The sequence below is a fragment of the Vicia villosa genome, linkage group LG4 (genome assembly GCF_029867415.1).
Source record: "Vicia villosa cultivar HV-30 ecotype Madison, WI linkage group LG4, Vvil1.0, whole genome shotgun sequence".
NCBI lineage: Eukaryota > Viridiplantae > Streptophyta > Magnoliopsida > Fabales > Fabaceae > Vicia > Vicia villosa.
Genome location: NC_081183.1, coordinates 171,102,237 through 171,174,325, shown reverse-complemented (window position 1 = coordinate 171,174,325; position 72,089 = coordinate 171,102,237). Strand labels below are relative to the sequence as shown.

Below are 72,089 nucleotides of genomic sequence, written 5' to 3'. Positions count from 1 at the left end.
TTTCCTTGCTTCTATATTACTCTAAAACGCTTTACACATATTTTCCTTCATCATTTATACCCATCTCTCCCTTAAATAGCACATGTTGAAAGATACATATTCTTTGTTCATAATTTCAGCTTAAAACGGGGACCCCAAATCACCCAAATGGCTTTGCACTGAACATCGAAATGTGTTGGGGGAACAAAATTCTTTTACTTCACTGGTGAAAGACAGGCTTCTTCACTTAAGCAACCTAAAGTCAAAATTACTCCCACCTCCTTTGCGATCAACATTTGCAAGATATAACTTTCACGAGGCTTAAAGTAACATTATCTGTAAGTTTGCTTCCTTTGTTGCTTTGTGTTGAATGTTCATGTTTATTCTTTGTAGTCCGACAAAGCCAAATCCAGGAGGTGGCGGAGAAACATGTGCACAAATTGGTATCGGTGTCTTTTTCAGCAAGGTAAGAATTGAACCTTGATAGTACTATTATACCAATCTGATTTATGTGTTTATTTAAGATTTAATTTTGTGTTTGATGCCCATTTTCGTAGATTTTCAAGTTAGGAGAAGTCGGAATAAGCGGAATGGTTGAAAGGCTACAATTATCTCACTAGATAAGGGAGAATGTATATTGTTTTTTCCAGCGAATCCTAAACCAATGGACATCTCTCTTCTTTAGCCGCCATATTGACCGAATCAATGCGTGTTGCTTCTATGGAGTTGCGAAGGTTTGTCTTTAATTTTCTAAACTTGAGAGTGTAATATGATTTTAGTACTTTTTTCCTCATTCTATTCTATTGTGTTTCACAGATATCACAATTGAACTTAACTTTTAGGGAGATTACATACAACTACAGAGAGCAACCCCAATGCAAACTACAATTTTTTCGCAACATATTCGTTTATTGGTCATCCACACGCCACAATGGATCATCCAAACAGAGAACAGGGCACGAACACATCGATATCATTTCATTTTGCATCGAAGTTTTCATCCCCTCCGTAAAGCCACTGCTGGTTGAAATTGGCCCTGGCAACCTGAAGCTAACAACAAAAACAACTGTATTTGCTTATTCACTTAGTTACTTTCAACCATTGCTACGCAGTTTTTGAATTGCGTTATGTTAACGATAATATCATCTCCTTAACTAATATGTTTTTTTAAGCAACAAGAAAGTAAGAGGGTCCCTCAATTTCAATTACGTCAATGTTGGCTCAGTTAGCTACTCTATGGTAGCAAATAACCTTTATCTGCAAAACAGAAGTTCCGCATCAACTTCAGGTGCACCATTGAAGACTGAGCAACCTCACTCTTAAACTCAATTATGTTTACATTCTAACCGTGTCTCTTTTCTCATGCTTTCTGAGTTCATACTAGATGTTAATGGATTTTGAGATGAGGGGATATGTATAGCGACATGGTTGTAGAAAGCCGCCTCTACCCCTTTGTACTTTTGGTATATTGTTAGGCATTTTAGTGCAAATTGTAGGTCTTGCTTTCAATTAGCTAAGCAATAAAATGTTTGCCTTTTCTAGCTTAAAACACAAATTTGATCATTTTTTAAAATGTTTATAACTCAAACTGGGTTTTGTTGATAATAATACATGTGATGTTAGTAAGTTGTGAACACTCTTTATCTATTTATTTCTTGATAAATATATTCAAATAAATGAGGATCTTGGTAAACGAGGTCTAAGCTATTTAGTCTCATTTTCGAAATTATCCAAACGTGTTTCAAATGTTAACTTTATTTCATGTTTTGTTGGAATATATAGCATTTTTATTTCCAACAAATAGAGCTCTTTATTGGTTCTAATTTTCATTTGAATATTAAATAATTAGTTAAGTGTATCTAATTTGCATTTGAAGTCGTTGTGTCATTTGTGTGTGCTTTCTGTGTAAGTTTGGTGCGCTGTGCGAAGCAAGCTATGATGTATTGTGTTCATCACGTGTGTAGCATATATGGTTACTATATTAGAGGATATTTTCCAATTCAATTTTCCCTATGTCGTGTTAAGGCTACTGATTCAAAATTATAAAAAACAAATGCAGTACGTTCTTTTCCTACATATCATGCTATATCATATAACGCTTATATAAAATGTGTCTATATAATTCAATTTATTAAAATAGATCACAGAATATACCAACTCTTTCCATTATATCTGATTATGGAATTTAATATAAACTACAATTGTGTTTGAATTCATTAAAGAAACACAAGAAGTTATTTACTACAATTGCGTTCGGAGTTTTTCTTGGTTGATCGCGGGTATTGATAGTAGGTTGGAAGGAGGAAGTATGTTGTCAGGTTCTGATATAATTCTTCAACATCTCACAGTATGGTTTAGTGCCAGTCCAGATGGTGCGCTTCGGAATATTTTTTTTTATTAATTATACATTCAATTATTATTTTTTCACGGTACCAGACATTTTTATATTAAAAAATATACATCTGAAACAAATGCGCGTCCCGTACCAGGACCCGTGCATAAAAATATCTAAATATACTTTAATTAGTACGATAAAGAGAAACGTAAGTAATAGATATTAGATTAGATTAACAATAAAAAAAATATAATAGTTAGGAATTAACACATTCAAAAATCAAATAAAAATTAAAGATTATTAATTATAATAATATTATTATTAATAGTAGTTTTTAAAACAATACTTTTGTTTTATGGTATTTAATGATTATTATATTTTAAAAAATGAATTATAAAATACTTTTTTAACATAAGAATTTTTATCCCGTGCCTCGCACGGGTAGATAGACTAGTATTTTTTAATTTGAAATGTAAAATAGGGGTGTTTTCTCCTTTTTTATTTTGACAAGAATCTTTAGTTTATTATATTTATAATGTTAAAACTATAAAACTTAATAACACTAATAAAACTATAAATTATTTTTACAACTTTTTCATTGATTTCTCCCTTAAATGGTCTTTGAATTTGTTTATTAAATTACAATTTTTTAAAATTTAATTCGTAATAATGGTTATTGAATTGATTGTTTATGAAACTACTCATTTAAAATTCAATTTGGTCTAAATAATAAATACAAATCAAAAATATAAAAAGATTAATAAAATTAATATAATTATATAATATCCAAATATTAATGAAATAAATGTAATATACCAAATAAATATTGGAGTTACATCTTTTTATGTTCTGTAACTCCTGTTATTTAATTATGGTAATTCATTCACTTATCATATTAATATAAATTTTAATTGATAATTTAATTGGTTATTATTTTCGTTATTTATTATTGTTCTATTCATATTCACATGTATGTGTGTGTGTGTATATATATATATATATATATATATATATATATATATATATATATATATATATATATATATATATATATATTATATTGAGTTATTATTGTATTTTGCAGACAAATCATTGGTAGTGCTCTTCCTATTTTGTAAAATTATTTTTATTTCAATTTACATATGCGTCTTGCTATTTGTTTTGTGGCATAATAGAAACTCGAGTTATTTTATTTCAAATATTTAAAATTTCGTTTATATTGATATAACTTTTGTTAGTCTCATATGCTAACTATTTTTATTATATTTTATTAGTCGAGGTCAATATGACTTTTATCCATGTAAATCAGAAGAACATGATAATAAAATTGTATTACATTATCGTTATATGGGAAATCTAATATTCATTCAAGTTAGTACATGTCTATAGCCATATATTTGAATAATTGAAAACTCTTCTTTTTAATGATTATTTTTATTAGTTTGTTATTCTACTTTTCTTTCACATTTTTGTATTGAATAACATAAATATAACTATTTTTTCACCTAAATCAGGAGTACATGATATCATGGCTGCTCTGGAAGTCTATGACATTTTTTTTTACATAAATACATATATTTTTAATCCTAATATATTCTTATTTTTAAGATATTATTATTGTTATTATTACATTCATTTGTACGAAATTTATTTTTAAAAAAATAATTTCATTACAAATATGATACTCAATATAATATTCACTTAATAATAATAATATTAATATTAAATTTTATATATATATATATATATATATATATATATATAATTTAATAAATTAAAACTATATTAATAATTATTAGAAATATATGAAAAATATATAACATTCATCTAACAAGATAATAAAATATATATATTTAAGAATTGAAGTAGCAAAAATATTATAAAAATAATAATTTTAAAATAGACCTATAGATTAACTGATATGACATTTTATTTTAATATTTTAATAATATAAAATAAAAACATTTTTTAATTTTTATATAATATTTTTTAATTTTTTAATTCATATATAATCCACGAACCTTATTAATCATACAAAACTCATATTATTAGGTCTATTTAACAATAATATTATAGCAATAACTATCATATTACTATGTCTTTCATATTGTAGTTATTTTTGGAAAAGTTATATCTCATGACAAGTTATACCAAGCCATCAATATTTTATTTAAAGGAGTATTATCATTTTTTAGTAACGGTGAAGTGGTCACTGCTCCATAAATGGTCTTTTTTAGTGCCTAAATAATTGGCATTCAATGCATTCATTATAATAATAAATAAATAATTAGAGTAATATTTTCATCTCCCCTAACTCATGATAAACTCCTTCATTTTTTTAAAAGTTATCACTATTCTTCAGATAACCTCATTCTTTTATTTCATTCTAACCACACATCAATGTTAAATTTTTTGAGAAAATTTAATCATCTACTACAATATCGGATTAAAGGATTAGTCCCTGAAGTTAACTAATGTTTTTTTCTATTATTATTTTTCAATAATTCATTTTACCATTTAGTTTTCTTTTTCAGTGATTACATTATTATTAAAAAATGTAATTATTTATCACAGACTAATATGTACTATATATAATTAATCAATAATCATGTAATTATTTTTTTTAACATTCCACCGTTATCTCACCTCTGCTATATATTTCTTCATGCTGGCATAAGAAATAAACTTTTGAATATTAGGTTGAGACTATTTTAAGGTCATATCTTCATCTTCATTTTTTCTTATATTTTGATTTCATTTCATTAAAAAAATTATATTATATCATAATAAGACTTCGGTAATATTCTTTTCATCTTACTCTCACGCTTTTCCCTTTTCAATCTATGTTTTACTTATTTTGTTACAATTAATATTTTTTATATTAAAAATCTGTTTAACAAATTATTAAAAGCAAATTATACAAACTTACCCGTGCATCGCACGAGCAAACTACTAGTATATATAAATGGAAGGTTGTCATGATGGCAACCCTAGCCACGCGTTATCATGATAACCATTCTTAACAAAAATCCTAATTTGTTATTTACTAAATTGACCCTATATTAAAATTAAAAAATAATAATAAATATATAATAATAATAATATATTTTAACATTACTATTAATAATAATATAATATATATATATATATATATATATATATATATATATATATAATATTCAAATTTATCAAATTGTCACTTTATTAATTATAAATAATAAATAATAACAACAACAATAATAATAAATAACTAGACGTTTGCCCGTGCGATGCACGGAATAGTAATATATAATTTCATGTTATGAAATAGTTGTACATAATTACATATATGAATTCGCTAAAGTTATTTTTAATATAATAAAATATTTTCTAAAATTGATATTTAATTTTATACAAACAGAAAGTAATACGATTAAAAAAAAGTATAATTTTATGTATTTTATGCATTATATTCAATCATTAGAAATTAAAATACATCTTTAAAATACCAAAGAAAAATTATATACTCTTATTAATAAAAAAGTTGTCTAAAATTAATATTTAATTTAATACTAAGAAACAAAACCAAGAAAATATGCATGCATTAGAAGTTAGAAAATCAAAAGTGAAATATTAATTGGGTGCTATAGTGGATATGCAAACAATATGTTAATTAATAAAAATAGTAAAGACTATAATGGCATTAGTGGGTTTTAATATTTTTTTAGACTACAATTTATTAAAAATGAAAAAAAATTATAACATTGGACATAGATTAATAATACTATAATTATATTTAAAATCTAAAATTTTAAATAATTAACTACTAAAATTTTCTAAATAACTAAAAATAAATAATTTTGGTTAGTAATAAAAATTAGTTTTAGAAATAACAAATAAAGTAAAATTAAAATGAATATAAAACTACTAAAATAATAAATAAATAATATAAATTTAGTGGGAGAAATTTAAAAGTTAGTTGAAGAAAATTTATTTTTAATAAATAAGTAATAAAATAAAATCAAATAAAAATATACAATTACTAAAACAACCTTAATTTTGACTAATAAAATAAAAATGCAATAATATTAATAGTTAATATATTTTGAAAAATAAATTAAAAATATGTGTTAAATAAAATTTAGTTATGTATTTAATTTAAAATAAAAGTTAAAATGAATATAATTAATAAATAAGAAAAATTAACTATCTATATGTAATACATGGGGCCTTCTCAATTGAATAATAAAAGAAGTAAAAAATATATAGAATTTTGAAATTATAATTGAAAAAAATACAAAAATAATTTAAAAATAAAAGATAAATAATAAATTTTTAGAGGCCAAAAAATAAATTACAGTGAAATAAGTTGCAAGCTAATAGTAAATTTAAAGGTATACTGTGTGCTGTTTGCTATAGCAAATTTTTGGTTCCAATGTATACCTTTACCTAAAAAAGTCATTCATCAAGTTGAGGCTATCTGCAGGTCTTTTATATGGTCTGGTAGTGATAAGATTACTAGGAAAGCACCTGTTTCCTGGAAGCATACATGTCAGCCAAGAAACAAGGGTGGTCTAAATGTTGTCAACTTATATGCATGGAGGAAAGTGAACCTGCTGAAAATGTTATGGAATATTTGTACCAAAGCTGATAATCTTTGGATAAAGTGGATTCATTGCTACTATATGAAAAATGGGAATCCTATGACTGTTCCAATAAAGACAACATGCTCCTGGATCTTGAGAACTATTCTAAATGAAAGAGAGAGTGTGAACAATGTCCCATTTTGGGACAGGCTGTGTCAACAAGGAAAATTCAAGACCAAAGAGGTATACAAAGAGGTCCAAACCCAGGTAGAAGATGTGCTGTGGAAAAGGTTATATTTCAAAAATATGGCTAGGCCCAAAGCAAAATTCATTATGTGGGTGGCATGTCATAATCGGTTAGCTACCAAAGAGAGATTACACAGATTTGGCTTAGTAAATTCGAGCTGTTGCCACTTTTGCAATTCTGTGGAAAGTATGAATCACCTTATGTTTGATTGTGGTGAAACTCGCTTAATCTGGCAGTATGTCCTGGACTGGTTACAAATAACCCATTCTCCGAGGGGCTGGGATGAGGAGCTGAATTGGTTGCTGCACAAGAGCAGAGGAAAAGGAGCTAGTCTTGCTCTCTTGAAGTGTGCATTCACAGAGACTATCTATGAAACTTGGATATATAGGAACAAACATGTGTTTGGTACTCCTGTTGAAGTCAGTAGTGTAGGACCAAAGATAGTTGACTTGATTGTGTATAGATGCTGGGTGAACATAAAGCTTAGACGACATATTGCTAAGCTAATGTTGCCTTAGGTTGCCCGTTGTTTTCTTGTTGGCTGGATCCTTGGATCGCCTTGCTTTGTTCTGTTTTTGGTTTTGAAATAAAGTATTAATCATTTCCAAAAAAAAAATTTAAAGGTATAGAATAAGTTGCAACATATAGATATAAAATTAATTTGGGTAACTTTTAATTTACTCGACATCTAGATATGAGTTAAATTTCATGAGCCTAACTCAAGGTCATGCAAAAATTTATTAAGACATCAATTTCTTTATTAGAAATATTGTGTAAGGATTTATCAAATTTTATTTAGATTTAAAATCATAAAATTAATATCTATTAAGAATAAAATATGAATAATAAAAGCTAAACACAACCATTTTAAAACGTGTAATTTGTTTCAATACCACATTTCAACAATTTTTTAAAAACTAAATTTTGTGATTTTTTAAGGTATTTACAATTTTTTAAAAAATTAATAAAAATAAATAGAATTGAAAAAGAAGTAAAACGCTATAAAGTTAAATGATAAAAAGAAAATAAGAATGATAAAAATTAAACAAAATTTTAAATCTTGTACATACCTTTTGCGCTAAATTTAATAAGTGGTTGAGTGGATTTTTTAAATCAATTTATTGTTTATTTATTATTTACGTTTTTAAAATAAAACTAAAGAGGAGAGAGAAATTGGAGAAAAAAGTTAATAAGTGGGTGAGTGGTTTTTTTTTAATTAATTTATTATTTATTTATTTTATTAATTTATTATTTATTATAAAATTTGGCGGGAAGTTTTGGTGGGAAGAACTTTTAGGATTATAATTTAGTATGATAATAACAACAATAATAATGATAATAATAATAACAACAACAAAAATAATAATAATAATAATAATAATAATAATAATAATAATAATAATAATAATAATAATAATAATAATAATAATATTAAACTAAAAATAATATAATTTTATATCTACATTTTATATAATATAAAATTTTATACAATTCAATATGTACATAAAAAATTCCTAAAAAAAATGCCAAAGAATTTTTTTATTAATTTTTAATTTGTATCTCAAGTAATATTTTACTACCATTATAACTCCTATTATCATTGAATGTTACTATTTTTTATTTTAAAAATTAGTAATAATAGTAATAATAGTAATAATATAATATTTAGATATCACTATTAAAAATAAAATAAATATAAATAATAAATAATAATAATAAATATATAATAATAATAATAATAATAATATATTTTGACAATACTATTAATAATAATAATATAAATATTATTTATATAGATAATAATAATAATTATTAACAAATTGGCACTATATTAATAATAATAACAACAACAACAACAATAATAATAATAATAATAATAATATACTTTTATATTTACATTTTATATAATATAATATTTAATACAATTCAATATGTAAATAAAAAATTCCTAATAAAAAATGTCAAATAAATATTTTATATAATAATTTATTAGGAATATAAAACAATTTATATTAAAATCTTATTTCATGAAGAAACAATTCAATACAACAACATATCTTCTTTGAAATCAATTTAAATAATCTATCTATAATAAAATCAAGAATCAAGAGAGACTCCAAAAACAAATTAATATCATGTCATAAATAGTTTTTAACATGATTTTGCCATTAATTTTGCCATTTTAACTAAACCTTTTCTACATAGTAAATATTCATTAATTGAATATTAATTTTTTTTTTACATGTTTCCAATTTCACTGTTTTTTTATATAAAGCATTCCATTCATTTGTAATAAAAAAAAAGCATTCCATTCCCTTCCCATTTATTATTATATATGAAATATGAAATGTCACTATCAGTGGGGTATAAGGTGAATCCCAATATTCATAGTAAATTCAATCAAGAAACAAGACATAAATTGGTTTATTTATACAACTTTTACAATGGCTAGATCGAAGGCTAAGGTTGATTTGTTCATGCGATTTTTACAATAATTTTTATTTTAATGGATGAGACATCAAGACTCACTAGGATCATGTGATATAAGGTAAATCTATTTACTTTTTTATTCAACCACTACACATATTTTTCTGTTCTATAATATGCTCTTAAAAATTACAAATATTATTGTTCCAACTTATTTTCTGTATTGTTTTTTTTTACATTCTAGGTCAAGTTTGTTATTCTTTTCTTTTTATAATTTGTATGTGAATGAAGATCACGTTGAAACCACGATGCAATGTTGTTGCGGAAGTTGTTATAAATATGCCGGACCATCAATGAAGTTGTGATTCTATAGTGTTATGACATATTTTAAAGTATAAATGAGTTAAATTACTTTGTAAGTCATTTTTTATATGTTGTATGATTATTTCTTTTATTTTACTATTTTTAATGATTATTTTATTTATTTTATCACGTATAATGTAATCTTTTTTCTTTTCATATTCTTGAGCCAAAACAAATAAAGGTAGAACAATTATTAGATTTTAAATATTAATTAATTTCATTAAGTATTAATTTAATGATTTTGTTATTCTTTTCTTTTTATAATTTGTACGTGGGTGAAGATCACGTTGAAACCACGATGCAATGTTGTTGCGGAAGTTATTATAAATACGTTGGACCATCTATGAAATTGTGATCCTATAGTGTTATGCCATATTTTAAAGTATAAATGAGTTAAATTACTTTGTAAGTCATTTTTTATATGTTGTATGATTAGTTTTTTTATTTTTCTATTTTATAATGATTATTTTATTAATTTTATCACGATAGTGTAACTCTTTTTCTTTCCATATTCTTGAGCCAAAACAAATAAAGGTAGAATAATTATTAGATTTTAAATATTAATTAATTCCATTAAGTATTAATTTAATGAGTAACGTATTTCTTATATACAAAAATTTCACTCCCTTGATAACCTGTCAACAAATTTATACACATGTCTTAAATAAAACTTATAACACTATTTTACGTTGGACAATTCATTAAGTTTTTAAATATGCATTCAAACCAACTTCTTTATTGCTGATTCATTTACTTAGTAATTAAACCTATTATTAATTGTAGTATGATATTAAAATTTGTACGAAGCGTGAATTTAATTATATTCTAATTCATCATTATTTTGTTTCACATTCTTCTTCTATGTCTAGAATTCCAATCCATTGTTAATTCTATTTACATGTATGGTAAACTCTTACCTACACTCAAAATTATTTAATTCCATTGTTAACTCAAATTTTAATGTATTTTTTAATTTTTAATTTTACATATTATTTTCATTACTCTGAAGATTAAAATAACTCCAAATTTTTTAGAGATGTCATCTTATATTTTATGTGTCGAAATCATAATTGAATTTCTGCCAAATCATAAAAATATCTAAGAATTTGACAATATACATTAAAAAAAGAATAATAAATATTTAAGATAAATTGAAAATAATATGAAATAATAGTGTTCAAGCATATTTCTAAATTTAATAATCTTATTATGCACATAAAAACTGAATGCATATAATATTTTACAAAATATAATGTCACATTGTTTTATATCAACATATTCCAAATAAAATTATATAATTATCATAATTATTTTAATTATTTTATTTACCCAAAAAAGTTGGAAAAAAATCCCACGCATCGCGCGGGCCAAAATCTAGTAATTGTAATTGCAATGAACAGCATCATGTCCAGTCTTAGAATAAATTTGAAACTGAAATCGTTTTGAATTGGATCTTCCCTTTCCTCTACCACGGTTGTTCCCTCTTCCATGATCATAAATAGAATTTTAATGTTTCATTCCAAATTCTTTATTCTCAAAATTGAAAGCATTGGCTCCTATAAAAAAATGAAAGCTTTAGAAGATAATTCTGAATCTTCCTAATTCACAAAGACGCTAGGGTTTGATAGTTTTTGATGATATCTCTAAAATTACGTGTCTTGTATCAAGAAAATAGACTCAACATCTTCAATTAAAAAAGAGTGGATAGGAATATAGATTATGATCGCAAAGTAATTAAATTATTTTGGAAATTCATCTACAATAACATTCATATGTTCTTGATCTAAAACAACCTCACAAATCAGAATTAATGAATTGACAATAGTTTTGATACGAAGAAAATATCCATTCACTGAGCAACCTAATTTCTTTGTGCTGTTGAGTTCAAAACGTAAGTGATGAATCTTAGCTTCGAGTAAAGAATTGAAGACTTTATGCAAGATATTCATGTTCTCATTTCTTTCATTGAATATCATTACAATAAAGCTTGTCTTATGTAACAAAGCTTCAAAGAGATGAGAATCTTTTACATATCCGATGTTATATACCTTAACAATGTTAATTTGGGTCTCTTCAGTAATCTCCACACGCCACATAATTTTTTTAGTGATTTTACTCCCATGCTTGGTTGTTTTCCAAGAGTCTCTTAAGTGGTCTCATATGTCATATTACTTTAATATTGATCAATTATGAATTATTTTCTTTAAATATTCCACTATTCTTTTTATGAGTTTTGAAGAGCAATCAATTGTTTTTTAATGATAAGCAATGTATCTCATGCATTGTTTCAAGAAGTAACTAACAAAAATATGAAAACAAAGATAACTCCACCTAGATTTATTCCAATACTTAAAATGTTAAGTTATAGAATCAAACCTTTCACATAGACACAAAGCAACATGTACTAGTGATGTTCTAAGTATGATGCCACTTGTCTTAACTAATTATATCATGTGAAGTTACCTAATCACAAGAGTGATGCCATATCAAGTAGACAAAAATTTCTATTAAAAAACAAAGAATTAAAGAACTTTTATTAAGGTCAAATGATCAATTGCATGAATTAAAGAAACATACATGACATATCAATATACTAAAGAGACCTTTTAAGAACAATTATTATTTTAGAAAGATTCTAGCAAATCCATAGAGCATGTCTTTTATTTTCATTATAAAGTGATCAAATTAGTTTCATTATACAAAGAATGAAAAATATGTGTGAAATGTTTAAATTTGCTAATGTTATGTGTCATACCCCAAAATTTGCCCTATATTTTTTAAACATCCAATTATTCTAGTTATAATTATTTTATTTTCGCATTGGGTTTATTTCTAAAAAATAGGGTGTCTAATAAGCTAGTTGACTTAACTTTTAAATTTGTTAAGCTCATCCTTAAATAATTTAAGAATGGGGTGCTTTTTCTTTTAGAAGGTCATATGAGTTCAATTGAACCTAGGCCCAATAGAAATAGTCAAGTTTTATGTATGTAATTAAATCCGTGTTTAAATACTTATTCAATATATATATATATATATATATATATATATATATATATATATAAGTATGGACTGCATTTTATCATGACATCATACATATATTTTGTATCTTTTTTCGAAAAGTTATTTTCGCAACATACCATCACTCTTCTTTTATTGTTCTTTAAAAATTATCAATATTAGTTTTATAATATTAACCATCATCTTTTTTTATTTTTATCTTTATTTAACTATTTCAATAATCTTTTTCTATACTATATTTATCTTATTATTAACTGTTTATATTATTATTAGTTACTACGTTACAATTAAGTGGTAAGTGATAATGAATGTACCAATTAACATATTTGGTATCAACATTAATATTACATATATTTATTAAATGATGTTAATTGTTTTTTTAGAAACATTTGACCAAATCAACTATTACCATTTTGCTGATTACGTATATTGCTAGTTGTTATTACCATTAATTAATTAACCATCACTATTATTTGATTTCAATACAAGTATGCCAACTTCTTTTATATATAACATACTAATTTGTCGTTATTTCATTTTTAATACTATTAATAATCATTTAGAATATTATTATTATTAATCCAAAAAAAGAGAGACTTTATATTAGGTTGACCGAAGCCAATATGCTACAAATAATATATAAATTTATTTATTATTATATATATTTATTATTATCTTTAAAAAATTTGACTAAGTCAAATTAGGGTTTAGAAACCCTTTCTTCTTCAACCTCAACTCAGCAGCGGCCGCTACCCTTCATCCCTAACCTCAAACCCTAAAACAGAACTCAGGCCCATAACACAATTAAATCGGATCAAATTCATGAAAAAGGAAAGATTTTATGAACAAACTTTATTACAAAATTGAATCGGAGGGAAATATTTTACAATCAATCCGAAAAAAAAAACAAATCTTCAAATACAGAAACAATTTGAAACCAAAATAAAATCGGATCATCACAGTAATTACTAAATCGAATCTCTAATCAATTTCTGAATTAAAGCTCTTAAAGGACTTCTTAATTCACCAATCCTAAAACTCTATAAATTAAAACCTAAAATCTACAGAAAAGGGGGGAGAATTGGAGAGAAGGAGACGGATAAGAAGCTCGTCGTGCTGCCGATTGGAGACCTAAAACGAAGAAGAAGCGAAATCAAATCAGAGACGGAAAGGAAAGCTATACGAAAAGAATTTCTGGATTGAGGTAAACTCAAACGAAACTTAGCTTTAAGATGAAATTGATTACTTGATTGTTATAGAACTTGAATTTGATTGGATTTTTCTTGAAATATTTGGGTAGTAATTTGGGAATGAATTGTTAGATCTATGGTTATATTAATTTTTTTTCCTGAGCTTGAAAGAGATAAGAACGAGAGAGATAGATAATATGATGAGAGAAAGAAATGAGAGGATTAGAAAGAGAGAGGAAAAACGTAAAAATGAAATGGAAGTTAGAGAGAATGGGAGATAGTGCTCTCCCTAACCGTTGGATTCACGCCATGTAGCCTTCTGATGGCCACATGGTTTGCATATGGACGTCGATCTAGTGTATATCCCTTACAGTATTCCTTAGTTGACTCCAGATCATGGCCTTTCGTTCACTATACCTTAGATCCACGCTCCAGATCTCTATTCTGAGAGCCATCGGATCTGAGGAGAACGCGTCAGAATCGTTTCCTCACTACAACACCCTGCACATGCCCACACAACGTCCAATGGACTTCAAGTCTATTGGGCTCAGCCCAATCACTAATAACACCTCCCATAATTACTTGTAAACATAAAACACACCTTCCGTTTTTTTTAATTAATAAATTTCTAATCTTATCCTTTTTAATAAACAATTAAAATACTTTTATAATAATTATTTTTGTATTTCCCTAATATATTATTTTATTAATTAAATATATGAATGATATTAATAATTTTTTTTTTATATACATAATTTCTTATATACCGCAACAATTATTTTCCTAATCTATATCTTGTTTTATTTATATAATCTAGATAGTTAATAACTAAATTATATCTAGTTTAGAAAAGTAATTTAACGACTAATTTAATTAATTCTTTTGGTTTAGAGTATTTTCTAACCATGTTAAAAGGGACTTATGTAATGGTTAATTAATTAGATTTTTTTTCATTTATAGTTAAGTTTAGATGGAGTACTATTAATCTTTAGATCACATTTCGTTTTATATTATATACCTGCAACTATAAAAAACATTCGAATCATACTAATTTATTTTTATATATATAAATATACAAATGTATAAAAAAGGGACACTTAGAATTATATTTTTTTCCTACAATAATAATTTGCATTTTTTATATATACTAGAAATACTTAAATTATCTAATGACAATTCAATACATTTAACGTATACAATACAATTATTCTATTACAATTAAATTTTTAACATAATTATTTTAAATACAAAAAATATTTAAAAAAATAAGGATTGTACACAAGAATCTTTTTTTTAACTACGAACTACGGTAACTGCGAACTACGTGAACTCACTAAAACACATTTCAACATACAAAAATAATGGTGTACAATCCCATAAAAAACACAAACAAACTCTACGAACTACGTTGACTCTGATCCTCCATTAAGGAGGTACGTAGGCATTCGGACAACCGAAACGAGTCCCCTTTCCCTAAAATTAAGTAGGTTTGGTATTTTATCATCTACCCTACTTTGCACCTTTAACCATAACTTTTTATAAAACTTACCATAAAATTCTTATCATAAACCTTACTATAGAGACACTGTAAACCTTAAGGAAGGGTTAAGGGTGCCTAACACCTTCCTTTGACCCTAATTTCCCAACTTACCCAAATTCTCTAACATTAGGTGTTTCTCCCATGTTTACCCTTATCTTAGGATAAAATAAAAACATAGGTGGCAACTCTGTTATTTAGGTTTAAAAGCTTAAAATAAAAAGCCCTGTTATTTAGGTTTAAAAGCTTAAAATAAAAAGCCGGTCGTAACATTATGATCATCTTGTTTTTCCTATTTCTAGTTGTGTCAAATGGTTATATACTCTTTCGTTTTTTTTTTAGCTTATAATCATATTTCATCCCCATTTTATAACATTTTTTATTCTTGTTTTACATAGCAGCGAAGATGTGTCTATTTACCCTAAATTGTGATGAAGATATCTGCGACCATCTTGAATTTGCAAAGTGCCAGTGGTTTCGTTGTACATGCATACATTATAAATTAGTTAAGTTTAAAAGTTCTTCTTTTTAAGCATAATTTTATGTGCATTAAATAACAATATATATATATATATATATATATATATATATATATATATATATATATATATATATATATATATATATATATATATATTTTCTTTACCCACCTCCCTATGGGGGTCACCCCCAGCGAAAACCCCATTTTACCCCGCTTCGGAAATGCATTTCCGAAATATTTTTTTTTCTAAATTTTTCCAGACTTAGGAAGTGCATTTCCGAAAAAATCCCAAAAATTGAGATTTTGACTAATTCGGAGATACATCTCCGAAACAACAAAAAAAAATCTAAAAAAATCCCAAAAATTAATTTTAGGATATTAATTAATTCAATTATCATAAATTTGATATAATCTATGATTAATGAATAATAATAATTATATATTTTGATATAATTTATGAGTTATGAATAATAATTATTATATATTTCTATTTTGATTCATATTTTAAAATTTAAAATAATTTTAATTAAAATAATTAAAATAATTTCACTTACAAAATGAGTTTTAATTTTTTATTTATATATTTATAATAATTATTACATATTTATATATTTATAAAAATAATTAAAAAAAATGACTGTTTTAATTTATATATTTATATAATAATTATAATAATTATTATATATTTATAAAAATTATTATATATATATATAATAATTATTATATATTAATTATAAATATATTTATACATTTATATAATAATTATAAAAATTAAAACAATGAGTGTTTTAATTTATAATATATATTATATTTATATTTATATATTATATTTAATTTTAAATAATTCAAAATTTACTTATGAAATTAAATGTTTTTGATTTATATAAATTAGTAAAATAATTTTTAACTTTAAAATTGTTTAGGAAATTTTATACCTATTAGTTGTATTGATTCACCTTGATTTTATACCTATTAATGGTATTGATTCACCTTGATTTTAATTTTTTAATAATTATTGAATTCTTTCGGAAGTGTATATCCGAAACATTCCAAGACCAATTTGGTCTTGGAATATTTCGGAAGTGTATATCCGAAACACCCCCTCCCAAAAAAAAATCGGAAGTGTATATCCGAAGACACCCCCCTCCCAAAAAAAAGGTGTTTTCGGAAATGCATTTCCGAAAACCCAAAAAAGGGGGTGTTTTCGGAAGTGTACTTCCGAAATCACCCTTTTTTTCAGGAAAATAGTGATTTCGAAAATGCATTTCCGAAATATGGGGGCATTCTGGGAATTTCGTAAGGGGTGGCCAAGAAGGTTAGGAGGTCTATTAAGAAATTTTTGTTATGAATATTTATGTTAGTGGATGTCCATCCATCTCCTAGTTCTTTATCTTCCTATTCCATACTTAATATGTGAGATTTTCTATCTCCCTTGAGTCCTATAAATAGAGACCCATATTACAATGTAAAGCACACTTGAAATAAGATAAGATAATATTGCTCTCTTTCTTCTCTACCTCTCTTTGATCTCTCTATTGTTTTGGTTAATTTCATAACACGTTATCAGCACGATACTCTACAACGCGAGTGATGATATAGCCAGGTTCTACGTTATTTTTCTAATCTTAATATATTTGAACCAATATAATACAATTCATGTTTTTGTTACTATTTTTTCCTTCAAATAAATATGTTTATTTTTATATATTTTATAGAGAAATTGATTTACCTTGTACAATAATATTATATTTCTTTGATCATTCTTGTTAAATTCCGGAAGAATTTAACATTAAAGCATTTCTATATGTTTGTCCGAAATTGAATTTTTAACACATAAAAGTGTTAATTTACTATTCAAGCATCCCTGAAGGATTGCACAAAGAATAATTTTTCTTGACGGTTGTTTAAGGAAATAGTTTGTGATGTGATATTTGTAGAACTAAAGATTATTATTATTAAACTATCTCCAAATTATTACAGTATTCAAAGATTCAGTTTAATCGAATATTGTGTTTATAAACAATTGATGAATTCCAGAAGAATTCAACGTTCAATCACCTTTAAAAGGTCGCATCTATAATATTATTGAATCCCAGAAGGATTTCATAATTTTTTTTTGTATCGATCTAAAAATTCATAATTTGTAATATGCTCATTAAAAGATTGTCATTCCAGAAAAATGACACAAATAATTTTAACTCATCCCAGAAGGATGGTTATATATATTTTTAGGTTATTGTTTATAACAAATTTTTTATATAGTTCCTGAAGAATTTATCAAGCATCCCTGAAGGATAGAAAAATAAATTATTTTTATAGTTCTTGAAGAACTTATCCATCCCTGAAGGATAGTAAATCAAATTAATTATATGACGATATAATTTTAGTGATATAATACTGTATGATTAAATATGTTTAATTTTATAAGGGGTAATTGTTTGATAATTATATGATAATATGTTCATATGAATGTGTTTGATTAAAGTGTTTAATACTGAGATACTATCATATAGGTTTTGAATTATATTGGAGGTATCGAATATCTTTGTATTAGACAACACAATTTGGACAGAAAATGTGTAATAGAAAATCTACCGTCTTTTTTCTCGGGCTTGTACTACACTTATATCAGTACAATTTAAGCACATGTCATTGTAAATTGGTAGTTTACAAATCACACTTAAATGTGTCGTTGGTAAAACCGGTTGGGTCATCTCGGATATAATATGATGCGAATAATTTGTATTGATGAACCAGAAGTTTCTTCAATCCTGTCAATTTTTGTGTGTTTCTAAAGGAAAATAAAAATTTGAGAAATTGCATTTTTATGACATTAATTGTTGCATCGACTAAAATATCATGCATATGTCTCTACTCACAACGAGAAGTTTGTGAAATTATTTTCTCAACTAATTAAACTAAGATCTTGTTTTCTAGATTTTTTAGAAATTCCTGTATAAGTATCACATATATTATTAAAATTGATATTGAATATCATGTAATATATGTTCATAAAAAGAAAATGGACCCGAAGATCCATTCTTTAGACGTTTAAAGTTAATTATATGGTTGATATTTATGAGATCATCAATTCTAAATTATATATTTGAAACACCCAAAGTATGATATTAAGATATTTATTCGCATTAAGCCAACAAGATACTATATCTTACTCCTCCCTATTTATTATAATACTTCTCATCTAAGTGAATATTTGGATGTGTTGTGTATATTCCAATTGCTCCAATACAATACATTAAGATGAGTCTTGAAAGAATATTGGAAAAATATAATTAATATGAATCTCAATTTTGAGGATATAATTTGAGAAAATAATCAAATACTTGATTGTATCCCATCACTTGATAAATTAATTTTCCCAATATTAGGGGGAGGGAATAAGCAGCTGAAATTATGAATAAGAAGTTCAAATGAACAGATGAAATCATGAACAAGAAGTTCAAATGAACAATTTAAAATACATTGTTGTCTTGATCCTCGTACAAATCAATATGAACCAAAAGTTCAAAATATTATTCATTTGCAAAGTTTATGAAATAAATTATTAGCTGGTAATACTCCACTCAAAGTGGGTTCTCCTATTGGATAATATAATATTGCAAATGAGTTGTTGTTGCGCCTGAAGCGTGGTATGAAAGTCGGTTCCAACGTTAAAAGTCCTCTACTAAGAAAAGAAACTAAAGATGACCCAAGTGAGGATATAAAAATGCTAAGAGCAATTTGACCTAATTTAATTTCCAGTTCCAGAAGAACAAATCAAGTACTTGAAATATGAAATAAAGAGATCTCGATAAATTATGTCATGGATGAAATGGAATGGAACCGAAATTGAGATAACCAAATAAAGTCAATATTGACAATATCTTTTTATACAATATAGCGCTAAAAGTGATCAATGATAACGAGGATCATGAGTAAAAGTCTATTAAAGATTGTAGACTAAGTGAGAAGTGGCCAAAATAAATCTATTCAATTGAAGAAGAATTAAACTCACTTTACAAGTAACTCACTTTGGGACCTGTAGTCCGAACACCTCAAGATGTGAAACTAATGAGATATATGAGTTTTTGTGAAAAAGAAAAATAAGAATGATATAAAATTTGATTTATTGCTCAATAATTTTCATAAAGACCTAAGATTGATTTTGATAAAACATATTCACCTGTAGTGGATTCAATCGATTTTTGATAATTAATTAGCCTTGTAACACATGAAGGGCTTAATTTGAACATGATGGGTGTAATGACATCTTATTTATATGGTTCACATAATAGTGACATTTACATGAAACTCCCTGAAGGGTTCAATATACTTAAGGCATGTAATTGTGGATTTCGAGAAAACTACTACATCAAATTGAACAAGTCTCTCTATGGGCTGAAAGAATCTGGATGCATGTGGTATAATCGCCTCAGTGAATATTTAATAAATGATGAATATACAAATAATTCAATTTGTACTTGTATTTTCATAAAATGATGTGGAAAAGAATTTGCAATAATAGTTATCTATGTGGATGACATAAATATTATTGGAACTCCTGAAGAGCTTCCAAAAGTTATAAATTGCTTAAATAAAGAGTTTGAGATGAAACATCTAGAAAAGACAAAATATGTCTAGGTTTGCAAATTAAGCATTTGGACAAAAGAATATTTGTACATCAAGAAGGCTATATAGAAAAGTGTTGAAATGATTCTATATGGACAAATGTCACATGTTGCCTACTCCAATATGGTTGTTAGATCATTAGATGTGGAGAAGGATCTTTTTAGGCCTCGAGAAAAGGATGAAAATTGTTTGGTCCTGAAGTACCATATCTCAGTGCAATTGGAGTACTAATGCACCTTGCTAATTATACACATCATGATATATCATTTACGTCAATCTATAAGTAGGATAGAATTATTCACCTACACGAAGATATTGGAAAGAAGTCAAACATATACTTCGTTATCTTAGAGATGCTGGTTACTTGTCAGATTCTCACAATAGTAGATCATAAACAGGTTATTTGTTTACATGTGATGGTACAACCATTTCATGGAGATCTATGAAACAACTCATGATAATAACTTCATCAAATCCTGCATAACTATTAGCACTACATGAAGTCACTTCGAAGAAGACATTTTAATCAACGACTACAAAGAATATCGTCACACATATAAATGTTTGCATGAGGGGGAGAAATACATATGTTTTGCACTCTTTTTCCCTTCACCATGGTTTTGTCCCACTGGGTTTTTCTGGTAAGGTTTTTAACGAGGCAATTCACATTCAAAGGATATTGTACTCTTTTTCCTTCACTAGAATTTTTCCCACTGGGTTTTCTCTAGTAAGGTTTTAACGAGGCATATACTCAATGGACATCCAAGGGGGAGTGTTATGAATATTTATGTTAGTGGATGTCCATCCATCTCCTAGTTCTTTATCTTCCTATTCCATACTTAATATGTGAGATTTTCTATCTCCCTTGAGTCCTATAAATAGAGACCCATATTACAATGTAAAGCACACTTGAAATAAGATAAGATAATATTGCTCTCTTTCTTCTCTACCTCTCTTTGATCTCTCTATTGTTTTGGTTAATTTCATAACAATTTTCTATATATATATATATATTATTTTTTTTTAACTGACATTATGTTCAATAATGTAGCTTTTATAAAGTGGAGCCCTAGCTAGTCAGTATACAAATCATGAAGACGCAAATTAAGAACTTATTTCTTCAAGAGTGGTTAAATTGTTCTAATAATTGATTTTCCTATTGTTATTATCATTATGCATTTGTTCAAAACATGTTGTAATAAAGAACTCTGAAATAGAAGTGTTTTTCTTCTTCTGGAAATAGTAAAAATTGTAATTTTACTGACTCATGCTTTTATTTTTACGTTGTATGGCTAAACTAAAAATTTCAGAAATGCGTTTGTGTCACTACCCACAAGTGGGAGATATATGGCCGGTTTGTTGTCTTTTTATATTTTTATTTTCATAGTGTAACATGATTTTGTATTAAAAATTTTTTTAAAAAAATTCATAAAAGTTTCAAATAAAAATTTGGTTTGAATAGTTATTTTAGATAATTAATCATTTTAGAAAAAAAATATAAACATCAAAATTTTAAAAAATCACTTAATTTTGAAGCTATTTCAAATAACATTTTATAAAAATTATTTTTAAAATACAACTTTTTGAAAAAATTGTGATTTTAACTATGTTATAATCTTCAATAATGTATGTTTTATTATAGGATATCAAAATTAGTCTTTTAATATAGACAAAACCAATATAAAAAAAAACTTATAATATTTTTAAAAATAATGTATAAAATTCATTTTTTTTAAATACAAAGAAAAAATAATAATTTTTTTAAAACTAAAACAAACTGACCCATAATTCTTTAGGAGCTTAAGTCCAAAGATTATTCTAAGAGGTGGTGATGCAGGCAAAAACTAATCAACAAAGAAGAGAATGACCAAAAGAATGATTGTCATCAATCAAAGAAAGACTTATGTTAAATATCAAATAATAATAAAAGAAAAAAGGGCTAAATATGTTTTTGATCCTCCTAAATATCTCAACTTTTGTTTTTAGTCCTTCAAAATATTTTCTTCAAAGAGTGGTCGTTCTAAAAATTTTAATTAACTTTTAGTCTCTCCTGTAACTTAGCGGCCGAATTAGCGACGGTCTTAACAACATTTTTTACTTAGCGACTGAATTAACGGGAGTTTTAGCGACAGTTTTGGCAGGAGGGACTAAAAGTTAAAATTAATTTTTTTAGAAAGATAATTCTTTTAAGGAAATATTTTGAGGGACTAAAAACGAAATTTGAGATATTTATAAGGAGGATCAAAAACATATTTAATCCAAAAAAAAAAAAATAGATGAGCAACCAATTGCAAGACAATAAATATAATTTTTGTTTAGGTAGTTCAGTTAAGTCTATTTATGTCACCGACTACAAAAAAATTGTAGTTTTGTATTAAATTTTGAATGGACTGAGTTTATTAATAATATTGCAAGCTCCATATATAATACTATTATGGTAGTAGTAAAGCTTGCTTGGCTTACTAATCAACTGTCCAGGAATCTCTAACAATAAATTGTAAATTTGTTAATAGGTCTAATTACATCAATATTTTTTTTAATTTAAATTTAATATTAAATTTGTCAAAAAATTAAGATGTATGGGATAAAGAAGAATGAAAATCAAAATAAATGGTCTCAAGCAATCAAAAATATATAATTAGTGTAAGAAAATCCACAACAAATAATTTGAAGATAAAAGTGAGGAACTCAAATGAACTTATTTATCTAGTTTGAAAAATCTACTCTGGGGGAGAGACGAACTCTCCAATTCACTATACTTTTAAGAATTGTTACGAGATATTTACAAATTAAAGAGTTACAAGTTCCCAAGAACAAACCTTATTTTCTACCCCAAGTGTTTCTCAATTTACCTAATTTTTTATATATGAATCACATAAGGATAAATATGTTAGAAAGTGTTTCTCAATCCTGTCAGATACTTCCAAAGGTTTTCGAAATTCCCTGAATACATTTATAGAAATTTCTATAATTGCCCCTCCAAGTTTTTCCTAGGATTCTCAGCTCTTTTATATGTCTTCCATTATAAAATTCTTAAGGTTGACATGCTTAAACCTTTATATTTCCATTTGTAACACCCTATTTCCCCATCGCATAATTGTAAGTAAATCAAAGATTTTTCACACATTTTTTCACATAGGATATTACACATCTCAACACACACACACACATCTGCTGATCATGTAACACTTAATTTAAATAAACACGTGTCACACGCAATTAAACATGACTTGCTCCGTAACATGGCTTACAACAAAATATTTTAATGCATATATTTTCAATTAGGATGTTTATACGACATCAATTCGTTTGATCTTTACTTTGGATGTTTACACGACATCCAACTCATCTGATATCATAGCACCTGAATCATAATTAAAACACACAGCAATTTAAATCTCATAATCAAAATTCATATTATAATTAAAAGCATCGATTCATAAGTATTCTCCAAATGCTTATCACACGAAAACATAAACATACAAGAGCATACAATATCTCTCAGAAAACCTCAACATAAAATAAGAAACCGCTCTCTAGTGTTACATATCAGAGCATAACCCAGAACTAAGACAAGAAAACTAAAAGAAATAGCTCTATGAGCTAGCTTCCACTCACATCAGCATCTCTACTCTTGAGTATCTGCACTATGCCCATGTAAAGACAACATTCAAACAAAAGGGATGAAAAATCCCAATTAATAGTAACATGCATATACTGCAAGGTAGGATAATCAACACATAACATACTCTTACACAATCTCAATCACAATAGACTAAATGTATTCTCACACAAACTCATCAATCACACCTCATTCACATACCAATCACACACCAATTACACGCAACATCAATATCATATGCATTTATCTCATTATGCAACTCATACTAAAAATGCAACTCGACTATACAACTTTATGCATATGCATTTGGTCCTGATGAGCATTCTCCAATATATGGTCTCATTGAACACGAAAATCATCCCTGCCACTTATGCATCCATCCAATAATATTGAGTGTCATTCCCAGGAAACTTAAGACCTTGTTAGTTCTTTTGAACCATCTTGTCCTCAATATTAGCAAAAAGAAAATGTCCATTGTGAGTTATAGAATGCCCTTATTAGTCAAAATGATGCCAAACTTCACTGTCGCTAAAGGCTTTGATATATGAGCGAGCCCCCAGATCATCTTTGTACGCCTTAACAAAATTTGGATCATCCATGGGCAATTTAGGAAAAGAGAAGCCACAATAAATTCCCTTCGTGCAACAATGAATACATATTACCCCTCTGCCTTCCTCTATAGGTCCTCATGTGTTTTCAGCACTCTGAGGACCCGCTGGCTCACTTTCGACGGAACCCCCTACTCTAAGAACTATCACTAAGCAATATATTTGTGGGAGGGGTGAATAATTTCCAAAGGAATAACATTCAGCACCTATGGGTCCATATCCTTTGTATATGATGAGGTTTCACTTATCTCATTGCCTCTACGTATATCTATGAAGTTTGCAGGTTCATCTCCTAAGTTTTCCATTTCTAAGAGGCAAAAGTAGAGGAAACAATAATAAACTAAAAGTAATATAAGTAGTACCTTGAAAAGCTAGAGAGATGCAAGTAATGCATCGATGGATAATCCACTGAGAAACGTAAGAGACCAAAATGGGTTGTGAAATTGGAAAGGAAAGAAAAATTGGCAAGACAAGGTTTCGTCAAAGCTCTTGGAAAGAGAGTCAGAATTGGCGATAAAAAGAGATCATTTTACACAAGAAAGGGAACATAACTTGAAAGGCGTAACAACCTTTATATGACTAAACAAGGAAGATGGAAGAATGATAGGTAGATGAAACCAATCGATGGATTTGCCTCGAATTTACAACATCACTTGAGTGCATTTGAGCACCCTAAATGGCACGACATGCCCTACCCTAGAGACCTGAGACCACGTGTAAAATCAATAATATTAAATGTTTCATTAACAAGGAAAATTTTTAATGTGCATGTTCTCGAGGTCATTTGCTTCCACTCATCGGTCTATTCCACTTTCTACAAACCAATAACCTGTCAAAAACACAATAACAGAAGACAAGGCCTTGTTGGTAATCTCAAGTCTTCACAATCCTTCATAATGGAAAAACCTTCGGGGAAGTGTGTCGAGCCAGCCATTGGCCTAAGAAAAGGCAAGACCTAATCATACGATGGCTCAATTCAAGAAGCTTTCATAAGGTCACTTCAGTTTAATTGCAACCTCGATTAAGAGGAAAATACTTAACCTTTATCATATAATGATTATCCACCATTAAATTTAATCGAACATTCCCTCACGTATCGTGCCAAAAAACATGGAGCGGTCCTAACCACCCTTATATATAAAGATTATAATGCAATGATCACAAAAAAAAATTCCATCCTAATTCACATAACAATTTTTCCCTCATTTCACTTACTTGAGCATTGTAATACTAACCTTATGTTGGAGCGATAAAGCGGCAAGCAACAAAAGTTTTGGAAGTATTTATCCGGAAAATTATTGTCTCCACAAGGACTAGTGCATTGAACTGCCATTCAACAGTTTCCAAAGTTATGAGTTTGGATTGAATTGGTAAAGTATTAAAACAGAAAAGTAAATATCAACACAAAAGAATTCATTCTTCGGAAAGGAAAGACTTATCAAGCAATGTATAATATCTACTTCTCACAAACTTAAACTTATCGACCAGTTACACTCAACCTATAATACTCGTCAATGTCATCCGGCATCGCTCACACTCTAAGCCACTTCTAACCCAAAGTAGAGAGAACTACTATATCATCTCGGCGACGATCTCTCAACCACCTCAATAACACAGTAGACATCCATATCAACTGCATCGACAATCTCTCAACTGACACAACCAACACGGAAGCATTAAGCTTCGACACCCATAAAGATTGTTAGCTCTAAATCTATCTCTAAAATCCAGAAACTAACAGATAATCATCCTAGATAAGGATCCAAGAAGTCTATCTCTAAAACAATCCAAATCCCTAGCACAGAGCAAAAATCTAAGACAACAATCAACAAAGATTTGTAAAGCAAGCTTTATATAACGCCATGGGCGACAAATATACATGAGTTCAAAGTAAATATATACAAAATCCAACTAAGAGAAATACATAGAGAGAAATAGAGATAAAACCACAAATCTTCCGGTTTGTCAGTGCCGGTTGATGAGATATCCACCTCCGAATCACCGAATGCACGACCCAAAATTGTTATCTAAGCTAATCCTAAAGAAAAATGAGGTTGATGGAGTTGAGAGAACAAAAATCCTCTCCCAAAACCATAACCCTAACAAATGAAATGAAAATGAAATATAAACAAAATTCTGCTACGCGACTTTCGCCCGGCGAGCCAATTGCTCCGCCCGGTGAAACCTTTATTCCTGGCCATACAGCCTGCGCCATGTCATCAAGTGGGCAAAAATATCTTCTTTCGCCCGACGCTCCTCATTCTTCCGCCCGACGACCATGAGGCGGCACAAGGCAAAAACTTGACATTTATTTTCCTCGCTCGCCCGGCGAGCCAATTGCTCCGTCGGGCGACTCACACCAGTCTGCACTTTATTTTCTTCAAATTGCTCCTTCTTTTATTAATCCAAAATTTTCCTTGAAGCTTTATTACTCAATGCTCCAATAAATTCTCAAATACCTACAAAATGAATGAAAAACTATTAGTCGGTACAAAAATGAATCAAAAACTCGGTAAAACACAAAAGCTACATATTTATGTAATATACACTAAAACTCGTCTAAATTGAGGAAAAAGAGAAGATAAGTGCCACAAAGCTATACACAAAAATAACTACAATTTGACACTTATCACCTTATAGATCTGCCTATAGATCTGCCCTATCTGTTGTACTAAAAAGCACTTCCTACTGCTCTAAATATTATATTTATTTAATTTTTTGTTATGTATGCACCAAATATATAATAAAATAAAGGGTTAACACCTATTTTACCCCCCGCCATATGGGGCGAATCCCCAAAACAACCCAATAAAAAAACACAGATTCCATCCCTATAATTTGTAGATTCTCTTGTTTTGCCCCTTGCTGGATTTGGTCAACAAAATTGATGATGTGACGCTGCTGTTTTGACATTTTTTAATTATTAATTTATTTTATGATTGCGTGAAAATGTCACGTGGACTTTTTTTCTTTCTTTTTTTTATTTACGTGGTTTTTTATTTTATTTTCATAAAGTTTGAAAATTATGAAATGTGAAAGTTTAAAAATTCTAAAATTTTGCCAACAATGGTATTGGACACATGACCTTTTCCATTAAAATGTATATATTACATAACTACTAATTATTTCCCAAATTAATTTTACATGAGTATTATTCAACCATATTTTAGATACTCATTTTAATTTATAAGATTAATTTATTATTTAAACTAAAATATATTACTAAAAATATACTAGTATTAAATAATATAAAATTTTATAATATACTATTAATTCATGTTAATATATATTTTAAACGTAAATAAATATATATTTTAATAATAAATTGAATGTAAAGTTTATTTACGTTTAAAATATATTAACATGAATTAATAGTATATTAAAATATTATATTATTTAATATATTTTTAGTAATATATTACATTTTAGATAATAAATTAATTTTAAAAAGTAAATCGAGTATATGAAAATAGTTGAATAATATTCATATAAAATTTATTTAGGAAATAAATAGTAGTTATGTAATATATACATTTTTGATGCAAGGTATTAAACAAGAAAATCAAATAGTCTCGTGGTTAAGGGTTCCACTATTATGCAAGAGGTCATGGGTTAAATACGCATTGTTGACAAAACTTTAGAATTTTAAAATTTTCACAATTTTCAAACTTAAGGAAATAAAAAAAAACAAAATTTTAGAATTTTAAAACTTTCACAATTTTCAAACTTAAGGAAATAAAAAAAAACAAAATTTTAGAATTTTAAAACTTTCACAATTTTCAAACTTAAGGAAATAAAAAAAAAACCATGTAAATAAATAAATAAAGGGTAATGCTAATGTGTGCCCTAAGGGCACATGTTAATGTTTTTCTTGGAAATTGTGCACTACTTTTATGAAATATTTAAAATTAATTAATTTATTTATTTTTTCAATACAAAGTTTCTATTTGTAGGTTTCTTAACATATGCCATTAGGGCACATGTTAGCATTACCCATAAATAAATAATGCCAATTGTATTTTTTACATGGTTGTTTTTGGGATTCGCCCCATATGACAAGGAGCAAAATAGGTGTTAACCCTAAAATAAATAATTATTAAGTAACTATCATACAATATTTATTTAATTTCTTATCCTATTATATTTTTGTTGTATCATAGACATAAATCAAAGATACTATAAATTTCAAAAAATAGAGTATCTTATATTCGAATAAAAAATCTTTACATTTACCTTTCATTTTTTTTTTTGCTTTATGCATTCTAGTTCCTAGAGGAAAGGGGCCCTAGTAACCCAGAGTTCGTGCCGAGAGGTCATGGGACTGGCCAAGTATTGTTCCTATCAGAAATCGAACTCGATATTCCCCGAAGTTCTTTCTTAGCAGGAGCTCGTTTATCACTCGAGCCCAATTTCTTGGTTATCTTTGTATCTTTTTAGCTATCAGGGTGCGTTTGATTTGCAAAACGCTAAGTACTACAGTACAATACAAACCTTTAAATTACTGGACAATTTTTTGATGATCAATGGACAAGACAAATAAAATAAATTAAAATGTACTAAAATACCCTTTATAAATATAAATATTAATAATAGAGAGAAGGAGAGCGAATATTTTTAATAGAAAATAGGCTTAATTACACTTTTGATCCTCGTGTTTTGATCAACTCTCGAAATTGGTCCTTCCATTTTAAAACAGAACAAAACAGTCCCTAAATTATGTTGTTGGTTGCAATGTTGGTCTTATTCCTCATTTCCCGTCCAAAAACGCCGATGTGTCCAAATTTTAGGTGATGCGGCAAATAAACCCCTCCACAAGTACCTGACATGTCATTAAAATCATAATAGGATATTAAATAAACACAAAGATCAAAATTAAAAAATTAAAACAAATAAAGTTAAAAAACAATTAATATTTAATTGAAAATAATACATAATCCCCAATACTAGAAAGCCATAGCCACCAACCAACCACCTTAAGCTAGATAAATCTTCATCTTCTTTAACCACCTGCAACCTTTAGAAATTCAGAATCACCCTAAACCTAACCTAAATACTTCCAAACCTCCACCAACACATAGATCCGACCCCTCATATTGCTAATACAACCTTTGAATTCTTCGATGAGCAAAAAGGATGTCTTTCATAATCCCTTATTGATTATGGAACCGCATCCAAAATTTCATCAAAAAAATCTTCAGCTGGTTTACGGATTTCAGCAAGCTTCAAAAGTTTTAGAAGTAAACCATACAATTATAAATGTGGGTTTTTAATGTTGAACCTATATAATACAATTGCAGCATACAAAACACAAAACACCACAAAAAAATGATTGTAGCAATCTTCATTTGCAGTTTTGTAACAGCAAGAAACTTTTTTTTAAAAATATCAACCTAAACGAAACACCGAAACCCTCATTATTTTTTTACGAAACTGAAACCCTTACATTTCAACAGTGGTTTGAAATTAACTATAAATTAGGCTAATTAAGATGGGAAACCCAAACATTGAGTTAGAAATATAGAAGAAGGGCTCGTGAAAAAATTTAGCTGAGTTCTGATGCAAGAAAATGGTTGCTACACCAAACAAGCAGGTATTGGAGAAATTTGTTGTTTTTGGCCCTAATTTGACTTTATTTGTTTTAATTTCAAATATTTTTAATTAAATATCAATTGTTTTTTTAATTTTATTTGTTTTATTTTCTGAATTTTGATCTTTGTGTTTATTTAATATCATATTTTGATTTTAATGACATGATACTTGTGGAGGGCTTCATTTGCCATATCACCTAAAATTTGGACACATCAGCGTTTTTGGAGGGGAAATGGAAAATAAGACCAACATTGCAATCAACAACATAGTTTAGGGACTACTTTGTTCTGTTTTAAAATGGAAGGACCAATTTCGTGAGTTGGTCAAAACACGAGAACCAAAAGTGTAATTAAGCCTAGAAAATAAAAGAGTATTTTCATAAATATTAATACGAGAGAGAAGGGGGGGGGGGGAATATACTTCAAATAAAAAGTAAAAGGATATTTTTATAAATATTAATATGAGATAAAGAGAATATATTTTTAGTAGTAAATAAAAGGGTATTTTCATAAATATTACCATGAGAGAGAATATATTTGTAATAGAAAATAAAATAATATCTTTGTAAGTATTAATATATATGAGAGAGGGAATATATTTTAAATTGAAAATAAAAGGGTATTCTAAATATTAATATGAGAGAGAGAGGGGGGGGGGGGGAGAATATACTTCAAATAAAAAGTAAAAGGATATTTTTATAAATATTAATATGAGATAAAGAGAATATATTTTTAGTAGTAAATAAAAGGGTATTTTCATAAATATTACCATGAGAGAGAATATATTTGTAATAGAAAATAAAATAATATCTTTGTAAGTATTAATATATATGAGAGAGGGAATATATTTTAAATTGAAAATAAAAGGGTATTCTAAATATTAATATGAGAGAGAATATATTTTTAATAGAAAATAAAATTGTAATTTTGTAAATATTAATATGAGAGAGAATATATTTTTAAAAGAAAATAAAAGAGTATTTTTGTAAATTTTGACATATGAGTGTGAGACAGAGAGAGAGAGTATTTTTAATAGAAAATAAAAAACATTTTCATGAATATTAACATGAGAGAGAATGTATTTTTAATAAAAAACTAAAAGAGTATTTTCGTAAATATCAATATGAGAGAGATGGAGAATATATTTTTAATAGAAAATAAAAGTTTATTTTTCAAAAATATTAATATGGGAGAGAATATATTTTTAATAGAAAATAAAATGGTATTTTCATAAATATTAACATAAGAGAGAAAAAGATTATTTTTAAAAGAAAATAAAAGTGTATTTTTGTATTTTAAGTAACTTGTACAATGGACAAAAAGTTGTCTCATAATTTAGTGAGGGACAAAATTTTAATTTTTGTCCAGTCTTGATGTCCAATCTTGATTTTTTCCTGTTCCGTGAATATTTTTTAAATCAAATGTAGGACAACTAGATAGGAGTGTGCAAAATATCCGGTTTTGATGTCCAAATCCATAACCAAACCTAAACCACTTTTAAATATCCGGATATAATTGAATGGTTATTAACCGATTTAGTTATTAATGGTTTGGTTATCCATTCATATAATCCGGATATAATTAAATGGTTATTAACCGGTTAAATTATTTTGGATTCGGTTATAATCCGGTTATTATCCAAATCCAAATATTTTAATTCTCAAAATATTAAATATTTTTTGAAAAAAAATATTTTCGAAAAAAATAATTTTTAAAACTGGATTTTTTTAAAAAACCGGTTATATAATCATAACCAAATATATAACCGGTTTTATAACCAGTTTTGATTAAAATGTGGTTATGGTTATAAATCCAAACCGTTTAAATGGTTTTAAAATGGTTATGGTTTAGTTTTTGAAAATAACCAACCATGCACACCCTGACAACTAGAGTTGTTAAGTCCAATCCCTTATTTTTTTTAAGAGATCAAACACACCCTCAACTAATTATTTTTGCACACATCATATTTTAACTTAATATTGTCCATCTCTTAAAACTTTGATTTGGCTATCATAAAAAATAACACAACGTATCAATATTCTGAAAGGTTAAAAAATATTTTTTTTATTAAGTTCAAATGATCAATTGCTTGAATTAAAGAAACAAACATGACAGATCAATATACTAAAGAGACCTTTTAAGAATAATTATTATTTTAAAAAAATTCTAGCAACTCTATCAAACATATCTTTTATTTTCATTATAAAGTAATCAAATAATTGGTTTCTTTAAGAAAAGAAGGAAAATATGTCTGAAATGTTTAAATTTGTTAATGTTATGATCCTCTTATTTTCCTTATTTATAATTGTGTCCAATGGTTATAAGCTCTTTCTCTCTCTATCTCTCTTTTTTATTTACTTTCTTCATCTTAGACTCACCATTCATCCTCATTTTGTAACATTCTTTTATTCTTGTTTTATCAAGCAGCAAAGATGTGTTTAACTGCATTAAATTGTGATGAAGATCTCTGTAACTATCCAGATGTTCCAAGGTGCAAATGGTTTAGTTGTATATGCATACGTGATGAATCAGTTAAGTTTAAAAGTTCTTCTACTACTTCGAAATAGGGGTGAATATGGTTGGCTATTTTCAAAAATCAAATCATAACCATTTTAAAACCATTTGAATGGTTTGAATTTATAACGATAATCACATTTTAATTAAAACTAGTTATATAACCGGTTTTTAAAAAAAATCCAAGTTTTAAAAATTATTTTTTCGTTGTGTCAAAAAAAAAATTATTTTTTCAGAATTTTTTTCTTTAAATTTTTTTATTTATTTTGACAGTTAAAATATTTGGATTTGTATAATAATCGAACTATAACTGAATCCAAAATAATTTAACTAGTTAATAACCATTTAATTATATCCAGATTATATGAATAGATAACTAAACCATTAATAACTAAACTGGTTAATAATAATTCAATTATATCCGGATACTTAAAATTGGTTTAAGATTAGTTATGGATTTGGGCATCACAACCGAATATTTTGCACACCCCTACTTCGGAACCTATAATTTTGCATAGACATAAAAAATTAAACTGACAGTGTGTTTGATTGCGTAGATTTTATTTAGTGACGCTCTTTAGCTAGCTCAGTGAAACATGAAGATGCAAATTAAGGACTTTTGGCTTAAACTGGTGGTTGACATAATCTAATAATTTAGTTTCGTATTACTCAATTTTAAATAATGCATTTGTTCAACACATGTTGTAATAATAAACTATGAATTATAAGTGTTATCTTGCTATCGAGATAGTAAAAGTTATTATTTTATTGGCTCATGCTTTTATAGTTAAATTGTAAAGATAAACTAGCAAATAAAGTTAGAATGGCAACTAATAATAAATAAAAAAAATTAACAATAATCTGTATCCAATAAACATGATATTTTGTTTAAGTAGTTATTTTATTGGCTCATGCTTCTTGTTGTGTTGCTGCTGAAATATGGAATTCTATTTTGGATTGGGTAGGTGGAAATGTGCCTTATACTTTTTCTTCTATCTCATATCATTCTTTGTTATTCCATTATGTTTTGAGGAGGAGGGATAGGAATAATATTTATAGAACCATTTGGTTATCGATCGTGTGGGCTATTTGGTTAATTAGAAATGACATTTTGTTCAAAGGTGAGAGGAAGGGGTGTTGGGAGATAGTTTTTGTAGCAAAATCTTTAGTTTAGGATTGACTATGTGTCAGTTATTTTGGTCAGTTTAATTTGTCTATAGCAATTTGGATGACCAATTCGTTACAGATGTTATTATAATTCGGTTTTCCTTTTGTATTCGGGTTGAGTACATCTTGTACTCGCTTTAATACAATATCTTTTTTGTAAAAAAATTGAATGCCATTCCCTATAGTTTATGAACGTTTATTTTAAGAAAGTTTAAAAATTTTAATTAATTTTACCTAGAGGTTCTAGTACCTAGCTAAAACTTATGAGTACCTAGAAATTTTCCTAGAATAAATTGAGTTTATAGTATTACTACAAAATGTATTTATAATCTTATGCACTCATTATTAAACAAAGATTTAATGTTCAACACTTCATCCTCGTGGAATGCATTTATCCCTGTTTCATTATTAAACAAAGTCAATGTGTATCACTTCATTATAAAAGAAGTCCAAGCCTGTATATGTGTTTTCCATCTATGATCTTGCCAGTTCTAAAAAATAAGAGGCAAAAAAAACATCATTAAGTGTGTTACTATGACAACTATACCTAGATATTGGTTAGCGACGAACTTTCCAATATAATTTCCAATATTCCTAATTTTTTTTAAAAAAATTTAAGAGTGACCTCTTATCTTCTTCGCCTCGTGTGTTCATATCCTATTGCTCGGCACTTGGATAAACTTCATATATCATTTCAAGAGTATCCCACATTTCCTCGTAGATTTTGCAATTGTGCATAAAAGAATTTACTATCATCTAAAGACATTACTATAAAACTTTTGATTTTGAAATCTATTTCAAATTTTCTCTTTTCCTCTTCGGTCCAAAGAAAATCAGATTTATCAACTACTTTTTCATTAACTTGGTAAGTAGGGATAAATGGACCATTGATTACAGTTTTCCATAATTCACATTTAATACTTTGAATGAAAATCCTAAACTAGATTTCCACAATTCAAACCTAGTACTTTTAAAAGGTGGGGAATTGTTTAGAAAATATTTCTTGTTTCAAAGTGTGTTGGAAGTCATCTTCCTCATGAGATGATTAGTCCTTAAGCAGGAGTTAAGGTCTGATGTCACTTGTTGGACATGTGACTCCAAACATAATAAGGGGGTGAATTGTGTGTTTCAAAAGAAAAAAAAGGTAGTTTGTAAAAAAATTAGGACCAACTTAATATGTTTAAAACCATTTTAGAACAATTTTAGAAAAAAGGGATAGAGAGATAACACCAAAAGTTATACATGTTTAATAAAAATAAAAGATCTAATGCTCTCCCCAAAATTTGTTTTTGAGATAATCCAATAAACTCAAGAGCTTTTAGTAAGTTGAACTCTTGAACTCCCTTATACAAGAAAAATGAAGTTTGTGGCTAACTTCAAACCAAACAACAAACAATAAGAGAAGTAGTGAGGTTTCCTTCAAAATGACAGATTGAAGCGGTTAGTCTTCTTTCCAAACACCAACTTGGAGTGGTTAGTCTTCAAGCTAAACCTAGATTTTACACGGGATAATCTCAAACCATGTTCTTGAGGTCCTTTTCTTCCACTCACGGATCTATTCCACTTCCAACAAAATAATAATTTGTCAAAAAGACCACATCATAAGACAAAGCCATGTCGGTAATCACATTCCTTCATAATGGCAAAACCTTTGGGGGAGTGTGTTGGACCGACCACATGCCAAAGAAAAGGCAAGACCCAATCATAGGAGGACTCAATTCGAGAAGTATTCATTATGTCACTTCAGATCAAGTGTGACCTCGATTAAGAGGAAAACACTCAATCATTATCATCTGGTGATTATCCACGTTAAATTTAATCAAATGGTCACTTGCGTTTCACGCCAGGAAACATGGAGCGGTCCTAGCCATCCCCATATATAAAGATTGCCACACGATGATCACAATTTTTTCACCCTAACTCACATAAATAATTTTCCCACAACCCATTGATTTGAGCATTGAAGTTCTAACATTACAGATATGCTCCTCTCTATTGTACCAAAAAGCACTTGCTATTGCTTTAAATATAATATATTTAATTTTTTATTACGTAAACACCAAATATATAATATAATAAATATGTATTATGTCATCATCATACATTATATTTATTTAGTTACTTATCCTATTTTATTTTTATTGTATCATAGACATAAATCAAAGATATTATAAATTTCAACAAATAGAGAATCTTAAATTCGAATATAAATTTTCTGAATTTATCCTTATATTTTTTGGCTATCAACTAATTATCTTTGCACACATCATATTTTAACATAATATTGCCCCTCTCTTTGGTTTTTGATTTGGCTATCTTGAAAAAATAACACGACATATCAATATTATGAAAGGTTTAAAAAACAAAGAATGAAAGAAAATTTATTAAGTTCAAATGATCAATCGCATGAATTAAAGAAACGAACATGACATATATCAATTATTATTTTAGAAAGATTCTTACAACTCCATCAATCATATCTTTTATTTTCATTATAAAGTGATCAAATAGTTAGTTTCTTTATGCAAACAAGAGAAAATATGTCTGAAATGCTTAAATTTGTTTATGTTATGATCCTCTTGTTTTTCCTATTTATAGTTGTGTCCAATGGTTATAAGCTATTTCTCTCTTCTTTTTTTTTTTTATTTACTTTTTCCACCTTAGACTCATTTTTCATCCTCATTTTATAACATTCTTTTGTTCTTGTTTTACCTAGCAGCAAAGGTGTGTTTAACTGTCACAAATTGTGAAGAAGATTTCTGTAACTATCCTAAATTTCCAAGGTGCAAATGGTTTCGTTGTATATGCGTACCTGATTCATCAGTTAAGTTTAAACTTCTTCTACTACTTTGAAGTCTATAATTTTGTATATACATAAAAAAAAAAGAAAAAAAAAAGTTAAATACGTTTTTAGTCCCTAAAAATATGCGACCCTGCATTTTTAGTTCTTATAAAATTTTCCTTCAATAAATCGTCCTTTTAAAATTTTTATGCATGCAATTTCAGTCTCTGCTATTTTCTAAAATTTTAAAAACTGATTAATTACTCTTTAATTTTTAAATTTTTGAACAATTTTTTTATATATATTTAGAATACTGTAAAATATTTATTTACCAAATTTTAGAATTTTTTAAAACGAGAAGAATTAAATATGAATTTTTCAAATTTCAAAAAATAATGATAAAAGTAATGAAAATCTCAAATTAGAAATTAAATCTTGAGTTTTTTTTTCGAGGAACTTTTTAAAACATTATGAACATGTATGCAAAATAATCATTTTAAAATACACATTGGTTTGACTGTAAGAACTGAAATTACATGCATAAAATTTTTAGAAGGACCATTCACTGAAGAAATTTTTTATAGGAACTAAAAATGCAGGATAATATATTTATAAAGGTTAAAAACGTATTTAATCCTAAAAAAAATTAAACTGATAGTGTGTTTGATTGCGTAGATTTTATAAAGTGAAGCTCTCTAGCTGGCTCAGTAAAACATGAAGACGCAAATTAAGGACTTTTGGCTTAAATTGGTGGTTGAAATAATCTACTAATTTAGTTTTGTATTACTCATTTTTAAATAATGCATTTGTTCAATGTTCAACACTTCATCTATGTGGAGTGCCTTTATCCCTGTTTCATTATTAAACAAAGAGTCAATGTTCACCATTTTATTATAAAAGAAGTCCAAGCATGTATTTGTGTTTTCCATCTATGATCTCCTATGTTCTAGGAAAAAAAGGCAAAAGCAACATCATTAGGCGTGTCTCAATGAGAACTACTCATAAAAATTGGTTACCGACAAACTTTCCAATATAATTTCCAATATTCCTAAATTCTAAAAAACATTTAAGAGTGACATCTTCATCTTTTTTGCCTCGTATGTTCATCACCTCTTACTCGACACTTGGAGAAGTTTCATATATCATTTTAAGATTATCCCACATTTTTTAGAGGTTTTGAAATTGTGAACATAAAAAAATTTACTATCATCTAAAAACATTACATTACTATTAAACTTTGGGTTTTGTTAACCAATGCCCTCGGTTAAACATTCCAAAAAAAGAAAATATTTTATAGAAAATTTAATATTTCAATTTTCAAAGCATTAAATACGCAGATTATCGAGATAAATTTACTATTTTAAAGTCTTAACCATTGCCCTGAGGACACTGGTTAACATCTCCCTTAAACTTTTGATTTTGAAATCCATTTCAAATTTTCTCTTTTCCTCTTTGATAAAAAAACAGATTTATCTACTACTTTTCCATTAACTTGGTAAGTAGGGATAAATGGACCATTGATTATAATTTTCCACAATTCACAATTAATACTTTAAATGAAAATCCTAAACCTAGATTTTGACAATTCAAACCTAGTACTATTAAAACGTGGATGGGTATTTAGAAAGGATCTCTTGTTTAAAGTGTGTTGGAAGTCATCTTCCTCTTCAGATGATTAATCTTTAAACATGCTATTGGCTCATCAATTCTTACCTTTTTTTTTTTCTTTTTTTATGCCAACCTCTAACATATAAATAAAGGTCACTTCCTACATATTTTCATATACATAATCATGCGTTCTCATTCCTCCCTCCTCACTCTCTCTAAAGTTGTTTTGCAAGTGAGACATTTATAATACTGGAAGGGTAGTATTGTAAATTCACCAAAGAAGTTTATTTTATCTTGGTTAAATAATTCATCCAGGGATTATTTAGTTGGGTTTGAAGTTAAACCTATTAAAAGTTCTGATTTGGGAATTCAGTTACTAAATTTTGGTTCAAAGGCTCAACTTGTTCAAAAGTGTTTATCGGTTCGAGATCAACTCGATATTAAAATTTCAACTTGATTGGTGGTTGTCCTATATAAAACCTCTTTTTGATTCGTAAAATATAATTTTTCAAGTATCAGACATAAAGTATAAAATATCAGTTAATTTATTAATCAACCACTATTTTTAATGAATAGAGTTTAAGTTGTCTTTCTAATTGAACAAACTTATTTAGAAGACTACCTAATTTATATTCTATCTTATTTGAACTTTACAAAATGTTTAAAACTAATATTCTCCCACAAGATCAATATACGTAGTCTGAGGGAAATAACTTTAAATTCTTAACTCTTGAAAAATAATTGATGCTAGAGGCTTAGTCAAAGTATTTGCAATTTATGGAGATGCAGGGGCATTTTAAATTTTGAGTTGTACCACCTTTTCACGAATAAAATGAATGTCTAATTGAATATGCTTTGATTGAGTATATAGCACCAAAATTTTAGAATTTTTCTTTGGCCACCTCCCTATGGGGTGACCCCCAGCGAAAATCCCAAAATATCCCTGCTTCGGAAATGAACTTCCGAAGCGCTTTTTTTTTTAAAAAAAATTCCTTAATTCGGAAGTGCATCTCCGAAAACACCTCATGGGGGGTGTCTGCGGAGATGAACTTCCGAAAACACCTTTGTTCAGATTTTGGGGGGTTTCGAAAGTTCATTTCCGAATTATGCAGAAACTGTGTTTTTTTTTTTATGTTTTTTCTAAAACAGTCTCGCATTTTAATTAAACGTAAACGCCAAATAAAATAAGCAATAGATAAACTGAAAATACTAATATGATAAATAAACAAAAAAAATACTAATCCGATGAAAATAATATATACAAACCGAAAAAAATAAAAATAGTGTGCTAAAGATACAATCCGATAACAAAAAATATATAAACCCGACCACTACTGGGTGTGCCTAAACCTCTCGCCCTGAGACCTCCTCTGCCGCCTGTATGTCGCCGCACGGTCCGCATTAGTGACGATCATCTCCATCACGGCGACTGCCTCTGGACCGCCCCGCTCCACGATACCTCGACCCAACGCGTCCCGCCCAAGCATCGATATCCGCTGGCAGATCGGCATGAGATCAATGGCGTGATCATCCTCAGCCCGCTGGTTCTCCAGGATCTCCTCGTGTGCTGGCCTAGGAGCGCCGGGAATGTCGGGTCTCAGAAGAGGATGTGACACCCGGTAGAACCATGTGACGTATCCCTCCTCACTGTGCCAGTCCTGGGTGACCCGAGTGAGACGGTACTCCAGCGGTACCACATGATCCTCCTAATGCTCCCATATGGCAGTGAGCTGCACTCGGGTCACAGTGTCGGGAGCAGCCTCAAAGGGTGACCTGGGTATCCGCTGCACGAATCCGAACTGACGCATGCACCGCTCAGGGAGATATCGAACCATGATGCCGGTCCCGCAAGCCAACCAGCCAGAATAAAGTGCAATGCCGTCAAAGGGGACAATCTGAGCGTAGTCGATGAACGGCCTCCAGGTGACGTCGTCGTGCAGAGTGCGGTCCAGGTATCCACGGTATGGTCCCACCGCATCGTTCCCCTCTGGAGATCGTATCTGGCGGCCCTGGGCAAGGCGTCCACGTACGCAGGATCGAGGTGGTAGCCGTGGATGCGGGAGAAGTAGGAGATGATCCAGCTCTGAAACAGAAACAAGATAATGTATTAAAATTAAATACGAAACATATATAAATAAATAAATAAATACGATAATGTATTAAAATAAAACGTACCGTAAGCAGTGTGCAGGATCCGACCAACTGCCTCGTCCTCCAGTTGGAGGCCTCATTCAGCTTCTGGTAGAGATATGCCAGAGTAGCTGACCCCCAGTTCCACTGGTGAACGGTATCCAGGTCCATGAAATAGCGGAGGTAGGCCACGTCGACGTACCTGGCACTCTTGTCCACAAAGCATGCAGCGCCTACCACATGCATGTACCAGCACCGGAGAGCGCAGCCGCGGTGGTACTCCCTGAATAGGTCGTTACCCTCCTGCTCGGCCTCGGCCGTCGCGTCTAGGTGGAACTCAAAATAGAGGCTCAGTGTGTTGAACCGGACATGACACCCAGAAGTCGAGACGCACTCCAGGTGAGCAACCTCGTGCGGCATGCCCAAATAGTGCATCATCCACTCAATGGCCTCGACCCTCTGGATCCTGGAGTGGTCCAACAGCCACCCCCTGATGGGCAGGTGGAGAAGACACTGGACGTCATGCAAGGTGATCGTCAACTCCCCCACCGGCAAGTGGAAAGAAGACGTCTCCTTGTGCCAGCGCTCCACAAATGCCCCCTGCATGCCGGTGCTGATGGTGGTGTACCCGGTCATGCAGAGCCCGCTAAGCCCTGAACCTCGCACATGGTCGTTAAACCATTGAGCTGATGGTTTAAACAGACCGAAAATCTTCCTGGAGTGGTTCACCATTTTCAATGGCTCTCTCTCCTGTTACAAAAAAAATAAAAAATAAGCGAGAAATAAACGGTAAAATTATAAAAAATGGTGACAAATAAACGGCTAAGTTAAAAAAAATACCTCTCCCTCCCAGATCCGCCGAGCGACGTGATCCTGGTAGTGAATCAGCAGGGAAGTGTCAAAAGGCCCTCCCGGATAGCTATCCACCTCCTGCTCCTCCTCCTCCCCGACTGGAGGGTCAACATCCGGTATCACCTCCTCCTCATCCTCATCCTCCTCCTCTCGCTGGCGGGAAGAAGACACCCGAGCCAGCCTACTCCTAGTGCCTGAAGCAGATGAACTCTCCACCAAGTCCTGTGGAACGCACACACGGCGTCCCCGGCCCCGTCCCTGGGTCGACGCCAGCTGCGCCGCCGCCCGCTCGCGTCTAGCCGACGCAGTCTGGGACTCCCTGCCCTGTCTGATGCGTGCTGGCTGGTTGCCTGACATGTTCCTGTAAACAATCGAAATCGATTAATATGCGAGACAAATGAAAAAACAAAAAAAATGCACTTCTGATACAGTTCGGAAGTTCATTTCCGAAACTGGGATGGAGGTGTTTTCGGAAATGAACTTCCGAAACACCCCTGCGCAGAGCTTTTCTGCAACCTTCAATGGCAGACCCCAAAATCAAAATTCAAACCTATGTATACACATTCTAAACATCCTAAATATCACTATAAACCTAACCTAATACATTTTTTGCTATTTGTAAACACCCTAATATACATTTTAATCATAGATCTTAAAATCAAAATGCTTACCTATTGAATAGATTGGAGGACTTTAGAATGTAATAGAGCAAGTAGATGGAGCCTTTGAGGTAGCTTGGAACTGGTTTGCACAAAAATCTCTTTGGGGTTGAGTTTGAAGAAGATTAGGGTAAATGATTTGGGGGAGGGGGCTGTTTTGCTTAATCTGCAAAACGCGCAGTATTTCGGAAATGAACTTTCCGAAATGCTGTTTTCGGAAATGAACTTCCGAAATAAGACAATTTTTTCAAAAAAAAAGACACTTTCGGAGATGCATCTCCGAAAACACCTTTTTCTTACATTTCAGAAATGCATTTCCGAAGTCAGGGGTAGTTTGGGTTTTTCACCAGAGGTGGGCTAGAGAGTTGGGAGGTTGGCAAAGAAATTTTCAAATTTTAAGAGAACAACACTTCACTAACATCATCACATAATAGAGTATGAGGCAAATAAGCAATGTTTAACTTAAATAATAAAGACATAAGCTATAGTAATTCAGAAGTTGCATAAGCTAATTTCTTATAATCCATTTTAACACTTAGATCTTGTTACAAGAGGTTGCTTTTTGGAATTTCAAGAAATTATATTAGACCCAAAAATATGTATGATCCATATGTTAATCTATAGAGTCATCAATTCTATTTTAGTCTAATAATAATAATAATAATAATAATAATAATAATAATAATAATAATAATAATAATAATAATAATAACAATAATAATAATAATAATAATAATAATAATAATAATAATAATAATAATAATAATATTCACATTGAGTGAGTTCACTTTTATAATAACTTTGTAATTATATATTTAAAGGATAAAAAATAATCAAAGTAAATTATTTGTTGAGTGATTCTGATTGATTTAGAGAAAGATAGAAAGAAAATTACAAAATTATCAAAATTCAAAATAACTTATTGCAAACCCCACACAAACATACCTTCAATTTGAAGATAGCACATACAAATTGACTAGGGATTGTCTATCTTTTTCTCTCAACTCTTTTTCTATGTCTAGGGATAGTATTTATTGTCACATCTTTCTTTGCTGAAACAACCTCTATAGAAGAATAATGAAACAACTACGGAAGTTTAAAGAGTACTAGTACATCACGAACTATACAAAATATCTACGTCATTGTACTATACAAAATATCTACGTCATTGGAGAACTTCTAGGCCTCCGCATTTAATGCATTTAAAAATCAGGAGGAATGCTATTCATACACCTAATTATTACACTAATACTTACACCTAATAGTACTTTATAGTAATCACTAAATTTGGTTAATGCAGTGTAAAAACTTGGTTAATGCAGTAATGAAGTTGGTTAATGCAACATTCAAGTATTAAAATGATTTTTAGCAGTCACCAAATTTGGTTAATGCAGTGTAAAAACTTGGCTAATGCAGTAATAAAGTTCGTTAATGCAACATCCAGATATTAAAAATATTTTTTAACAGTCATCAAACTTGGTTAATGCAATATAAAAATTTGGTTAATACAGTAATAAAGTTAGTTAATGCACGTCCAGATATTAAAAATAAACGTCCGTACATGAATAGTATCCGTCCGTACATAAACAGTACCGTCCGTACATACGATGTAGGTGTAAGATTTAGTGTAAGAATAACATTTCTGAAAAATTAGTTGCACAATTTTGCTCAGCTCCGACCTTATTTATAAGTAAAGATTCTTTTTTAGGCTCATAGAATAATAAATGTATCTGGTCTATTATGTAAACCAGATACATTCATTATTCAATGAACCTAAAAAAGAAATCTTTGCTTATAAATAAGGCCGGAGTAGTATTAATTTTGTAAGTATAAATAGTTGTGGTAAATAATTGTAAGTATAAATAATTATGAAAATATAAATAACTTTTTTTTATAATTTTTATAAGTATGTTGTTCAATTTTATAAAAGAAATGTTATATTGGTCAAAAAAAATGTTATAAAAATAAAATATTTATAAAAGGTAAAATAAAAAATAAGAAAGAATGGTTATCAAAAAAGAAAAAAAATTGTAAGGAAGTTAAAATAAACATGTAAAAAAAGTTTTTTTAATAAAAAAAATGGTATATAATTGTGGTAATTTAAAGAAGTTTTTAAAGATAAAATTAGAACAATACAAAAAGTTATAATTAATATTTAAAAATCACGTTAAAAAAATACCAACATGGAAAAAATTATTAAGCAGGAGCGCTTGTGGCGTGATAACCATCCCACAAATTTATGGCATAAAAATCACGACACAATTTTTTTAAAACACATGTTTTGCTGAGTGAAAATAAACCATTTCAAAAACATATTTCACAATCCGTTGTTTTAAGAGTTACATGTGTGAAAATGTTAACTAATTTTTCTGTTTAACTTTTTTATATATATTAAGTATTTTGTTCAATTCTTTTCTTTATTATAAAATTAATGTTATAAAAAAAAGAAAAGAGAAAGTGGCTATCATAAAGGGAGAAAAAAATGTATATGGAAGTTAAAATAAACATAGAAGACTAAAGAAGTTATATTTTTATCAAAAAATAAAAGAGAAATCACATAATTGTGTGGGAATTTAAAGAAGTTTTTAAAAATAAAACTGAAATAAAAATAAACTAAACCAAAAATATTTTTTCCTTTTATATATTGTTATAGTCTTATAGATATAAATTAAATTTATTTTTAATTAAAATTAATTTCACCAAAATCAATTTTTATTTCTAGAAAACTAGTAGTAATTGGTAATATTTAAATTGATATTTTTTTCCTCAAACCGGTTTAAACGGCATGTTCAATTTCGTTGGTCAAATTTCACTTCCGTTATGTCAACGTAACTGTTCTTTTCTTCTCTAAGCTTCTTCAACCTCCACGTGTTCCTCTTCCTTCTCTACTACTATTTCTACTACCCTCCTCACATTTTTCTTCTCCCAATTAGTCTTTTTCTTCTGCCCCAAATGGCTGAAGAATCAGACTACACACTCACCCAATTCAAAAACTCTGTCACAAAACTTGGTTCATCTACACAGGTAAATTAAATCAATAATTTTCATGAATTTTTATTTCATGAACTATTGATTATGTTCAGTTTTCATGAATTTCGATTTTGATTTTTGCAGGGTTATGGGGACGCTACACTGATGAGGTTTCTGATTGCTCGGTCAATGGATTCCGATAAAGCAGCCAAGATGTTTGTTCAATGGCGTAAGTGGAGAGATACTATGGTTCCTAATGGGTTCATTTCAGATTCTGAAGTTCCTGATGAGTTGGAAACTAGAAAGATCTTTTTGCAGGGTTTGTCTCAAGATAAGTTTCCTCTCATGATTGTTCAAGCATGTAGACACTTTCCTTCCAAAGATCAGAATCAATTCAAGAGTAATTTTCTACTTTACTTTTATTAATTAGTATATACTCATCTCAGTATGATTGAATTTATGTGTTAAAAAGTTTTACAACTTATAAATAATCTATTCTTTTTATATGTAAAAGTCAAAGTTTCATAGCTAATAGAAATTTGTTGGTTTTTGATGCTAGTATAATTAGTTCAAAGATACCTTTTGATTATAAAAAGATGCCTTTTGATCTAAGTGGGGACCATTTAGCAAAAAAATTAGAATAAGGAGAAGTCCTATTTTAAATTTATGTGATCAGTTGGGTTCCCCTTTGGTTCACATTCTTTGTCCTTTTTTTTTTTTTTTTTTTTTTTTTTTCTATGTGGAATTCAGTGTTTTTGTTGTTACTCCCAAATCCAATTTTTTGGATAAGTCACCTATCAAGGTTATTGGTTATTTCACAGAAATAGAGGTGACATGAGAGGTTACTTCTATTTGTCATTTGCCTTCAATTCATGAATTATTTTCTTTTATTTATCATCAAGAAACACATATCCAATAATTTCCTAGTCCTGGTTCCTCACCACATATTGAGTTATTCTAAAATGTTGGTTATTTATGCCTCCTATCACAGACACTTGTTACTTTTATACGACTTTTTGGAGCGGGTTGTGTTTGTGACTTGTGGAGAGTCCTACATGAGATATGTATGATCTGAAAATGAGTTTATAAGTGAGAGGTATCCCTCACCTTACAAACCGAATTTGTAGATTTAGTTTGACTCGGACTAAATTTTAAGTTGGTATCAGATCAGTTAGGCCACTAACTATTGGGCCACTAGGATCACGCGTATGATGTTCAGAAGTGGGATACATTGTGCTTGTGGTCAGAAATATATATTTCATCATATTTGATATGACAGGATTTGATGAAATAGGGAAAATACATTAATTTTAGGAGATTTATATCTTACTTTAGCTATTGAGAAGTAAAAAAAATGGAAATGAATTGTTAATACTTATACCGTAAACTGGGTTGGAATCACTCAATGTTGTTTTGGCCAAATGAAAAATCTTTCATGTAGACAATAGAGGACAGCATTGACATGAAGCAAGAAATTTGCATATGGCATTACCTTTTTAGAAATGCAAACACGAAGGAACGATGATAGTGTCATTCTAAGAATCGGCAAATATTCGAAATTGGCCAAAACGAAATCTTGTTGAATAAGAAAGAAGTGGAAATCAAGTGACTGCAATGAAATCTAATTTTAGATGATAACAGTTTCTTTTTAATTTTCTGACTTGGTATTCATATATTTCATAATGATGAAAGTTATTTAGCTGACTACTCTGGTTTGTTTATTGTTTCAGAATTTATAGTACATTTACTCGACAAGACAATTGCGAGGTACTCTCTAATATTGCAGTGCTTTCTTATCTTATCTATTATTTAACGGAACTTGAACAAAAGCTAGGCAATGCAGAAATTTACTAACTGATATACTTCAAGGGACTGATAAATCAGCACCATTTTCCGTAGTCTAACTCTAAATTCAGTTCCTAAACATTCAATTGTTTCAATTTTTTAAAATATTATCGGTGTCTACGAGTTAGTCCCATGTCTATGTCAGCCCTTCATAGTGTAGATGTGTGAATTTGAAAAGTATAGGGTAGATATGTAAATATGGAACAAACCATTGAGAGCAGTGTGAAGTTCAACTCAGAGAGCAACATATCGAAATCGAGCAAATCATACTAGAGTAGGAATCTGATAGTAATAATAATGTCATCATCAAAGAGTTGTTTTCATCAGTGTTTTGACTTCTACTACCACTATCATTAGAAATTGGCAAAATTAATTGTTTACCTTTTATTTTCAGTGCTTTTAAAGGAAGGGAGATAGGAAATGAGAAGTTGATTGGAGTTCTTGATCTGCAGAATATTGGTTATAAGAATGTTGATGCGCGTGGTTTAATTACAGGATTTCAATTTTTACAGGTGATTTTCTGTTCATATTTTCATGTTCAACATAAATGCCAATATATAAAGTCATGCTTCTCTGTTTATTTCGACTCAAGTTTTAATGTTATTGATCGAATCACAGAGTTACTACCCTGAACGTTTAGCAAAGTGCTATATTTTACATATGCCATGGTTTTTTGTGAGTGTTTGGAGATTAGTTTCTAGCTTCCTAGACAAGGCAACACAAGAAAAGGTACCTATTCACACTATCTTTAATCATAATTATTTCTTATGTCAGAGAGTAAAACTTTTTGCATCGAAAGTGTTTAAAAATTAAACTCGTATAATATGATTTAACATGTGCTAGTTTTGGTTGTTGGATGCAGATTGTAATCATAAGCAATGAAGATGAGAGAAAGAAGTTCATAGATGAAGTTGGTGAAGAGATTCTCCCAGAAGAGTATGGTGGAAGAGCAAAGCTTGTAGCTATCCAAGATTTTGAAGTGACACCACAGGAAAATGGAAGAACAAATTGATTAAAGTCTTTACTTGACAATCAAACAATCATTTTAATACTCTAATAAGGGGGCATTTTATGCTTATAGTCTTATCCCCTTTATCATCTATAGAATTTCAAATAGAGGCCACAAGGGTATGATAGGATAGTCTTTATTTATCATATCTTTCTCGCAAATTAAATTATGAATTGAGATAGTTGAAAATCTTTAGGAATAATGAGGGGTTTTCAAGACACATTGGTCAAAGAAATGGAAGACCTTTAGAAATATCTAAGGGGATTGAAAAACATTTCTAAATACTTTGCATTTGTGTGATTTATATATTGAAAGGAAAGAGAAAGATTAGAAACACTTAGGAGAAAATATGAAATGTTCCTATGAATTTGAAAGATTGTTTTCTTATAAGTTATCTTCTAATCTTTTGCAACAGTTCTTGAAATGTTGTGGTCTTGCAATAATTCTTGAAATGTTGTGGATCAAAGAGCTTCTTTCCCAAGAGTAAATTGCATTGATCGAACTAGGTGGTGTGTACTTGATGGGTTCTTATATGAATATATGGATGAATAGAGAATATATGAATAGAATAGGAAAAGAATTCTATAATTGTATTATTATGGATGATCAATTACAGAGAAATAGTGGCAATGAAGATAACAAACTGATAGTTAATAACTATCAGCCCTTAAGCACGCAGTGCTTCCCTCACCAAGATGGTGATATGTAATCCTAATAGAATCCCTAGATACCCTCTTTGCTCTATTCCTTCCCTATTTTATAGACACAAACTTAGCTGATTATTTTCTCTCTCTCTTCCCTAATTTATCGTAACAATATAATTATAATAACAAACTCCTATAATTATAATAATAGACTCCCATAATTATAGTAACTAACTCCTATAATTATTCCCTCTATTCCTTTATTCCTTTGCCACGTCTTCTAGTATAAACCCTCCATACTTTTGGCTTAGGCCCAAAGTCAAGCCCAACTTCTTCATCTAAGTCTCTATCAACACCTCGGTCCTTCACAACAGCCTTGTCCTCAAGGCTAAAATTTGGAAACTGCCCCTGCAGATAAGCATTGTCTTCCCATGTGATATCATCAACATGTTTGTTCTTCCACTGAATTAAACTTTGAGGAATAGAAACACCTCTCAGCACATTAATTCTGGAGCCTAACACCTTTTCTGGATAAAAGTCATCATCAGGTGCCACCTCTAACTCTGTAGGTAGTGCCCCTTGAGCCTGATAGTCACCTATAGCCTTTTTTAGCAATGAAACATGAAAAACTGGATGGATTCTGGAAGTGTCAGGTAATTGCAACTTGTAAGCTACAGCTCCCACCTTGTCCACAATTTTGAAAGGACCGTAATAACGAGCAGCTAGCTTTTGATTAATCCTCTTGATCACTGACTGCTGTCTATGAGGTCTAAGCTTCAAAAACACCCATTCACCGACATCAAATTGTACATCTCTTCTCTTTGTATCTGCATACTTCTTCATTTGTTGTTGGGCACGCAACAAATGACTTTTAAGCTGATTCAAAGCCTCGTCCCTTTCACTTAATTCCAAAGCCACAGCAGCTACCTTTGTTTCGTTGCTTAAAAATCTTAACAAGCTGGGAGGTGGTCTTCCATACACCACTTCAAAAGGTGTCTTCCCAATAGAAACATGAAAAGTAGTGTTATACCAATATTCTGCCCAGGGAAGCCAGTGAGACCAGGACTTTGGCTGTTCTGATGCAAAACACCTTAGATAACTCTCCAAACATCTATTTAACACCTCGGTTTGCCCATCAGTTTCTGGATGGTAGGCAGAGCTCATCTTCAATTTTGTACCTTGTAGCTTGAACAATTCCATCCAAAAATGACTTACAAACAAAGGGTCTCTATCACTGATAATAGAAGCAGGAACACCATGGAGCCTGACAATCTCCTTCACAAATAACTCTGCTATGGACTTTGCAGTGTAGGGGTGTTTTAGAAGGATGAAGTGACTGTACTTAGATAGTCTGTCCACTACCACAAGTACAGCTGCATAACCCTTAGATTTTGGAAGGCCGGTGATAAAATCTAAGGACAAATCCTCCCAAATCGCATTGGGTATAGGAAGGGGCTGTAGGAGACCACCTGGGGCAGTAGCTGCATACTTTTGTCTCTGGCATATGTCACAAGCTCTCACGAAATCTCTGACCTGCCTTTGCATTCCCACCCAATATAAATTCTCAGCCAACCTTCTATAGGTCCTGAGGTACCCAGAATGACCTCCTGTGGGAGTGCTGTGAAATTCTTGCAACAACAATGGGATTAAGGGAGAGTTTGGGGACAATACCAACCTGCCATGATACAACAAGGTCCCCTGTTGCACCGTAAAACCTGGCCTAGCATCTGGTGAGGCCATCAATTCAGCAATGATCTTCTGAATTTTCAGATCCTGTTGCACTTCTTGCAACAATTTCTGACCCTCCAACCATTTTGGGTAAGAGACTATAGAATTCATCTCCACATCTCCATAGCATCTGGATAAAGCATCAGCGGCTTTATTCTCCCCTCCTGGCTTATATTTAACTTCAAATTGGTACCCAAGCAACTTAGCTAACCAACATTGTTGGTCTGGTGAGGAAATTCTTTGTTGAAGGAAATGTTTCAAGCTCTTGTGGTCAGTAAACACAGTGAATTGTTTCCCCAAGAGATAATGTCTCCAGTGCTGTATAGATAATACTAATGCCATTAGCTCTTTTTCATACACAGATTTTGATAAATTGCCATCAGACAAAGCCTTGCTGAAAAACGCTATAGGCTGTCTGTTTTGCATCAAAACTGCCCCGATACCCCTTCCGGCTGCATCACATTCCACTTCAAAGGGTAAGGAAAAATTAGGCAGCGCTAATACAGGAGAGGTGGTCATGATTGTCTTCAGTTGGCTGAAAGCCGCAGAGGCTTCTGGACCCCACTTAAAATTATCTTTCTTGGTCATTTCAGTCAAAGGTTTGGCCAATTTGCCATAATCCCTAATAAATTTTCTGTAATATCCCGTAAGACCCAAAAATCCACGTACCCCTTTTACATTTTTGGGTTCAGGCCAGTCCATTATACATCTAATCTTCTCAGGGTCTACTGATACCCCTGCGCCAGAAATTATGTGTCCCAAGTAATCTATTTGTTGACATCCGAACTTGCACTTAGATTTATTAGCAACAAAACAATTGGACAGTAAAACAGTCAGCACTTGCTTCAGATGGTTCTCATGCTCAGACATATTCTTACTATACACTAGGATATCATCAAAGAAAACTAATACGAATTTCCTCAAAAATGGTCTGAAAATGTCGTTCATAGTGGCCTGAAATGTGGCTGGGGCGTTCATCAACCCAAATGGCATTACTAAATATTCATAATGTCCATTATGAGTTCTAAATGCGGTCTTGTGGATGTCCTTATCTGCTACTCTAATTTGATGATAACCAGATTTTAAATCAATTTTAGAAAAAATTGTTGCGCCAAATAACTCATCAAGCAGTTCTTCTACTATGGGAATGGGGTACTTATCTGGTATTGTAGCCTTGTTGAGAACTCTATAGTCCACACACATCCTCCAACTTCCATCTTTCTTCTTAACCAAGATAACAGGACTTGAAAAAGCGCTCATACTAGGACGAATCACACCGGCTTCTAGTAATTCAGACACTTGCCTTTCAATCTCTTCTTTTTGATGATGTGGGTACCTATATGGCCTCACATTAACAGGGTTCTGATCTGAGAACAATTTGATTTGATGCACTTGAGACCTCTTGGGAGGAAGACTTATGTATTCTTGGAATATGCTCGGAAATTGACTCAACATAGTTTTCAGCTCTTGATTTTTTTCTGCACCATCTAACTTCTTTTCACCTTTTGACCAACTCCACACTTCACCCCTTCTCTCATGTCTATCTTCCAAGAAATTGTTGAGGAAACCTTGCTGTTCTGTTTTTCCTACCTGCCCCTGTAACATTACTATCTCACCTTTATGCCAAAATTGCATAGAGAGAGCCTTCCAATCCATAACCACCTTCCCTAGAGTGCTCAGCCATGAAACCCCCAGCACTACATCCAACCCACCTAAATCCAAAACCAAGGCATCCACCACTATCACCATTGGACCCAGATTTATACTAACTCCTTCACACACCCCTTGAGAAAACACCCTATGTCCATCCCCCAACTTAATGCTCTTTGCAGCCATAGGAGTGACTTGCAAGCCTAAAGCAGCAGTGATTTTAGGAGAAATAAAATTGTGGCTAGCTCCACTATCCACTAAAACAACCACATCAACACCCCCCAATTTACCTTCAATTTTCATAGTTCGATACTCACCCATGCTTCCCAACACCCCAATGAACTTACACTCTGCTTCCTCTTCGCTTTCAGAATTTTGAGCCTCCATGGATACGATCTCGCCTTCCTCGTTTAAACTCTCGCCGTCTCCCAAAATCAAAACCCTTATTGATCTTTCAGGGCATTTGTGAAGAGTAGGGTGATACTTCCCGCCACACTTGAAACATAACCCTTTAGCTCTTCTCTCCTCCATCTCATCACTATGCACGCTTCGAACCCCTTTCCATTGCTCAGAAAAGTTAGAACGACCGTTTTCCATTTTCTTTCCGGTTGAACGCAATGATGAAGAGGAATTTTGCGTGGAACCCACCAAACCCGTTTTCCGAGTCGGGTTGGACCAACCCGTATTAGTTGATCGGGTCAGATCTTTAGGGTTAGAATTTAACCCATTATGATATTTGGGTGAGGATCCAGCCCAATCCCTTCGACCCCCAAAATCACCAACGGCCTTCTTCTTCCCATAATATCGCTCCCCATCGTCATCTTCTTCCTTCAGTTCACCTTCAACATCTTTAGCCATCCTCATCATCTGCATCCTAGTGATAGGATTCAATGTTCGAACTCGCCTTCTGATCTGTGGTTTTAAACCACTCATGAAATAACCCAAATATTGTTCCTCAGGTAATCGACCCACTTGCGACGATAGAAGCTCAAAAGCTTCCACAAACTCCTCCACACTCCCGGTTTGACGTAACGTGGACAATTCTTCAAACGGGTTTTCTAAGCGTCGACCACCATAGCGCGCGATTAAGGCCTTCTTCAATTTTTCCCAAGAGAGATCATCCTCTGTTTCAAGCAGTAAATTGAACCAATGTATTGTTGAACCCTCCATGCTCAAACGTGACAGCTTAACCCGCATCTCATCCGGGGTATTCTGCACATCGAAATAGATCTCTGCGCGCATAATCCACGCAACTGGATCATCACCTTCGAAGACTGGCAGCTTCACTTTCTTCCCAGCAAGACGTGATTCATTGCAAGACGATACTTCAATAGACGACTCATTCTCCGGGGTTGTCTTCTGTTTGCCCAGTTGCTTGCTCATCTCACCGATCACAAGGCTTTGAGTCTGCATTTGTTCGATCAAGGACTGTAACGTCGTCTTTACCTCACTCATTTGTTCCTCCAGTGCGTCAATTCTGTCTCCCATTTTTGGTTTCCGTGGCATCTAACGCTCGCTTGCAGAAGCGGTGTGGGTTTCGGATCCGGTAGGTCGGACCAATTGATGGGTTCTTATATGAATATATGGATAAATAGAGAATATATGAATAGAATAGGAAAAGAATTCTATAATTGTATTATTATGGATGATCAATTACAGAGAAATAGTGGCAATGAAGATAACAAACTGATAGTTAATAACTATCAGCCCTTAAGCACGCAGTGCTTCCCTCACCAAGATGGTGATATGTAATCCTAATAGAATCCCTAGATACCCTCTTTGCTCTATTCCTTCCCTATTTTATAGACACAAACTTAGCTGATTATTTTCTCTCTCTCTTCCCTAATTTATCGTAACAATATAATTATAATAACAAACTCCTATAATTATAATAATAGACTCCCATAATTATAGTAACTAACTCCTATAATTATTCCCTCTATTCCTTTATTCCTTTGCCACGTCTTCTAGTATAAACCCTCCATACTTTTGGCTTAGGCCCAAAGTCAAGCCCAACTTCTTCATCTAAGTCTCTATCAGTACTCATATTTTTATCTTCTCCTTGTGGTTTTTACTTGCACTATCTCGCATATTAGTTTTCGCTTCAAGTTGTTTATTTTGATTATTATTATTCTTAGTTAAAGTTTTGTTCGATCGATAACAGGGTGTCACACTAAATTTTGGAACAATGTGCACGATAACATATAACAACAAATAACAAATATGCTAAATAAATGACACAATTAATTGCTAACTCAGTTTGGTGCAAAGTCATACGTCTAGAGGGCATCCAATGAAAGTAAATTTATTAATAGTAGTTAATAGTATACAACAATTTCATCTGAATTCTCTCAATTCAGTGCCATTTTCCCAATACTACGAACTTCGATCTAAATTCTCTCAATTCAGTTCCATTTTTCTAATATTACATGTGAACTTCGATCTAAATTCTCTCAATTCAGTGTCATTTTCCTAATACTACATGTGAACTTCGATCGAGACTTCCACTAAATTTGAGAGCCCTCTCACTTTCACTTAAACAATCTTCAAAGTGTTTGCACTTTACAAAAATATAAAGCGTGGTAAATTACAACTTAAAGTGTTTGCACATTAACAAAAATATAAGGCGTGGTAAATTACAGTTACAATATTACAAGAGCAAAACAAAAGGCTCAACGAAAATTATAAAACAACAAGCTTAAATCTATAATGTGAGTCTTCACACAAGGTAGAAGGTAGAACCTCTAGTTAAATAGCAACAACATTCAACATAACTAATAGGATTCTAGCAACAAAAAAAAACAAGTACTTAGTTTCTATAAAGTTCAAGATGAATCACTCTTCATAAAATCAATTCTAAATCTTGCGAAAATCAAATCTAATTAAATCTTAATTTAACAAAAATAAGAACTCTAATATCTATAGCAAATGATTGATAATTTTTTTACAAAATAAACACATTATAAATCAAATCCCTAATTATAACAAAAATGACACAAATTTTATTGATACCATATTCATTCAGTTAAAGAACGCGCATCGAATGCGCATCAAATAAACAATCCGAGACAAAATATCTTGTAGTGTCGAAAGATCTTAAACAGGAATGCGCGTCGAACGCGCATCAAATAAACAATCTAAAACAAAATATTTGATAGTGTCAGAAGATCTTGTTTAACATATTGCCTTAAAAATTTACCAATAAAATATAATAACATTTGTTTCACAACAAAGCTCTTACAAAACATCATGTAATCTAACTATGAGTAATTCAAATCTAACACAATTTTGTTTAACTTTTTTATTATTTAAATGATCTAATGGTTAGACTCATAAGCCATAAAATAAAGTTAAAAGCAAAGCATAGAAGAGGACATTAAGAAAAGAATGAGCTTCTTCTTTCTGTAATATACTTCACCAAGTATAGAAGAAAAAGCAAAGCACATATACCTATAATATATAAAATAATTTAAAAAGTTATCTTAAAATAAAATAGAGATTGTAGATAAAGTAGGAAATGTATAACAGAATTCATGAGTTTTTTTTTTTAATTTAAATAAAAAAAATCCAAGTACTGGTAGAAGAAATACAAGAAATTTCAGGTAAACTATGTGCAAGACAATTCAATTACATGGATTCCCATCCAATCTTTCTGCTAAAGAGGTCATGAAATTTGTAGAGCAACACACTGGCTTTCAAACTGTTCTTGCTGTAATCATTGAGAAGCACAAAGATTCTATGACACATGTTAATGTTCAATTCAGAGACCAAAAAAGTGTTGAAACAATCTTAGACTTGGTTACAAAACAACACCTATGTTACAATGACACTGTTCTTAATGCTGAGGTTACAAAATCTGACATTTTGCCAAAGCCAAGAATCTTTGCTTATAGCATGAATGGTATTGGAGTAAACTTTGGATGTCAAACATCTAAGAGAAAACTTAGTGTACTTTGGGAACATTCAAATGCTTCTGTTAAATTTGGATCCAGGTTAGGAAAAATGTATATCTTTTTTAGCTATTTGTCTAAGGATTATAAGCTGCAGATTAATTCGGAGAGTATATCGCGGATTGAGCTGCATCGGTCGCATTGTCATACCAAGAAGCTTCTTCTTTTTCAGGTTAGTTTTTAAGTTTCAGGGTTAAATATGTTTTTAGTCTCTGTAACAGCGGATATTTGTTTTTAATTTAGTCTATATACAATTTTTCAGTTACGTAGTGCTCCTCGAATCTACGAAAAACTTGTTTCCGAAATCAAGTATTTTAAGGAAGATCATGACAACCATTGGACTAGAAGTGTAGATTTCACTTCATCATGTTGCATTGGACAATCATCATCTTTATGCTTTGAGCTTCCAGAAAGTGTCGATGTTCCGAATTTTCGTTCATTCTATCGAAATTATTATAAGTTTGATAACACCTTTGATCTTGAGAAACAACATGGTTTCTCGTCGAATTTGAGTCTTGTCCCTATGGTGATTCCACCAGAAGAATTCAACTTGCCATACAAAATTCTTTTCAAAATCAACTCATTAGTCCAACATGGTTGCCTTCCTTTGCAAGCAATTGACACTGCTCTTTTTTGTATTGTTGATCCACAGAGAATCAAATTTGAATACATAGAAAGTGCTTTGAATAAGTTACATATGATGAAAGAATGTTGCTATGAACCTGTTCAATGGTTGGAGGAACAATATCGAAGATACTCGAAAAATAGTTCACTTCTATTATCTAGTACCATTTCACTAGATAATGGATTGGTGTATGTTCATAGAGTACAAGTAACTCCATCGAAAATATATTTTTGTGGTCCCGAAGTTAATCTTTCTAATCGAGTTTTGCGCAACTATCCTGAAGACACCGATAACTTCCTTCGTATTTCTTTTGTCGATGAGAACATGGACAAACTTCGTTCATCCGATTTGTTGTCGCGTTCCAATGGTATAGAGCTGGACCAAGAAACAAGTGTTCATCAGAGAGTACTGTCTACGCTAAAAAACGGCCTAGAAATCGGTGACAAGAAGTTCGAGTTTCTTGCTTTCTCGTCAAGTCAACTACGGGATAACTCAGCGTGGATGTTTGCATCGAGAAAAGGGCTGACCGCGTGTGATATAAGAAAATGGATGGGAGATTTTCATGAAATTAAGAATGTGGCGAAATATGCAGCAAGGCTTGGTCAATCATTCAGCTCTTCAAGAGAAACGGTGAGTGTTGAAAGACACGAAATCGAAACCATTCCTGATATAGAGTTGACAAGAGGTGAGATCAAATATTGTTTTTCTGATGGAATAGGGAAGATATCGTATGCGTTGGCTCAAGAAGTTGCTACAAAAATTGGCTGCAACGATCGCATTATTCCATCTGCATTTCAAATCAGATATGGTGGATACAAAGGTGTTGTTGCTATTGATCCTAACTCATCAACTAAACTTTCCTTGAGAAAAAGCATGTGCAAGTTTAAGTCAGAAAACACAAAACTTGATGTCTTGACATGGAGCAAACACAAGCCATGCTTTCTTAACCGACAAGTAATCGTTCTCTTGTCAACCCTCGGTGTCAAGGATCGAGTCTTCAAAAGGATGCAAAGGGAGGTAGTTAATAAACTCAAAATGATATCAAGAAAACCATTCAATGCACTAGACATGATGTCACAAGGAGAAATCACAACCATGTTAAGGGAAATGCTTATTTGCGGTTTCCATCCAAATAATGAACCTTTCCTTTCCATGATTTTGAGAACAATATATGCATCAAAGCTACAAGAATTGCAGCTCAAAACTAGGATATTTGTTAGGAAAGGAAGATCAATGTTAGGATGTTTGGATGAAACAAGGAGATTAAAATATGGAGAGGTCTTTGTGCAAATATCTCTTCCAAGAAGTAAGCAATCAAATGTGAGTTCTAAGGGCTTTGGAGCGAAAAATGGTAAATATATTGTTAAAGGGAAGGTAGTTGTAGCAAAGAATCCATGTCTTCATCCAGGAGATGTAAGGATTTTGAGAGCAATTGATGTACCTTCCTTACATCATATGGTAGATTGTGTAGTTTTTCCACAGAAGGGGAGAAGGTAAGACTTTCAATTTAAGATTCCTCATATTTTTTGTCCATTCAATCACTCTGTAGCACCGACACCTCTGAACAAAATCTGTATGTGTGTTTGTGCCGGACAGTGACACTGACACTTGTGGTTACGTTCAATTTATTTATTTTTTAAATTATTATCGGTGTCAATGTCGGTGTCCGTGTCTATACCTGTGCTTCATAGTTCATTCAGTTGTTTCAAGAACAAACACAACTTGAAGTGATTTGTTTTGTAGACCACATCCTAATGAGTGTTCAGGAAGTGACTTGGATGGAGATATCTACTTTGTCTGTTGGGACCCTGCTCTTATTCCTCCTCATCAAGAAAATCCAATGGATCATGCTTCTTCCAAAGCCATGAGTATGGATCATGATGTCACATTACAGGTATTTGTTTTAAATTTTCTAAAAATAGAAACTATTGGAATTTCCGCCTTTATTGCAGTCCGCCCCTAGTCTCCTTCATCGACGTATTTGCGTTGATTTAGGGTGGAAATTATGAATTTCACTACTTGTTTACAGGATATAGAGGAACATTTCACTCACTACATTGTCAAAGACACCTTAGGAATCATTGCAAGTGCACACACTGTTTTTGCTGATAAAGAATCTGAAAAGGCGATGAGTCATTCATGCATAGAGCTTGCAAAACTACACTCGGTCGCGGTTGATTATGCAAAATCCGGTGTCCCGGCCGAAATACCACAACATCTACAAGTAAAACAATATCCAGATTTCATGGAAAGACAAAACAAACCATCTTATCAATCAAACAGCATAATCGGAAAGCTTTACCGCGAAGTAAAGAACGTCGCCCAACAAAAAGGCCACAAGAAGTCATTCACCAAAAAATCAGCAATGAAGCTATATGATCATGACATGAAAATCAATGGTTTTGAAAAGTACTTAAAGATTGCTTGTGAATACAAACACATGTATGATTCTAAGCTCTTGAACTTAATGGATTACTATGGTATAGAAACAGAAGCTGAAATAGTTAGTGGAAACATTTTGAAGATGTCAAAATCATTCAATGACAGAAAAGATAAAGAAGGGATAAGCCATGCTGTGATGTCATTGAGAAATGAAGCTAGGAATTGGTTCAATGAGATGAAAAGTAAATCAAATTCTCAAGGTGATGATGATTCTTATGCTATTGCTTCTGCTTGGTATTATGTAACATATCATTCTAGTTATTGGGGATGTTACAATGAAGGGCTTAATAAGGATCATTTCCTTAGTTTTCCATGGTGTGTTCATGATACTCTTGTTCAGATAAAGAAGGATAAAGCCAATAGTAGAATTTATGGAATCAAGGTTTGGAGAAGGGTGAAAATGTTTCTCATCACATTGATGTTTTGTATGTTATTGTGGATAATAATGCATTATAAATTCATATGAATTTGTATTTGTATAGCTAAATGTTACTAATTCAAATTACTTGTTATACATGTGTGATATTATGTATACAATTTAGTTGATTTTTTATCAAATTTTATGGGGTCTACGTAGGTTGTGAAAGTGTTAGATTCAAAGTTCATTGAAATTAAATAATTTGGTACTTTATTCGTGTTTCTTATTTATAGAATCACTAACCAAAATAGTTACACAGTATTATGAGGAGATAATGCATATATGGATAGTAAAAAGAGAAGAGTAAAGTCGAACGTGCGGCATTACATACCTTAGTTGCTGAAAAATCATGCACTATTTGTGTAAATAGTCGAGCAAGGTTGGTCGCGTCATTTTGGCCGGTAGAAATAATGCTTTCCTATAAATATTGTATTTGTAAATTGACACAATCAATTAAACATGTTTTTTACGCATTTTTTTTTATAAAATTTTAATCTTTCTGTTTCACTTTATTTTATGCATTTTTCAGTTTAATAGTTCGAAATACTTAAAATTCATACTTAACATTTTTATTTGAAAAGTTAAGAAATCCATGACTGAGGGACAAAGTTTTTTACTCAAAGTTATCACTTAAAAAAAAGAGAATCAGAATTGAGAGTTTTTAGCCAATACATTGACTAACCTTTAACTTCAACACAATACATTGGCTAGCCAATACATTTGTAGCTTCTCCTAATAAGCCTTAGTGGTTGTGACTACTTCTTTTATTAGATAACATATCAAGATGGGAGTACATGATATCATGTATTAAAGTTTCACAACATCTCGCCAACAACGTCAAACTCATGGTTCATTGTAAGGTTTAATAAGATAGAGTTGGAGGTCAATTCTGATGGCAATTCAGTCACCTTTACAATGCAATAGATTCAAGGGAACCAAGGTCACACATTGTTGGAAGATATCCATGTTCCAATACGATGAATTTAAAAAATTACTTAAGTCCCATATTGTTAGAATTTTTTTTTTTTGTAGCTGCTTGTTAATTGAAAAAACTCATAAGTTTCATATTGCTTATAATATATTCTTTGACTAGCTTATTTCACTATATAAGGAGTGCACGTGTTTCATTCCAAAATACCAAAAATTACTTTTGTTAAGTTCTTTTTAGAGAATTATTATGTTAATTTATTTTGTGTTTGAGTTGAAAAATTATCAAGTATAATCTTTGGTTTCCCTTTAGAGACTGATTTGAATTTCTCTTTGTTAGAGAAATCATTAAGAGTGTCTCTTTGTTAGAGAAATCATTAAGAGTGGTCAATGGCCATTATTAAATTTTCTTTGGAGAATTACTGGAATTTCTCTTGGTGAAAGAAATTATTACGACTTGTGGATATACCAGATACTACGAGTGGTATTTATACCATATTCGAATGGTCTTTATACCATCAAAGGATGTATTTCTAAACCGATTATCTACGATGCAAGTAGTAATTATACAATATAGAACTGTGTTTTTTTTATCTTGGAGGCGTCGTGGTAGTTAGACTTCTTTGTATATTTTTGGGCGGTGCCACAAAACGTCTTAAAGAGAGCGAACTGTTCCGCGACTCACCCCGATAATTTCTTCAATGGCAAAATTTTATAAGCCGTAAAACAACAATTTTTAGACGTTCGAAAAACTACCATGACTGCCGAAGAAATTATCAGTACTTCCATGATTGTCTTAGACAAATTGTCCAAGTTTGAGGGAGTGCATTTCAAACGTAGACAAAAAAAATGAGATTTTTCTTAACCATAAAGAAGGTTGTCAATGTTTTGACCGATGACATTCCCATTGTTCCTTTTGGATCAGTCGAGTAAACTAATAGAAAGAAATCTATGAACTCATAAGGAACTGTTAATTTTGATGACTATGCATTTACAACATAGATTAAAGCGAAGAATTTACAACTAAGGGAAGAACTCTCTTTATAGAAAGAGAATGACTATAACATTCATAATGGACTTGTAAATGATCTATATTATTATTACACTAACTGCGATACTTCAAAACAGGTTTAAAAGGCTCTGAAAAAACAAGTATGACATTGAAGAAGCTAGAGAACAGAAGAATGACTTTAGCAGACGGTTCGTGGAGACTCAAAGTCACGAATGTTGTGAACAGAATTAAGAATGAGAACCCTTCTATGGCCCAGTTGCTCCAACTAGGAAATGACCACCACCTCAAAGAATTGACGTTGGTTTTCCTTTGTTTTAATTGTGGAAAACCAAGTCATATGTGTAAGAGATCTAGAAGTAGGATTGAACCTGGTGCTGCCCCTAATGCACAAGTTAACCTGACTAATGGGTATTTTACTACTATGATCTTCGAAATCATCTTGGTTGATGGATTTGAGGGTTGGTGGATAGAAACTGGCGTCTCTCGTCGTGTCTGTTATGATCGTATTATGTTTAAAACATACATGAATCCTAAAGATAAAAAGTGTTGTTGGGTGATATCCACACCACTACTATTGCTGGAATTGCAGACATGGAGCTGAATTTTACCTCCAGAAAGAATTTAATCTTGAAGGACGTGATGCATATTCCTGAGATTAGGAAGAATCGTGTTTCTGATTTTCTTTTAAATAAGGTAGGGTTTAGTCAGTCTATTGGGGTAGATTTGTACATCATCACGAAGAATAAAAGTGAAGCGCTTCACATGTTTAAGCTTTATGTGAATTTAGTTGAAATTTGTGATACTTCGTAATGACGGGGGAATTGAATATGATTCCAGTTCATTTAATGATTTTTATAAACAACATGGAATTATATATGAAACGAATACACCATACTCTCCTGAAATGAGTGGTAAAGCAGGAAGAAATAATATAATTTTTACTAAACTTGTTGTTGCAATTATGATGAATTATGGTGTTGTTCCTCACTGGTGGGGGAAATTTTGTTAACTATTTTCTATGTCTCGAATAGAGTTTTCAAGTAAAAAAGTAAGATCTCTCATGAGATATTAAAGAAAAGACAACCAAACTTGTCTTATTTTAGAATTTGGGAATGTTTGGCTTGTGTCAGAATTTTGGATCTGAAGCAAGTCAAACTCGCTAGTAGTGCTTATGATTGTGTATTCATTTGGTATGCAGCAAACAATAAGGCATATAGGTTTTATGACCTAAATGTTAAAGTGATCATAAAGTCAAATGATGTTGAATTATATGAAGACAAACACTACAAGAAATACTGCAATTTGCCAGGGGTTAAACCCCTCACTAAAGGCAAAAACCCCTCACAAATGCACAATTTGCGAGGGGACAGCTCCCCTAGCAAAACAGGGGGTCGCAAATCTGTTACCGAGGGGCTTTACACTTCGTTAATTTGCCAGGGGCTTCCCCCCTCGCTAAATGAAAAGTCAAAATTCTACTCTGCAACCTACAGAAATAGGCACCAGCTAGCAGTCTGCAAGGGGGCAGACTGCGTCAGATATTTTGCTTGGGGATTAGCCCCTCGCAAAATGCTGTAGTTTTCAGTTTGCTAGAGGTTAAGCCCCTGGCAAAATGTTTTCCATCTAAAAAAAATAATAATTAAAATACAAATATATTTATCATATAATTTAAATTAAAACGAAATTAGTATAATACATATATACATTTAACTTATATTAACTTATTGTTTTCTAAAATAAAAATTATATTTTTTTATTAATACAAATAAAAATGCTAAATATTTTTTAAATATTATATTTTTATATTATATAAAAATTCTGTTTTTTTAATGTATAAATACTGTTTTGTTTTCTAAATAGATATTATAATATTTACTAACACATAAAAGAAATATAGTAAACATATAATTATTTTTAATACTAAACATAAATTATAATATTTATATTAATACACTACATTTAAACTATTAATTTCGAAAAAAAATTAGTAAATATATTTTTTGTGGAAGAAGAAGATGTTTGAAAATTAGAAACAGTTTACAAAATAATGGAAGAAGAAGATGTTTAAAAATAATTTTGTGGAAGAAGAAGATTCATGGAAGAAGAAGATGTTTGAAAAATTTAAGAAACAGTTTACAAAATAATGGAAGAAGATGTTTGAAAAATAATTTTGTGGAAGAAGAAAAAGATGTTTACAAAATTTAAATTCATGGAAGAAGAAGATTCATGGAAGAAGAAGATGCTTGAAAATAATTTTGTGAAGAGATAGACTTGGTGAAGAAGTGGAGAAGAAGAAGAGAGTTAGAGAGTAGGATGGAAGAAGAAAAATGGAGAGAGTTATAGAATGGGGAAGCTGAAGAGTAATTAAAAAAATTTATGGTAATGTTTTGTGAGGGGGTTAGCCCCTGGCAAATTGTCAAGTAATAAGTGCACTAACTAGCACACTGAGCGATGATGGGATTGCGTGCAGAGATTCTCTTTTTAGCTAGGGGAAGCCCCTGGCAAATTGTCATGTAGTTTTGCGAGGGGGTTAGCTCCTGGCAAATTTTCAAGTATTTTGGCGCATTTTTTCTTAGCCCCTCGCAATACAAAATTTTGAATTTTGAAATTCCCCCAATGCATTTGCGAGGGGATTCCCCATGCCAATGTACTATTAAATTATTATTTTTTATTTTGTGCGTTGCGAGGGGTTAATCACCTGGCAACGTAATAAATTTAGTGAGGGGTTTAACCCCTGGCAAATTCCCCTGGCTAAATAAGGTTTTTCTTGTAGTGAAATTTCTTTTCAAATCGAGAAATAGTGGGGGAACTGAATCGAATCACATTCTTGTGATAAGAAGCCCTGAAAGCAACAACAAAGTAGAAACAAAACTTCGACGAAGAAAATGAGTAAGAGTTGCTAAAGTCTATGGGCCCAATTATGCGACCTATACAGTAGAAGAAGATTTAACAAGTCTTCAAGAAGCCTTGTCACCTATGGATGCAGATTTGTGGCAAGAAGCTATTAACAATGAGAAAAAGTCTCTATAATCTAACATAACGTGACAGTTAGTATTTCGAGGGGTGACCTTCTGAGATATTTTCCGAAAAGCGTGTGAATGAGGACAAAGCCTGTTGAAAAAACCAGTGTTGGTTCTAGATGATTTTAAAATGTTTGTTTGGGCAAAGTAGAATTGATTCTGTCTATAGAATTGATTCTACTTGAAATTAGAGTTTGTAGCTTCTACTTCTAGAATTAATTTTGAATGATTTTTACATTGAAATTTATTGTTCAACTCACTTTTACATAAATGTATCCAAACATAAATCAATTCTATTAAACTCAATTCTGATAAAATTAATTATATGAAACTCAATTATGTTAGAATCAATTTTATCCCCCTTCAATTCAAATACACCCTCTCAAATTATTTGATTCTTACAACATAACTATGGTAGATTATTTATACATTTTATTCATATTTCATTAAAAAAGAAACAATGATAATGATAAAAGTAAAAGAAGAAATAAGAATATTACCACCTATATAATCATATTCGGCTAAGAATTAGTATCTAGTTACGCACTCAGATACCCAATTTATATATAAAAAAATAATATTAATTCAGATTTACATCAAAATTATGATTGCCACAAGAACCAGCAACGTTAACTTGACATAGAAATGCAAACATTAATGTCTTTATTAAAATATAAATGAGGTTGGGTAAGAATTTATATTTTTGGAAAGTAATCTAACTTAATTAATTAGACCTAAAAGTTGTTTCATTATGAAAATTGTTAAATAGACAAACAATTGGGTTTGTATCACAAAATTTTCCAATTTTAAATAAATATATGATGGGTGATGGTAACGAGTGTTGTGAAGGGAGAAACTCTTTAGATTTCTAAATAAAGAAAAAATTGTTTAAAAAATTAATTTATTTTAATTTTTAATTCATTGAATACAAATATTTTCAATTTTTAATTTTTAAGTGAAAAAGCATATCAAAAATCAATATTTGCAACGTGAAAAATTACGTCGCAGGAGACAAGGTGACAACTCAATAGTGACGTGATTTTCACTTTACTATTGTAACAAAACATTCATTTTTAAACTCTTAATCAATATCCATAGAACACTCGTTAGCATTTTCCATATATTATTGGTTAAAAAAATTATACACTATTTTATGTTCACAATGTTTTTATTCCTCTTCTTCACCCTATATATTGGCTACTAGTTTTGTTCCAGCTCCATCATTTTTCTTTTTGGAAATAGTATTTTCTTCTACCTCAAATGGCTGAAGAAACAAACATCACACTGACCCAATTGAAAAACTCTATTGCAAAACATGGTTCTTCTACACGGGTAAATCAATATTTATTAATTTTTGTTTAAATTATTTGGTTGTGTTTAATGTTCAATTTATTATTTTATTTTATTAGGGTTATGGAGACCCTACACTGATGAGGTTTTTGATTGCCCAATCAATGGAACCAGACAAAGCAGCAAAGATGTTTGTCCAGTGGCAGAAATGGAGGGATACTATGGTTCCTAATGGATTCATTTCAAATTTTGAAGTTCCTCGTGAATTGGAAACTAGAAAAATCTTCTTGCAGGGTTTGTCTCAAGATAAATATCCTCTCATGATTGTTCAAGCATGTAGACACTTCCCTTTCAAAGATCAGATTCAGTTCAAGAGTAATTTTCTACTTCAATTATATTAAGCTGACATTAACCAGAGATATGACCGGTGTAGTGTTTATAAACCCTGAATAACTACGACATTATAATTTTTGTTTTTTAAAATTAAATTAGGTCAAATTCAAATTCATTTAAATACTTATGTATCTAACTCCTTCGATTTGTTTATTGTTTTAGAATTTATTATACATATATTTGACAAAACAATTGCGAGGTACTCTCTAATTTTACTACTACTATTATTATCAAAGATAAATTGCGAGATTGAAAAATGGAATTATAAAACTTTTTTTTTTTACAGTGCATCCAAGGGACATGAAGTAGGAAATGAAAAGTTTATTATAATTCTTGATCTTCATAATATTTCCTATAAGAATGTCGATTCGCGTGGTCTAATTACTGGATTTCAATTTCTACAGGTATTTTTTTCTCTATTTTCTTAAAAAATTTCATCTCTATAACATAAATAAATGCCAATATATAAAATCATGCTTCTTTGTTTATTTTATTTCAATTTTTAATGAGTATTAGTTGAATTGCAGAGTTATTATCCTGAACGTTTAGCAAAGTTCTATATTTTACACATGCCATGGTTTTTTGTGAGTGTTTGGAGATTGGTTTCTGGCTTCCTTGATAAGGCAACAAAAGAAAAGGTATCTACTCGTTCTGTCATTATTATAAGTATATATTATCTTTTTAGGTTCATTGAATAATGAATATATCTGATATTTTATGAAGATCAGATACATTCATTACTCAATGAACCTAAAAAAGAATCTTTACTTATTATTATGGCCGGAGGGAGTATTAATTATGATCTTAACTTGAAAACTTAGTAATTTTTTTTGCATTAGGCATGTTTCAAAGTTAAACTCGTATAGTATGATTTAGCATGTGCTGGTTTTGTTTATTGGAAGCAGATTGTAATAATAAGGAATGAAAGTGAGAGAAAGAAGTTCATAGATGAAGTTGGTGAAGAGATTCTCCCAGAAGAGTGTGGAGGAAGAGCAAAGCTTGTAGCTATTCAAGATTTTGAAGTGATGATACCACATGAAAATGGAAGAACAAATTGATTATAGGACACGAGGATATGATAGGAAAAGATTTGCCTACTTTGTTCTTCTTCTAAACCAAATGAAGAATCTATAGCTATTATGTCCTTCTTCTAAACCAAATAATGAATCAATGTATGATTAGTTTACAAGTTTAATTTTATGCAATGTGAAAGTAAAAAGTCTTATATGTTAATGTGTCACAATTATTCATAAATATTACCTTGAAGGTGGTTAAAATAAAAGTGTGTGTGACATGATGATGAATGTTTAAGTCTTGAGAGTGTATTTTTTTTAAAGTTTGTTTAAATCCTGCTAAAATTATTTATAAAAGATCTAACTACTATAATTAATTGACGTGTTTTTAGTATCTTTATATTATAAGTATGCATGAGTTAAATAATATGCATAGTTTATTCCATTTTGTCTATTTTAAAGTCTTGACTAACGTTTAGTTTATGTTCCTAGAAATCTTTTATAGCTAAAAGAATATAATTGAAATACCAAAAGAATATAATTGAAATACCAAAATAATTATTCATTTCACAATTTGAAAATCCATTACTTTCATTGGTGGACTTTATTTATCCAAACATTTTACAGAATTTTGAAACTCAAAATCTTTTATAAGACAAAGCTATTTTGGCACTAACTTTTTTTTTTTTTGGCTTTATACCACCGGTTTAGTCCGGTTCGGGGGCGAATTCTGGCATCAAGTGGTTCCATCCCCCTCCCGATCGGAGTTGCGGGGGATCGAACCGTGGTTCTCCCTACCAAGTCCAGCGCCAATCACCACTGGACCAACTAACGATTGGTTGGCACTAACTTTAAATTCAGCTGAACACGTGATGCTTTTTTACTTTCTTTAAAACCCGGAGATGCAAAGAAATACTACACGAGTTCGTATACACCATTGATTGACATTGAAGATTAGTGTTCCAATAACCCCCTTAAAAAATATTGATTAACCTAATAGTTTGTACAATGACACCAGATTGCAGGTTAGAAAAAAAACATAATAATTGCAACGGTTATGACATGGTTGTATTTATCACGTCCAATGTTTACACATAGTTAGATGTATGTTTTTATATTTGAGTAACACTAAAAATGGTTTGAAGATATTAATTTTAGATAAAAATGGAAAATTTTGTACTTCAACTAAAAATGTTGTATATCCAAAAATATTTGACAATTTATAAGTAATCGCATATAAAAAAGAAGTGTTGTATTAAACGTTCAGCTTAATTTTAAGTTCAACTTATTTGCATTAACAATAAAATTAATTTGTTTTTCTTTTTTTTTTTTTCAATTTTTTTACATTTAAAATTTTCAACTTACCATTGCAAATCATTCTCTAAATAAACCATTTCAATATTTTTTTTAATAAGGCTCAAATATATTGAGAAAAAAAAGATACAAAAAGAGAGGGGAGGTCTAACCAAAACCCTCTCAAAAGGAAAATCTATAAAAAGGTAAACTAAATTTATTCTTTACAAAGTCAATTTTAATGTTAAGAGAAATATAATAGATTAGACTGAATAAATTAGATGTGAAGTCTAAATTAGCAAAAGAGTCCGCACAACTATTACAATTTCCTATAAACATGAGATAACAAAAAAGATATGGAAGATGTATACTCTCTAAAATTCTCCCATCTAAGCTTAAGTTGTCAAGGAACAAGAGTAGCAACTCCAAAAGCTTAAACCAAAAAAAAAAAGAATTTGATTCCAACCAAAGATTTTGCCAATTGTAAGAAGAGACAATTTCAATAGCCTTAAGGACAACAACAAATTCAACAAGAAAGTGATAACACGATTTTATATCGTATATTTAGCCTAAAATCCATAGATATTTATAGCATTTTCCGTTTATTATGTTAATTTATTATGATATTACGCGTGTATTTGCTTTGTTTCAGGTTTTACACTTCAATTACGACTATTTGCGAAAAGGAAAGAAAATCGAGCTTAAATGACCAATATCTATGCTTAAAAGACGAAAAGGGGTGCTGAAACGAAAGAGGGGTGCAATTAGGACCCAAAAGGCCCAAAAGAGCAATCAAGCCCACGAAGGAAAGCAGCCCAGGCCACACTAGTAAGCAGAGACGCACGTCTCTGCCACCTCAGCAAAGGGGAGACGCACGTCTCCACCTCCCTAAAAGATCTCCACTTGAGACGCACGTCTCAAGTCAATCAGCTGCCTCCCTGAAGAATCGGAGACGCACGTCTCCACGTCCTGGTCTGCAAAAAGCTCCCCTTTTCACGCAAAGCAACTGCATACCTCCTCCTATAAATAGGACCTGTCACTTCACTTCAATCGGTCCGATTTCCTGCCAACGAAGTGCTGCCGAAATTGTACCGCGAACTGCTTTTCCTTATTCTGCTTTCATTTAACCGTCTATTTTCTCACAACGATTTCTACACTGGAAATTGTTGTGAACTTTTCATAGATCTAGCCTTACGTTAGGTTTATCGCTTTATTTTCCTTGTTTTTATTTTCTGCCATTTAAATTCCGAAGAACGATCCAGCCAACCTGTGGTGGAAGTTCGAGTACTTCAAGATTCAATTCAATCCAGATTTATTTTAATTCAGGTTTTTTTATTTACCGCCTTATTTATATTATTTATTTGCATGATATATTATATGCCATTTAATATGCTTATTATTATGAACCGAACCGATTTATGCATGTTTAATCGTATTAATATGTCTGGCTAAAATACTAAAGGTGTCGGTATGTAAAGTAAGTTAACCATAGGGGTCCGAAATAAATTGGCTTAAATTATGTTTTATTAATTATCACTTATTTTTGGTTTATATGTCTAGTTTGATTAGTAAGTCTTAAAACCAATAGAGCGAAAGTTTGAGGGATTAGGACGGTCAAAGGTTAAAATCAATAGAGCGAAAGTTTGAGATCTTTAACTGGATAGTAGACATAGGACATTAGTTTTAAGGATGGCGAAAGCGTATTAAAACTAATTGGAACTTATTTATTTTCAAAAATTGTTTTTACACTCGAGCGGGATGGCGAAAGCGTACGTTAGGGATATTAGCATGTTCCGAGTCAACAGAGCGAAAGTTTGAGATTAGGAGATTTAAATAGATAACGACCTCGTAAAATAGGCATTTTATTAATTACATTGTTTCCAAAAAGCTCTTCTAAAATCTAATGGGATGGCGAAAGCGTACATTAGGATTAGGATAGTAGTCTGACTCAACAGAGCGAAAGTTTGAGACGAGGATTTTTAACCAATTGCAATTAGTAAAGATTTTTAATTTAATTATGCAAAAAGCCAATGGACCTTCGGATTACCTTTAGTTAAACGAAATACATACTGATACCTGTCTTTTATTATTATTCTTTATTCTCTCACAATCACTTTCCCTTAGGAACAATCGAAATTTTAGTACTCCTAGCTTTACATAGTAACCTTAGATAACGGTAGATCGATTCATAGTCCCTGTGGATTCGATATCTTTTAAAACTACACGACACGACTGTGCACTTGCAGTTATCAGATTTATAGACACGTAAAGTCGCGATCAGAAAGGAAGAAGACCAAGGTAAAGGCTCAAAAAAGCCAACAATTAGATCACCTTTATGGGCTCTGAAAATCCCACCACAAGCCGTTTTGTTAGAATCATGCATGCAAGCTCCATCACAATTTCCTTTGACCCAATTAGAATTTAGAGGAGTTCATATGGCCTCCTTAATTTGAGGAGTTTTGGTGGGATGAAAGGGAATGCTAAAAGTCGACCTGACTGCAAATTCAGAAATAGAATTTGAAGAAGAAAGTATAGATTTTTTCCAGTGATGCTCATTTGAGACTTGACCTGGGCAGTGATAAAATCCATAAACAACCTTCTATTTTTGAACCTGGCCGAATTTCTAAAAAACCAAATGGCATTGATGAGATAAATGAGCATTGAGGTAAAAATTAGACTGCCATGCTTGGAACTGCTTCTCTCATCAAGCAACCATAAAACATCCAAAGAAGTAAAGTGGAGAGAGGTTTGAAGCAGTGAACTGAGCTATCACCACAACTTTTTAGCAAACAGATAGTCAAAGAAAAAAATAAAAGTATATTCAGAGTTTGACTCACAAAAGGAGCACATAGAAGCCAAATAACTACCTTTGAGTTGAAGCATATCATCAGTAGAAAGTTTATTATGCATTAGTCTCTAAACAAAAAGAGATTTGGAAGGAGGAATATCAATAAACCAAATAACCTTTTCTCGGGAAAAAGATCATGCCAGTAAGGAGGAAAAATCCAGACATTATCACCAACAAACTCTGCCACCTTAGCATGGACTAATATACCTTGAGAAGCAATTAAATCAGGATCAACCATAGATTAAAGCGGATCACCATACCAGCTATCTTTCCAAAAAGAGGCGGACATACCATTACCAGGAAGCCAAACAGAATTAGCAGAGACCACCGACAACTCAAATTTAAAACTGGACCAAATAGAAGAAAAGATGTGCGACCTGATACCAAGACCCCTATGAGGAATAGGATTGCAAAGTATTTTCAAAGAAATAGTAACCAATTTCCTCTTTTTAATATCAAGAATCTAAATTAAATTCCTAATAGCTGCTTCAATTCTTTCGAGAGTAGCAATAGGCCAAGCATACATAGAATTAGAGTGGATGAGCATACTCTGTATCACCAATTTAACAAGGCAAACCCTCCTTGCAATTGAGAGAAGAGAACCTTTCCAAAAAGAGAGCTTGACAAGAATTTTATCAACAATAAATTGTAAATGATGTGCTTTCACTTTGCCTTTGAAAATGGGCACACCTAAGTAATTAATAGGGACACTAC

At 30.7% G+C, this 72,089-nt stretch overlaps 3 protein-coding genes and 3 long non-coding RNA genes across 8 annotated transcripts in view; all 6 read left to right on the top strand.

The window, feature by feature from the left end:
* Positions 1–1,534, top strand: part of LOC131600287 (uncharacterized) — a 2,503-nt gene extending 969 nt beyond the window's left edge. For all 3 annotated transcript variants that reach the window (XR_009283089.1, XR_009283088.1, XR_009283087.1), the window contains 3 exons: positions 120–445; positions 537–713; positions 796–1,534. This is a non-coding gene — a long non-coding RNA (uncharacterized LOC131600287). The remainder of the gene's footprint in view (positions 1–119; positions 446–536; positions 714–795) is intronic.
* A 31,216-nt stretch (positions 1,535–32,750) lies between these two features.
* Positions 32,751–33,877, top strand: LOC131595914 (uncharacterized). The gene is made up of 3 exons (XR_009282112.1): positions 32,751–32,906; positions 33,017–33,120; positions 33,661–33,877. It is a non-coding gene; the product is annotated as an uncharacterized LOC131595914 (long non-coding RNA).
* A 2,844-nt stretch (positions 33,878–36,721) lies between these two features.
* Positions 36,722–37,980, top strand: LOC131600286 (uncharacterized). The gene is made up of 3 exons (XR_009283086.1): positions 36,722–36,880; positions 36,990–37,093; positions 37,728–37,980. It is a non-coding gene; the product is annotated as an uncharacterized LOC131600286 (long non-coding RNA).
* Positions 37,981–45,166: 7,186 nt separating this feature from the next.
* LOC131595913 (CRAL-TRIO domain-containing protein YKL091C-like) lies at positions 45,167–48,515 on the top strand. The gene is made up of 6 exons (XM_058868441.1): positions 45,167–45,325; positions 45,416–45,671; positions 47,002–47,038; positions 47,511–47,628; positions 47,735–47,845; positions 47,979–48,515. Exons 1-6 carry the CDS (start codon positions 45,254–45,256, stop codon positions 48,126–48,128), a joined length of 744 nt encoding a protein of 247 aa, XP_058724424.1. The 5' UTR covers positions 45,167–45,253; the 3' UTR covers positions 48,129–48,515.
* Positions 48,516–55,734: 7,219 nt separating this feature from the next.
* LOC131600285 (probable RNA-dependent RNA polymerase 1) lies at positions 55,735–59,734 on the top strand. The gene is made up of 4 exons (XM_058872472.1): positions 55,735–56,269; positions 56,360–58,215; positions 58,466–58,616; positions 58,752–59,734. The coding sequence occupies exons 1-4, from the start codon at positions 55,757–55,759 to the stop codon at positions 59,628–59,630; spliced, it is 3,399 nt and encodes a 1,132-aa protein (XP_058728455.1). The 5' UTR covers positions 55,735–55,756; the 3' UTR covers positions 59,631–59,734.
* Positions 59,735–65,712: 5,978 nt separating this feature from the next.
* LOC131600284 (sec14 cytosolic factor-like) lies at positions 65,713–67,503 on the top strand. Its single transcript, XM_058872471.1, has 6 exons — positions 65,713–65,870; positions 65,948–66,203; positions 66,384–66,420; positions 66,508–66,625; positions 66,749–66,859; positions 67,127–67,503. The coding sequence occupies exons 1-6, from the start codon at positions 65,799–65,801 to the stop codon at positions 67,277–67,279; spliced, it is 747 nt and encodes a 248-aa protein (XP_058728454.1). The 5' UTR covers positions 65,713–65,798; the 3' UTR covers positions 67,280–67,503.
* Positions 67,504–72,089: the final 4,586 nt, after the last annotated feature.

What these genes read in the sequence shown, in the direction of transcription:
- LOC131595913 (XM_058868441.1), top strand. Translation starts at nt 45,254, where the DNA reads ATGGCTGAAGAATCAGACTACACACTCACCCAATTCAAAAACTCTGTC. An exon ending in CTCGACAAGACAATTGCGAG is followed by an intron (nt 47,039 to 47,510) that starts GTACTCTCTAAT and finishes TTTTATTTTCAG; the next exon opens with TGCTTTTAAAGGAAGGGAGA. An exon ending in ACAAGGCAACACAAGAAAAG is followed by an intron (nt 47,846 to 47,978) that starts GTACCTATTCAC and finishes TGTTGGATGCAG; the next exon opens with ATTGTAATCATAAGCAATGA.
- LOC131600285 (XM_058872472.1), top strand. Translation starts at nt 55,757, where the DNA reads ATGTGCAAGACAATTCAATTACATGGATTCCCATCCAATCTTTCTGCT. An exon ending in TTTCCACAGAAGGGGAGAAG is followed by an intron (nt 58,216 to 58,465) that starts GTAAGACTTTCA and finishes TTTGTTTTGTAG; the next exon opens with ACCACATCCTAATGAGTGTT. An exon ending in ATCATGATGTCACATTACAG is followed by an intron (nt 58,617 to 58,751) that starts GTATTTGTTTTA and finishes ACTTGTTTACAG; the next exon opens with GATATAGAGGAACATTTCAC.
- LOC131600284 (XM_058872471.1), top strand. Translation starts at nt 65,799, where the DNA reads ATGGCTGAAGAAACAAACATCACACTGACCCAATTGAAAAACTCTATT. An exon ending in CTGGATTTCAATTTCTACAG is followed by an intron (nt 66,626 to 66,748) that starts GTATTTTTTTCT and finishes GTTGAATTGCAG; the next exon opens with AGTTATTATCCTGAACGTTT. An exon ending in ATAAGGCAACAAAAGAAAAG is followed by an intron (nt 66,860 to 67,126) that starts GTATCTACTCGT and finishes TATTGGAAGCAG; the next exon opens with ATTGTAATAATAAGGAATGA.